Genomic DNA, 64,381 nt, shown 5'->3' with positions numbered 1-64,381 from the left:
ATCAAATTGAAACAGTAACATCATACAGGCTTTGTAACTAAATATTTGCCACCCACATTTGATGTCAAATTAATTAAGGCATGATTTAAGGCATGATGAATTATGACTCAACTGAAATATAAATAAACTTGACTGGCTCTGTTCCCATTACTTCATCAAGACACTAAAGAGGAATATTCATGTTAAAGGGTAAGAACCCTGCTGTCCTCTAAAGGTGCAGCTGTATTACATTGGTTACATTGTCTATTTTCAATAGTGTAGCGTTGTATAAAGAACATCTCATACAAAAGTCACCTGGGGAAATCTTTTGCCCTTACAAGAACTTCCTGATCCTGTGGATTCCTATGACTGGCTTTCACCAGCAAAATTTGCAGAACAGTTAAGTGAACTCAACTAAAATTTAAAGTTGTGGTGCTTACAGTTGTGACCCTGGACCACAAAACCAGTCATAAGGGTCATATTTTTTAAAATTGAGTTCTAAACATCATCTGAAAGCTAAATAAATACGCTTTCCATTGATGTATGGTTTGTTAGGACTGTATTTGGCCGAGATATAACTATTTGTAAATCTGAAATCTGAGAGTGCAAAAAAAAAAAAAAAAAATATATATATATATTGAAGTTGTCCAAATTAAGTCTTAGCGATGCATATTACTTATCAAAAATTATGTTTTGTTTTATTTACGGTATAGGAAATTTACAACATATCTTCATGGAGCATGATCTTTACTTAATATCCTAATGATTTTTGGCATAAAAGAGAAATCAAGCAGCTTTTTTCTGAATTAAGGCCTCCTGAAGCAATGCTGGTGTTTTGTTTTGCTCTCTCCTTTGCGCTTCCGCATTCGTCACTTCTCACCGGAGCTTACGCTATGTCCGACGTCAACGTTAGTGGAAGCTAGAGATTATGGTTTAAAAAAAGTTTTAAATCTGGATACTTTTTTTTATAAAAACGCATTGATTTGCTTCAGTAGCCATTTATTACCTCCCAGGTGCTGTGTGGATGGATGCACTTTATTGGACTTCTTTTTGGACTTTTGAATAACTAATTCACTGCCGTTATTAGGCTCGGAAGAGCGAGGACATTTTTAATTAAACTCTTTTATCTCTCATAGACCTCTGGCTACATCTCGTTACCCATGCTAACTTCTACATGATACACCATCTCCGCTCTCCCTCTGGCAGTCTTTCAGTCAAACACTTCAAGTTCACTTGGTCCATCTCCATCAAACAGAGTATTTGCATATTTGTGGCCTCCTCCTGGCACTCAAGCCATTATGAATAGTTTAACAGGAATTGAATGACATTGTGTTGAGCCTGGCTGTGCCCTTTACCAAGGGCTGTGGTCCAGTCACCCGCCCGGTTCAAATGCGTCTGTAACTCAAGCAGGCCTCAGACCAAAAGGTAAAGACTCCCACAAGTCACACCAAGGGAAGGGAGAAGGAAGGACAAAAAGGAACGTGACGGAGAACAGGAAGGAGAGAGGACAAGAGCAGAAAGACAATACGCAACTGCAATTAAGTTCACCACCAGGGCAGTGTGAGGGGAAATTGAGTCAATTCAGGGAGGCAAAAGCTTTCATTTGATTGGCTGCCAGGCCAGACAAGGGATAGAACAATGATGTAGAAAAAAGACATCCTCTCCAGTTAGCAGTTAGCTGATGACTTCTACACTCATGATCAGGAGAATGAAGGGGGACAGCAGGAAGCAATAGTTGAGTAAAGTACAGAGATGGGTGATTTCCAAAAGCTCTTATAAATAATGGACAATCCTAAAGAGATTTCATTAGGGTAACTGAATAAAGCTTAGCCAATGCACAATTATTCTGGCGCCCCATGGAGGTATAGATCTCATTTCAGGTACACTTGTTTAAATATGTTAAGTGATATATTAAAATATGTAATTATTTAACATTAATTGTGAATATTAAATTCAATATATATATTTCTATTGAAATTAATATTCACAATTAATGTTAAATAGTTTATGTTTAATAAATTATTTATATATATACATATATCTATATATATATATATATATATATATATATATATATATATATATATATATATATATATATATTCTTTTTTATTATTATTAAATAGTGTCTATTGCTTGTGGTTGTCCTGATAATATACACTAATAAAATATAAAATTTAGACAATCTTCTATCTGTGCATTAGTTCACTCAGTTTAGTTTGGACTCATTATTACTAACATAATCCAAAAACATGGGAATGGTCTCTTATGTTCACCCATATGTTTATTTGCTGTAAAATACTGTAATATTGTGAAATATTACTACAATCTAAAATAACAGTTTTTCTGTTTTGTTGTATTTAAGATTTTCTATTATTTTTTTTTGTTAATTTTATTCATGTGATGCAAAGCAGAATTTTCAGCATCATTACTCCAGTCTTTAGTGTCACATGATCCTTCAGAAATCATTTTCAACAGTTGATTTGCTGCTCAAGAAACACACTATTATTATTAACAATGTTGAAAACAGTTTTTGCTGCTTAATATTTTTATATATAAAGTCAAAACAGAACTATTTTCTAATATATAAAATATATCTAAGATATATAGACCACTTATATAATGCATGTTATATAACATTTTATCAGTTTTGAATTAATTTGGCAGCATGCACTCACCCCTTTTCCCATGTGCCATCCCATTCCCCTCAGTGAGCTGTACAGAACTTATCTGGATAGATTACAAACTAGCACATGATTAAAATGACCCATAGGCCAGGGTATCATAGAGATAGGAAGAGAGCTGGATCACTGCTGCCAGACATGGACAACTGAACTCCAAGCGTACGGACGCTGTGACCTTTATGTGTGGAGATAGAAAAGCGACACGGCCACATTACCATAGAGGACCAATTACAGTCATTGTTTGATCACGCTAATTGCTGATCTGAGATCAGATTTCAGCTCATAACCCTACATTTAGGCTAAGAGTCATAGTGTGGTCGGTAACTGATCTCAGATATTAAAGTGGCAGTTAACCGTAATGTGCGCCAAGGTTCATTTCACAGGAGAGAGTCAGGTAGCCACAACAGTGGAGAGTTTCAGCGGAGGTATCACACACATTTACAAACATTTTGGGTTGTGACAAATCCAAAAACAAATTTCTAGCATGTTTACATTTTGTATTTATTTGATTGGCAGATTCTTTATTGTTGAAAGAAGCAAAATGGTGGCATTTATGCATCTACTACTTTTTTAACAGGCATCAAATAAAATTTAACGACTTGGGTCCACAAGGTCCAAATTAGAAACATGGTTGCTTATGCCCACCCGGTCAAACAATATTAACAAATTTTGAAGTATAATGGAAGCACTTTTTGTAACTACACTTTTTGATTTCTAACATGTTTTAACCAAAACCAAAATCATCTACCAAATACCCCTTAACTCAAAGCAAGAGATTAAATTAAATACCACTTAAAAGCAAAGATGTTCTTTGTAAACATGGACATACACACTGTTAGCCAATATCATAAAACCATCTAATTCTCTTGTATCTTAATTTTTTTTTTTTGTTGTCTAAGTTAGAATCATTTTGGTCATTGTGTTCAATTTCAAGGCTCCAAGGACGCTAAACCGTTTAAATATCTGCAGGATCTGTTAACTAAGTTTGCAAGCGGAGGCGCTGGCAGATTTTATTTATTGTTAAATAAAAGGGAAACCAATACTTCTATTCAACCAAACACAATTTTAATAAATCGAATCAAAAGTTACATTAAATTGCTTTTGTATGGGATACAAAGACTAGATGCTATTGTGTTGCACTTATTAGTAAAAAGGGACCCCATCGATGAATAAAACCTACGCACTTTTTTTACACAAACAAATTAAACAGCTCAACTTTGTAGCACGTTTAGCATAATTAGAAATGAGTTCTGGAAGGTATTAAAGGTGACACTGAAAGACTACTGACTCTAACAAACTTCACGTTTTGTCCCTCACAGGAATAACCCATTACATTTTTAAACACCTAAAACAATGAGAGAACCGTTTATTTGCAAATTGTTTAAAAATAAATTTTCCAGAAAATTTTTACTGTTTTACTGTATATTTGATATACGAGCTCTGATTAAGGCAACAAATATAAACTATTAAAAAAAAAAAAACCACGCAGACAAAAAAACTCTCACTCCATTCACTAAGGATCTTTATCTTTCATCATTGAATAATGAATACAAAATACACACATTAAAACACTGGCAGTTTGGTGACAGAGATCAAGTTGTTTTTTATGCGGTGGACCCGGAGGTCGACAAGGGAAATGCGGCGAAGGGCATGGGATGAGTATTGGCACCGGCAGGGCCCGACGAGGAGGAGATGAGGTTGAATGGTTGGTAAAAGAGGAAGGAGTGAGGAGGAGGAGAGGAGGATGGGTTCAGCTTTAAACTATATAAAGCCCATGAGGTCAGGAACACTTCAAGGACAAACAAGCACCACATGGAAATGGACACCAGATAGTACAATTGACAAATAAGGCACTTTGTGGCAAACCATTGGAAACCTTAAAATACCAAAAATTCTGTAAAGCCAATCTAGCAAAAAATGCCATTATATGCCTGAAGCACCTCTATTGACACTGCGATTATTCAAATAATTAACAAAAAGAAATCCTGTCGGACCACAATCTCTGCTAAACCTGTGCGTTACATTCTCAACTGAATGAGATCCCTCTATGCTAAGGGAATGAGGAGCGCTCCGCATGATGACACGCTTAAAAAGGATGAAACTAAAATCACACCCAAATATGCATGAACTATTTCTGCAGTGACATCATCCCTTATTCACCACTCATGTCATTCAAGAACTTTCGTTCTGCAGACTAATCAAAATCATTAACTATGTTGTCCATAAATTAAAGTCGCAATGGTGGAATTTAGTCCAGTGTGTCTTGACACACACAAGTTTCTTTCGATAGAATCCAGAAGACGAACTGGTCTCAAGGAAAAAGTCGAGCATTTTGGAGCGAAATGAAACACGCGAGGCGAGAAGGTAGACGTAAATAATGATCAATGAACTGTGCCTTCAAGGTTAAACCTGATCTCAGTCACGCAGGCAGAGACACCGGGCACAACCAGTACATATTGGATCATTTCCATAAAACCTATTTGGAACAAACTATGTAATCAATGTACCCATTAAATACCACAAATGAAAGCCAGAGAGTCAATTATTGTCAGTAACCGTTCCCTGCCTACAGACCCCAACACCACCAATGTACAATCATGCCCTTTTACATCTAGACAAAGAGGTACCAAAGTGCATCAAGCACTCTCAAATGACTATTTTACTGTACAGTAGTTCATAATTGATAATGGAAGAGGAAAAAAACACTAAATCCAGGGTCTAATGCAACGTACTTTGTTTTGCTGCAATATTACAATAGTCATGTTGCCAACATTACTGCATTAAGATGATCAGCTTATCAGGGTTGCTTGACAAATCTATGGGACCTTAAATAAAACATAAGTTTAAAAACTGAAAAACAGGAATAGAAAAAAATAAAAACACTTTTAAAGAAGGAGGTATGTTTAAGGAATGCAACTTTTTGAACAGACAGGTGTGTATCCGGGGACACACGCCCATGAACCCAACATCATAAATTAGTTTGAATAATTACGGAGTCTTCCAAAACCACCACATTTGCTGACTGTGACTGAAAACTCAACAAGAAAAAAATGAATAAAGCAAAAATGCAGCACACTATTTAGTGCCTTTGGGAATGAGACATCATGGCAATACAAATCTTTGTGTCTCTGGTAAAGTGGAGAAGTGGGGCAAAAGGAGCTGGGGTACAGTAAGGTTATGTAGTGCAGACTGGATTGGGGAGGGGATAAGATCAACGGCTTATTAAGGTAAAGCAGTGGTGTGTGAATGTCACGGGGTGAGATTATGATATGAGTGAACAAATGGTGGTGACAACGGTGAAACGGAAAAATTCCAGTCATTCCGTTTTTTTCCCCGGTTTTCCGGCAACTTCAGAACATGAAAGACGGAGGGGATTCTTGGAAAATTGACAAGTTGACAGGAGCAAACCATGCAAAAACAGATTACTGACAAGTATAAGGGAGGAGGGATATGTGTGTGTGTGAATGCAACAAAAGAAAAAAACCTAAGATACCATCAGTACAACGTATTGTACTAATAAGGCCACTAAACACCTAATAAACTAGAGGGAAAAGATTTTCCAGTAAAGCAAGAAAGGGAAACATTGGAGTCATTAACCACTATTCTTTTGACTTTAGACCACGCCCACCCCTCGCACGATACCATGAGACAGCAATTCCCACGGTGCCACTTATAAATAGTGTTTTTTAAATAGTTTGTCCAGGAGGGGAAAGAAGTTTCAACAATATCGTTCCTCCTTTTCAAAGTATATCCGTTTCTGAAAAATGAGTATCAATTGTATCTATCTACATGTATTGTGAGTGTGTGTTTGCTCTGGGCCTTTTCAATCCATTCAAACAACCCTGGCCGGTTAGTTTGTGGGTCTCGTCCGTCGTGTACCTCCTCGTTCTCTACTCTGCTGAGGATCACTCGGTCTTGCGGTGCTGGGTTGTTTGGTTTAGAGGAGAGTGGCCGTTCCTGCACTGGTCCACTTTTTCTGTCCTTCACTGTTCTTCCACCTCATCGTCCTCGGTTTGTCTGTTTCTTCTCGGTCAACTCCTCTGCCGTCCTCCACAATATTTCTGTGGACCATGACAAAATTAACTAGTGATGGAAGCTTTAAAATCATGGCAGTTCATATTTCTTACAATTTATGCAAATGTATTTCTGCCTGAATCACTTTAAAGGGGTAGCTCACACAAAAATGACGGGATGTGTCATCATTTGACTTACACTGACACTCATTGTAGTTTCAAACTAACAAGAAATTTATTTTGTGTGTGTTACCCGAACACAAAAAGGAGAAGGTCTGGAAAGATCTTGCTTCATGAACCGAAGACCTGCACTTGTTTTCGTTAGAAGTATACTGGAGGAAAATATGATATCGACTTGAAACAAGCTGTCACTTTTACAGAACGATATGTGTCATTAAAAAATGCCAAAAATGTAATATCCACAGTAGTCCAGTCTGTGCGGGATAACTGACAGTTGCCTGCCAAGAATTGGTATGGCCATACGCAGAATGAGTACAGCCCAGAAGATGTGGCAGACACTGAAGCACAAACAGCAAGCCCCATTAAAGAAGTATATATCCAAGGAGAAGGCAGGATAAACGGTCACCGGGGATCTTACACCAAGTACACCAATGCAAAAATCTCTGAGAGACACAGAAAAGAGAGACGGAAAGTGAGAGTTTCCCATCGACATTTACCTAGCAGTGAAGAACAAAAAAAAAAAAAAGAAGGATGACATGTTTTCTGAGCAGTTGAAAATGGTTCGCAAAAATAGTTTTTATTAGGTAGAATTATTTCAAGTGTTGGGGTGGATGTGACATTCTTTCAACCAAACTTTTAGGAAGGTACAAGCTTTTCATTTGATATTATAGAAGCAAATCATATGATATCTCTTGACAAAACTACAAGACAAAGGGGGTCAAGAGAAATGCATGATTTAGAGGTTTATTTATAAACCTTGGGATATAAACAGAAAATTAGCCAACTCACCAAAATGGGAAATGTGACGAGTGCTGGTGATGATGAAGATGACAGCAAATACGATGAATATGTATGTTGCACGCTTTTTCTCCATCCGGCGTAGTTAAAACATTTTGGCAGACTGTTGGGACAGACAGAAGATGGGGACATTTATGTCTGTGACTCTAAGCACAGAAAGCACCACTAGGAGGCAGTGTTCACACCTGACATTTAATAACCCTGACTAAATACTGATAAAAAAAGATGTACTGAATTACTTTTGCCATTTACCAGAGACGACCATGATTACAATGCACAATTATATTATTTACCATGTAAACGGAAGGACTATGAGATGTGCTATCATCCCGGGATGTGACATATCACAAAAACCAAAAAATGTACACAAAGACTATGGGGACTAAATTATTTAACATTACTAAAACTATTAGAGTCGCAAAGTATGTGTCTGAGAAACACTCGTTTACTCAACCGTCCTCAGAAGAAGAATGATTCACTATGAACCATTCTATTAAACAATCTGATGTTTATTATAATGTTGCAAATAAGATAATGCAAAATATTTGAAAAATCATTTTCTCTTTGTAATTGAAGTGTAACCAAAAGTCAAAGCTCCCGGACACAGTCTCTAGATGTTCCATTAACCTCCAGCAGATAGATCGGATCGGCGTCGTGCACCAGCATAATGAGGGTATCCTGCTCTCTGATGTAGTTCACACACCCGGAGAAACTAATTGTTGTGGGTCAGCAGGATGGTGGCAACACAGCCGGTGCACTATTTGTTCTTTAAAGTCCTGAAGGAAAAGAGAAAGAGAGAAACATATGATCTCACCAAAAAATATATGCAGTGGTTTTGGACTTAGGTACAATGCCATGTGGTTATTATTAGGACAGGAGTACCATGTTAATAAACATAAATGTGACCCTGGACCAACAAAACCTGTCCTTTTAGTTGCCGGGGTAATATTTTATTTTTAGCAATAGCCCATACAATAAGATAAATAAATAAATAAATAAAAATAAGAGTCAAAATAAATTATCGATTTTGTCTTTTATATGCCAAAAAATCAGTTAGGAGATTAATGTAAAGATCATTCCATGAAGATATTTGGAAAATTTCCCTACCATTAATCTATCAAAACCTAATCTTTGATGGTTTTGTTGTCCATGGTCCACAAAGATGGTAGAATTCTTCAGTAATATGGTACACTAATATTTTTAGTGTTAGGAAAGGAAATCTCTTGTGCTCACCAAAGGCTGCATTTATTTGAACAGCAAATTATAATAATTTAGGGGATTTCACATGCTCTGTTGGAGAATATTAGTAGGATATTGCCAAAGTTTTAGACTCAAAGTTTCAGGATGAGAAGCAATAGACTAGGTTGACTGAGTTTTTAAGCGAAACCATCCACTTAAAATAGTTGCGAACTTATTTAAAATTCGTATTTGTGAAAATACCACCAGGTGAACATTCGATACTGCTGGATTTTATTATCTCATGCAGGTGATTTTTTTTTTTTTTTTCCATGTTGGATAAAGCTTGATTTGGTGCAAATTTGGTTTTGTGTTGATATCTCATCTTATTGGGCTCTCTATCAAATGTTCCCTCAAACTTTGAGAACGAATTAACATTGATGCATCATCTTCATTCAGCTCAGTTATGAAGCTGTATTTGCCCGGTTGACTAGAAGTGTTCAATGAATAGCATAAAAAATATGAGAGTACTTCTGAACAGATTTTAAAAAAGACCAACTGTTTTAGATAGCCCCCAAAAGTTGGTTTTAGCTGGTTCTTAAAATGATTTTGACCAAGCTGGTCTGCAAAAGTGTCTAAAAATCTCCCAACAGAGAAGCCGCAACCACCACAACAAAACCAGCATTTCTAGGCTGTTTTTCCGTTCAGGCAGGGCTTACCTATAAAACCTTGAGGCACAAGTGATGTAAAACTGGCTGATAAACCGTAATCCTGCTGTACCTTTTACATGTTCACTAATGCTTTGTGGAATGGCAAGTGTTCTCTGTGCCTGGAAAACAAAGACGATACAAAAATCCAACATTACTGGTATAAAAACAAAGGGGCCCTGTCAGATAAGAGTTTATCCACAGATGATTAACTATCCACAAACACAGCAGGTAAACAATCCACATCCAAGCTAGACATCTTTAAAGTTCTTGTGATCACTAATACTAAAATGAATGAATAGTGGGAATTTCTATGAAAATTAAAATGACTTTGGTATTTTATTTTATTTAAAGTTTAGTAGGGTTTAAAGTTTTAAAGTGGGTGTTTGCTCACTTCACTTTTCGCGTTGACGGTTGCTTGCGACGCTTGAAGAGCAGGGGACATGTAAAAGCCCAGTTCAATCATGTAGTACCAGTATGAGAAGGCAGCAAGCGTCTAGAGGAGAGAGAAAAACAATATTATATATGAAATATTCTGAAAGATGACGTTTCAGTATCACATTTTACACCCACAATCATTAGAAGAATGAAAGAAGTGAACTCACCAGCATTGGAAACCCTGCCCACATCTCCTTCATTTTGTAGAGCCAAGCGGTTTCTGCACACAATGCAAACAATATGAAAAGACAATATGAGCCAAGACAAAAGGGCTGGGGTCTCATATTCATCTCAACAAAAAGCGACTGCAGGTCACAAGTATGACATTACATGAGTTATAAAAAGGAGGGGTTGTGGAATATGGGTATCTTGAACCCACAGCCGATGCCAGAATTTAGAGAGCAGCAGGTTGGCCGATAGATTTTAGCATGGTAGATATAATGCTTGGTTGGTTGGTGTTGTAATGCCATGCCAGCTAGTGGCTTTCATGGGGAATAACAACGTTGAAAATTTCCTTGGGACTATTTAAAAAACTCTAAAATGGATTATATGAAACATTAGAAGACACAATAGATTTAACATTTTTGGTTCTCATGATCTTAACACATTCTGATCTAAGGCCTTTTCCTTAAAATTCTTTGGGAAAATTCTTGAAAATTTGTCTCCTCGCGTATGGTTTCAGAAGAAAAATTTTTTGTGTTTGATATTTGTTTGCACATAAATCCCCCATGGCTGTTATTTAGATGACCACTATTATTCTAAAAATGTAGAAAATGCAAATAAAAGAATAAGTAGGTTTGTCCAATTTTGCATCCAGAGTGAATGTACATAAATATGAGATAAATTTAATTTCAGGTGTTCCTATTATTGCTGACAAATAAATTTAGGATACAAATGGGAACTCTGCAAATATCTGAGTGAATCTGAGTAAATATTGTGTAAACTAAACAATATTTACCCCAAACATGCCATCAAATATTTTGAAAACAAAACTGGTGCATTATCCCTGGACAAAAATAACAAACAAGTTTTTGGAAATGACACTTGGATCAACCAGCCAAGAGGAAATGTTTCATATAATAACCACACTCAGCTGATTAATGAGGCCGATATTATAGGGACAATAAATATATATTTTGGGTTTATTATGCCAATAAACTCAAAATGGCCAAAACACTGATATGCTACTGAAGAGGAAAAGGGAAGCATTTTTAATACTCACATCAATAAGTGCAGCAAGGCCAGCAATGAAAGCAAGATAGGTAAAAGGTAAATCTCCACTGTAAGAAAATCCATATTCATCTCAGCAAATAATATCCAGAAGCACAAACACATTATCAGCAAAACATAAATATTACAAACCCAAGCATCTCTCATAAGAAAAAATGACATTATTTTTTTTGGATAATAATTGCAGAAACATTACTTACTGTGATCACCAGCCATTCAATTTAAGGCTCTAGACTACTTTACATTATGGAGTTACTACATTACAGTGACAAAATGTACAAAAAGGCGGCAAAACAACACTGATACAGTCCACATCACAATACAAATGCTACTATTACAAGCCTACATCACTGTCCACTCAGCCCCTACAACTGTATTTTAAAGCATCTACACCCTCTCACTGTTTTGTGACTGACAGCTGGAGATCGGCATGATTAAACTAATTTAAAGGATGTTCCAGGCTCATACAAGTTAAGCACTATCAACAAGGCATTTGTGGCAATGCTTTTAGTTTGTCTAAAATATCATTTGTGTTGTAGTGCATGGGATTTCATAACTATTTCATGTGGTACGAATGTAAAAAACTTTACCTGGTCATGACAGGAAAAGGATATGCACAATAAAACTTTGCACAAGACAAGGTTAGTAATCGATATTCACTTTAGTGTTAGGTTGACAAGTATAATATCAAGAACTATTCTTCAAAAACTGATTGTAACGTTTGATGCTCACAGCAGAGTTATTTTATCTGCAATTTTTCAAAAATGAAATAAAAATCATTTAGTCGACCCTCAAGCCATCCAAGATGTGTAGACGGAGAATATTTCTTGCATCAGAACAGATTCGAAGAAATTTAGCATCATGTCACTTGCTCGCCAGTGGATCCTTTGCAGTGAAAGGGTGCCGTCAGAATGAGTTCAAATAAGTGATAAAAAAATCACAATTAATCCACCACCACTGCCAGTCCATATATCCTCTTGAAGTGGGTAAAAACTGCCTGCTTAAAAAAAAAAAAAAAAAAAAAAAAGCCCAAAACAAATCTGTCATTAGGACATTTTTAACTTAAACCCATTCAGTTTCCAGCTAAACATAGCCAAGCCCTAAATCTATACTATTTTCCTTTCACAGATCCAAGCACTGTTTACAAACTAAAACCAGTCCAAAAACACGAAGCGGATTTTGATAGAAGAAGGCCAAGAGGATGGACGTTTTTTACTGGAGGAAAGCAATAAATTAATCTTAATGATGGGTTTGTTTGTACAAACATGCACGATGCCTCTTTCATCACACGAAGTTAATTGATGGACGGAGTTGTGTGGGTTACTTGTGGATTAGTTTACTTTGTTTTTATCAGCTGTTTGGACTCTCATTCTCGCCTTCCCGGCACACCCATTCACTGCAGAGGCCCCCTTTGGTTGAGCAACAGCGATTTAATGATGAATTTCTCCAAATCTGATTCTTATGGAAGAAACCAACTCATCACACCTTGGATGGCCTGATTTTCATTTTGGGTGAACTATTTTAAGGTAATCAACATTACCCCAAATGCTTTGGATAATCTTAACTCTGTATTGAACCCTGCGCATTCCGTTTACATTACGTGAGTTGGGGATGTGGTTCTGAAGCACAAGACAAATAAATATTGAAATGTCAAGGACAAGAAATTAAAGGACGCAAACCCACAGTTTAGTAAAATACATGGGTACATTAGGCCAAATTTGTTATTAATATCCACATACCGTTTCTCCTGTGTGCAATAGCCTTCCTACCACCTAATGGAAAATGTATGTTTTTCTCTTTTACGGTGAATTTTCATAGCCTATATAATAATTTGCATGTCGTGCCACTCAATTCGCAGAGTTATCAGCTGGGCCATTGTTACGTCATCATTTATTAATTGTACATGACATTACGCAAGCTAATAAAATGACACAGCATGTGGGATTTTATGGCCATTTATAAAAGGATGGAAATGGGGGTTCTAATAGTCTGTTTGTATTGTAATGTACGTGGCGGCTCTTTGAACTTCTTCAGCTTGTTGGGTCCTCTGTAATTCTTCGTCGCCTGAACATCTGTGGATCTGACTTTCCTGAGTACCCGGTCTTTTTACCTAAACTCTCAATTTCGCGCCTGAAGAGTAACAGAGAACAGCAAGGGTCATGTAATGGCGATACATGATTTTAAGGATATGAGAATATACATGTCGCTCAAGAGTGGAACTGAAACCAATTCAGCTATTGAAATGTGTGTACATATACACAAGAGAGCAAAAAACTTGCTGCATAACTTACTTTCATTAATACAGATGCATGAATCTTAAAGCAGCTTTAAATGAGGAAACATACAAAAAGTTAGGGTTTTTACTGTACTAATGAGTTTGGCAGGTGTAGACCTGTTTGGGAGTTTTTTACTTGTGATTCTGAAGTACGACTCCAGCGTGGGGTTGTGGCGCTCGCTTGCAGTCTGACTTTCTCCTTTACGCCCAAACGCCGCGGCACAGTTGGAATGGCCACTGTCCTAAATTTGAAAAAACAGTAATAAACTTTCAACACTTGAGTTGAAAAACTGAAAAACACTGCATCAATATTAACCAGATTTAAAATATTGATCATTCAAAGCTTTATGCTTCAAAGTTTTTGAGAATGCTAGAGTCACTTACAAATGTAAAACTTAATTCAGATTGATTACTGGATAGCTCCAAACAGACCGAACTTATATCCAACATATCCTCCCTTCTGACTCATGTATACCAATACAGTAATGTATTATTCACTTCCATATTACACTAACTGTGCTTTCTCGGGTTTTAACAAATACTAAACGAGACACTGACACTTTTTAAACCTCGTGTTCTCAAACTGGTAGAACAGCACTGTGGTTTAATATGTACATTTCTGATAAAAGTAGTCTATGCAATAAACTATGACATAAAACAAGTTACTGCATAAACCATATGTTGCAAATACCATATTGACATTGGTGATACCCACATAAACAAACACAATGAATAAGATGATAAGAAGGTTTCATGTCTGACCTCATCAAATATCTGTCGTATAATGCAGGAAGGCGAGGGCGTGGGCAGGCTACACGCTCAGAGGGGGATGCGCTTTGGCAGTATGGTGAGACCATCGCGATCTCCAGGTCAGGCCCAACCCAGTGCCTTCTGGAAACCACAGCCGCTCTCGTTGCCAGACGCCATCGCTCAGCCTGGACAACCATCCTAATGCCAGAGGAGAAAACAAATCCACATATTCAGATATGTTTGGAAGACTACTAAAGCACTACCTCATGGGGGCTTTTTGCAAGTGTGAGGATGCTTAACTTGTTTTCTTTGATTTTTAATGACTAACTTAAAGTGCTTTTTTTAATGCATGAAAAAAGGAAATCATATATATATATATATATATATATATATATATATATATAATAGATAGATAGATAGATAGATAGATATAGATATATATAGATACACACATACATTCCTATTAATAAACACTCATTGTCCACTGTCCTCAATACTGATAGTCCACATTTCTCAGAAACGAAATAATGCGCTCAAAACCAGCTGATAATGCTTATTGTCTAAGAGCAAAACTTCCTAAAAAGATGAGCTCATCCTGAGAGGTAAATACACACATGCCCTGTTACTGAAACCATTCACATAAGTCCCAAGAAAAACAGCATGGGGACTTTTCAATGAAAAGGCCCCTCCTTATCGCCGGCGCTGTCACTGACACGTGTTTGAAACTGATGGGCCTCCAGCTGTATCTTAAAGCCTGCTCTTAAGTCTGACATCGTCAATGGAGTCATTCTGACGAGGTCAGCATGAACATACATGGCCGCCCCCCCCCCCCCTGTCATTGGCTGGCAGTGGCTGAAAGGCTGTACTGTTCACCTGGTAATGAGCACTGCTTGGAGCCGGCCCAGGGCAAGACGATGGAGACAGATTCTCTGCCTTTCCGTGCTGATTCTGTGTGAAGTGAAGAGCTAAACGCACTCTGATAATACGCAAACTGTTAGAATGTTACCCGAGCAAGAGCCTGAATATACCCCCACTCAGCACATGCTCAAAGCCAGCCAACTCTGAAAAGTGCTGATAAAAGGTTTTTTTAATCTCCAACAACTACTAACAAACACTTTTCACAAACTTTGGTGAGTTCGAAAATAGCAGGAGTGTCTCTCAAAGGAACTTACCGGTAATTAGGTGCCAAGTCTATTAAATAAGAACAATGGCACTCTGAACCCTGAGACTAAAGACTGTCACACCCCCCCCCCCCCCCCCCCAACCTGGCAATGTCAGCCTTTAGTTTGCAAGTCAGCACTCAGCTTTGAAGAATTTTTGGGGTTTTGGTTAGGCAAATACACAAACTATAAAAAGCAGCGGAATGCTCTTGGTTGTGTTGTTTTGTTCGGGAACGAATCAGTGACTCATATCTGGGACAAAGTGGAGGAAAAAAAGATAAATCAGCTTTGTTTGGCATTTTGGGAAAAAATGCAATGTGATGCTAGTCACGATGAAATGGAAGTAGCGACATATTTTCTTCCATATTGGGATGTACATCCAAGATTGTTGAAGTGGGCGTGGCACTCAAAAGAACAGGGGTTGGGATTTAAGTGGACTGGAATGATTGGAGAAGACCTACATACATCATCATGGAGAAGTCTGTCGTGTTCATTTCAACCGGAATAATCTAATTAAATTATGATATTTTGATTTCAATTTCCAACTAAATTTCCATACTATATGGTACAACACGAAAAGCAGCACACTAAATAAGCATCCAATGTGCATTTTTGCCAGTATAGTCGAGATGAAACTGAAGCAGCAACAGATTTTTTTCCGCCATACTGTGAGTACATCAAGGGTGTAACAAAATACCAAAAACAGAAAAACGTAGGGTTGTTTCCGCTGATGAAGTTGTTCAATGAATCACGTTCAGTAAATGATTCAATGACTTCATTCATAGAAAGTATGCACATTTTACACAAATAGACATGTTCAGTGTCCAAATATCCATAGTACTTACTTACTTTACAGTATACAAAAAGTATATGTCAAATGAGTATTATGTCCTATTTTATTGCAGGATTCATAAAACAATAAGTGGTAATATCCAAATGACCTCAACGAATTCATGAGTAATCTTGCATAGTGACACAACCAAAGATTTTGTATTTAAAGGGACAGTTCACATCAAAAATGAAAATTTTTGTCGTTCATTTACTCACCCTCGTGTTCTTTCCAAACCTGTATGGGGTTATTCTATGCTGAAGCATAACATCTATCCCTCATGTATTGTAACTTCTCAATTTTAATTTCCATGCGTTTACTTGCCGATTTCAAAAACTTCACTAAGCAATGTGTCCAGTGTCTTTTAGTGTAAAGTGAAGATAATTTACAAATTATTAGAGGGAAAACAGTAAATAAAAAGAGAAGAGAGAGAGAGAAATGCTGCTATAGCTATAAAAGAAGTATAAATACTATTCATCGTACACATCATACGTATCGTCAATAGCTGCGGTATGAGGGACGCCACTTCAGAAAGGGCCCTTTAAATGAAGCACGAGACGACAGATCACAAAGTTAAAATCAAACACACATGCGCTTATGTGAGCAGCCAGACGTCCATCATCGTTACGTAAATATTTCCGTGCCTATACAAGAGTCCCGCCACAGACGTGGAGGTCTGCAAAGACAGCATATTAGATGTAGCATTTCAAAAACCTCTATCCTCTAATTGTATGCACTGACTCACTAACGCTTTAAACTTTTCTCTTCACCTGTCCGGAGGTTGAAAAGCTGTCCAGGCGTACGGTTGGGGTGCCGGTGTTGTGTGTAAGCAGAGGCAGAGCGAAATGAAAAGAGTGAAGAGGAGGGCCAAAAAAGAAGAACGAAAAAAGCAAGACAGACGGGAGTGCTATACTAAATCTGAAGGGCGGGGCAGAGTGCGGTTGACGTTTTAACTGCATGCGAGGGTATGACGTGTTGAAGAGATGTACGCAAACATTTGAGGAGAAGCTCTGCTTGCTGACTTTAAATGAGAAACGTGGACCAGCTTCTCTAACTGCATTCAGTTGATAGTTGAACTGGAAGTACGTACATGACGAACCATCACTGCATACATTATAGAGTAGCTTAGACTTATTTACAAAGCATGGATACATTCTGTAGTCAGTCGACCAAAAAACAGAACGGTAACTGCAATTAAATATTAGGTTATGACACAAATTGAAAAAGTGTTTTTTTTTCTTATATATATATCATATATATAATATATATATATATATAATATATATATATATATATACGAACAAACACAATGCATTTTTTTCTGTCTAACATTGTGTCTGTTGTCACTAAAATGTTTTAATAATCCAGAAGCGTACATCACATTCAATAATACATTGTCCTTCATTGTGCATGTCTCTGATTAATAAATCAGAAAATGTAGTTTTAAAACTTTAAAACTGTTCACTATTCACAGGATATTAAGGCAGTGGCAACCAAGAACAGTTTTTTTACACACCAAGTGTCCTAACGAAAATAATTTGTGCTGAAGTTCATGCAGTCACTATAAAGATGCAAGAACTGTTCATTACTCGCCTTGGTTAAAGCCGATAGTTGAATACTGGTAGCACACCACTTGAGGAGGTTGTTAAAAAATAAGGGGTGAATAATGTTTCTGCGTGCAGTTGGTAACAATTATATGTTAACAGTATATGTTATACTAATCTGAATTTTTTATGCATCTGAAAATATAACAAAAATACACCACAAATTCATTCCCGTAATCTCACAGACACAAAAAGATATTTTAAAATTTGATTCAAAATTTTTTTTTTTGTAATTGAAGGTGTGGAAACAAACAGCTGAAGAAAATCCAAATAGAATAATAATAATGATTGTTTCATTAATGGTAAATCTGTTAAATAAAATGGCTAAAAATACAATGGATTCATCAGAACATGTTGCCAATGATTCTTCTATCTTGCATAAATAATTAAAAAAATGCCCTCCATCAAGAAATAGAATAAATTAATTGCCAAAAAAAGATAGAAATCACTTTGCCCCCTAAATCATAATAATAATAATAATAATAATAGTAATAATATCCCAAACATTTAAAATCTTGACCTTCATTTTAAAAGCATGATATATACAGTGAACATACATTTTTAAATGTTTGTAACTTTCATGAATCTCTTGAATCCTTCACAAATTTAAAAAAGAAAAAACGAAAGAAAAAAAAAAACTAAAAACCTAAAAATAAAAAAACTCTAACTACAGCATTCTCTCTGTGATAAACTATATTCAGTCATTTTAGGGAGGTTTCGCAAACTATTAGGACCAGCATCCATATACCTCAGGTCATTGTTTCCTAAAGTATTAAAGATGAAGAACTAGTCTAGTATAACTGGACTCGATTTAGAGACCAAGAGCAAATTCTTCATTAAAAAACTCCCAAAAGGACATTCTTTTCTCTATCTAAACATGATACCTCTCCCATGATTCTTTGCTCTGAAATCACACTGACCCAGTCCCCACCCTCCCAACCGTTTCGATATGTCTACACATGGTCCCCCAAATTTCTATATACATATTTTAGATTGCTGCAGAAAGACTTTAATAGTTAATAGTTCCTTTGAAACCAGAAGCGAAACTAGTGTAGTACTGACATATTTGCATTGGGTCCCATTTGTGTCGGGTGCAGGGTGTAGATGTGTGGGCCGAGGGCAGAAAAGGTCAATGACCACAAGCACACAGCACACAGCTTGTGAAGCAGAAGAGCGAGTGGTGTTGCGCTGCTGATTGGTCTTTATCATATACTGTAAGGTAGCAAATCATTCTATTTAACCCAGCACTTTGTGCGATAAATCTGTCTTTGTTATTAATGTATATTTTTGTTTAAATAATCTCAGTAGGTTTTATACTGTAGTTTTGTGAAAAGTGTTGGTCCCGTAATTGCCAGTGGAGGAAAAGTGACTTGTTAATTGACTCCAATAGTCCTCCTTCTTTACCTGTGAGAGGAAAGAAAACGAAAACAGCAGTTAAAAGCAAGTCATATAAACACCAAAAAACACTCCTTAAACACTATTGGCATTTGGGAAGGTTTATCTAAGGCTACGTCCACATTGAAATCTGGATAAATGTGATCTTTTTTTCGTCCACAATAATTTAATGCGAATTTTCTTGCATCTGAAATATATCACAAATACCCATTTAGGTCCGGCAAAAAAAAAAACTGTTTGAAGATGCTCTTCCAAGTATGTAAATTTGAAAACGTTGTAGTGTGGACTGTGATAATGGAGGTATGTTTAGTTATGTGACACATATTGTACACATCTATCTAGGGTTGTACCAGCATTGTTGTGCCTTCTATTCACTCTTAATAATTCGCTAAAGATGGACTGAATATAACTGGAATAAAGATGACAGATTTTGTAATGTGCCGTGGACGCACCAGGACAGTGGTAGGATATTAGAGGCTTTCGTCAACCGCGTAGTTTTAGGAAATCCAGCATTGTGGTTGCTAGAGAACCAATTTCTCACTCGGACCGTTTGCCTGGTTGCATTCGCACTGGCAGCAGGAACTCTGAAGCGGTCCAACAGCGACGTCTTTATTCGCCGCATTTACAAACATCAGACAGCTGGTGAATGGAGGACACCGTGATCAGAGCTGATTTTGTGGTTGTGTGTCGGGGGGTTTCGCGATAACGGAGATGGAATGTAAAAACACAATTTACGTAACTGAAAGAGCTAAATCTCCTATGACAACTTGCAGTGTTACATATCATGGAGGCTGAGAAAACACAATGCTGCAGACAACAGGTTAAAGCCGTTATCGCGACTGTTTCCATGCTCGGGGAGTAAATCATATTTTGTAACGTGGCTTTTAAAAAATGCCGGGTAGCCACCGTTTCGTATGGGTTTGGTCAATCAGCGTACACTTGCATCACTGGTACTTCCTATAGAAACTGTTTTTAGACCCTACTCTGAAGTAGGAAGCTAATTAAGTCCCCCGAAATGTGCAGTTCCTAGAACCCAATACGTTTCTAGTTCCTGCAGTGCGAACACGCCAAAAAGCGTGAACTTCTTCCAACAGTTCTAGGAACTATGAAAAGGATCCTCCGGTGCGAAAAGCCTCTGTTTACTACTAAAATGACACTTGCTGGAATAACTTTATTAGCCGGGTCTTAGTAAGCGTTTATGGTGTTTTTACCCGTGAGCACAGCAAGGGAATTTAAGCATCTTCAGGTTAGCAACGTTTGGGAATACACTTAAAAATGCTAGAGTGGAAGGAGAGCATTTGAAAACTATTAAATCTGTATTAATGTGGACGTAGCCTAATGCTTACCATTCTATACTTCCATGCAACCTACAATGTCAATCAGTGTGAATGAGCTTTTTATGCAAGTGTGTATTTCTATGTTAGTGATCGTTTAGAGTTGGGAAAACATTTCTGGCAGGCAAACAATTTCCATTCCAACATGCACCATAGGAATTCTGGGCTGTATTGTGTTCAGCTGGAGACTTAACTGGCATCTTTTTGAGTGCTCAGACGAATGACTGAATATAAATGAGCAAGTATAGGTTTTCTGGTTATAACCCAGAATTCCTACAGAGGAATGCTGTTCTTTGGTCGGCACAATGCGCGTCACTCGTTTCACCATAACAAACCACAAACAAGGTGTAACCTCAAACCTCAGCGTGAGAGGTTTGAGAGATATAATGAATGAAGTTCCCTACCTCTCGTTCGCTCTTCACGCTCAAACGCACGGATCATTCGCCTCATTCACGCAAAGCACGTACACAAGCTCACTCGTTGGCACGAAACAGCATATCCACTAGCACAAACGCTCTCGGAATCAAATACAACCACACTGAGACCCCACCCCCCACCCCACATTCACAGTAACTATAACACCACCAGACTACATATGGGAGTATTTTGTATAAGAAATAGAGTCAGACCCAAACAAAACACAGAGGAGAATGATCAAAACCAAAATCCACCCAAAAAAGCAGCACATTGAGCTGGTTGATTAGAGTTCAATAGGATCAATTGAGTTTGAGTAACTCCATTAGCTACCGGAGTTACGTAGGAGAAAATCAAAGATTAGTGTCAGTTATTGAATCAGTATTTATAAAACAAAAAGAGGAAGAGAGTCACAACGCACCAAACACAGTCCATAGTCACCACGGTAACCCGCCATGCACTCTCAGCATGGAGGGATACATGACAAAGGGCGCAAAAAAACAAAAATGCTAATGGCAAACCATCACAGGCAGGAATATATCTCCCAGCAACCAACACAGGCCAATCAACTTACAAACCAATGCTGTGGGAGGAAGGGGGAGCTTATTGGATGCTAGGCCACCGTAGCCATAGCGACGTGGTCTCCGCACGAGTTATGATTGGACGGGGCAGTCTTGGTGTGGATGAGGTTGTGTTTTGTTTGTTTGATTGATTTTTTTTTTTTTGGTGAGCACAATGACACAGCACAAAAACAATAAAGAAAGTAAAAATTAATGAGGGTTTTTTTTTTCTTTCGGCTTTTGTTTTTTAAGATCTAATGCTGAAGAGTTACGCTTTAGGTTACAGTATTTAATTATACATCATTAGGTCAGTGGTAACAAGTTTAATAAGTCAAAACAGGCTAGACTGGTTTAGTTTAGATCAGCTCACAATGCATAATACTGAGAGAGTTAATGAAGAGGCACTCGCTTTCCTCACCTGTTCGGCTCAGTATGGCCGGGTGGCGTCTTAGGCCTCTTCAGCGAACTTTAAGCCTCTTCATGCCGATCTGAAAGCCGTTCATGGACTGGATGGCAGCCTGAGCACTCGCGAGTTGTCGAAGCTTACGAAACCTGTGGTGTGAAGGATGTGACCCAGCAACAAGAAAGAAGCAGAAGATGTAAATGCTGTGGAGGAAAGTGCTTCAGTCAATGAGTCACTGATGATTCCCTTGTCATTTCAACAGAGTTTTAACGGTAAATGTCTGCTTCTAACTATAGAGAGGTATGACAGACTAATTAAATAAATACAGCATTAAATAAGTCATGGAATGCAATAAAATAAATTGCAAAATACAATTAAATGTGTGCTTAAATAAGGCGTGAAAACATATTTTTGTGTGATTTGAGAAAGTGAAAATTTTCATGTCATTTTTAATTTTAAGGCTTACATCATGTTGTATTTTAGGTTTTCATGTTACATAAATACATTTCACACCCAATTATTTATTGCTTTTGGAAATCACTCACCAAAGCATTTGCTCTGGTTGGTGGCGCGGTCAACGAACACCTTGGCTGAGATGACGTTACCGAAGGGCAGAAACATCTGCAGCATCTCAGAGTCAGTGAACTCCTGAGGCAGATGATAAATAAAGATATTGCAGCCTTCTGGGCCTGGGAGAGAGTAAGAGGAGAGAAGATATGAGACATTGGCGAGCACGAAGGAGGAAATGAAATACATCAGACCACATTGTTACACATTTCAGTCTAATTCTTCTATCATAAAAAGGAAGTAGCAACGTTGATTCCCTAATAAAACATGGTACTTTAAATATTTTTGTGGTGCAGCATGAGATTTGGAGAACAATGATTGAGAAGTGTATTCGATAATAGTCTAGGGGATAATAAAACAGGATGTCAGTGGTTATAGTAGCCAACTGAACAGGAAAGACATCATTACCTTCGCTCGCTGTTGCAGCTGCTGCAGCTGCTGTGGCTGTTGGGCAACCAAAGTGGGCTGATGTGGAAATGGTTGACCGAGCCAATCCATAAGCAGCAGGATATGTAGCTGTGGGTGGAGTAATGAAGTTAAACATGAGATCAGTATAAAGTAATCTATTCAAGTGCCATTCCACAGTCTGTCTTTTGTTATTTTGAGCAGATCAAACCTTGAGGAAGACAAACTGCATTTGCCGGCCCTGCTGTAAAAATGGCCTAAATCAACTCAGCTAGTGACTAGCTTCAATTAGTCTTTGATTAAACCTCAGCAGTGAAAACAACTACAGACAGTACTGAGAATCCCAGCAAATCTTTGTTTTCGATTAGTGAAAACAGTGGAAAACTATTTTCTTTTGTTGGAAAAGAGAGTACTGTATTTCACATTCTTCACTTTTGACATATTTCAAATAGAGATTCAAGAGTTCAGAAGCCTCACCCGTGTAGTGTTGCATGCCTGTAATACGCCTGCTGGAGAGGATCCAATGCAGGACTCTGAGCTGAAGTATAGATAAACAGAAGAAAAGCAGTTATGAATGAGATAATGTTAATGGTAATACAATTATAATTTCGATAAAAAATTGAGTACTGTGAAGTATTAGTTCAGTCTTTGTAACATGTTTTCAGTTCAGCCAATGCATTTCTAACATTAATAGTGAGTTTAGAAAAAAATTCTCAGAATTGACCTTGACCTTACTTACTTTAACAAGGGCTATGCTTAATAAATAGAGAGAAGCAGAAATCTTGACACATTTAAATACGATTTCTCATGCAGCCTAAAATATAGTATAATAAAAGAATAAAGAATGGAGGAGCTCTCCTCACCCTGATATGGATGGACACCATTGGTGTAGAGGGTTTCAGAGGCAGAATGGCCATTGGGTGGTGCAGCGACTTGAGGGTAACTGTTGATTGCGATTGGTGGAGGCAGAGCAGGCACAGGTGTGGCAAGCAATGGTTGGAGGAGTGCTCGTCCCCTACCGCCAGAAGGACAATTACAAATACTCGAAGAAAATTCAACAACTCCTGGAATGGGAATACTAAATATAAACTGCTTTTTGTAGCAGTCTGTCATTTACCTGAGGAGGGCGTGATGGAGGTGATGGGTGTGGCTATGATGCTGTTGGGATTGAGAGCAGCCAACTGCTGCATCTGCACTGCAGCAAACCGTCGCAACGGGAGGACAGATATGCGGACTGAGCCACCAAGGCCTGCTGCTGTTGGACAAGCTGGATTGGACAAAACAAAGAGGTGAATTCAAAGGACTATGACACATAAAGCTCTACTAAATTCAAGTCCTGTGCAGGGGTTGTACAAGGGTTATTAGGTCAATGCCATTTGTAATTAGACATTCCTGTGTGGCAGAACAGAAATTAATTATGGAAGTATTTCTGGTACCAAAGCTAATGCAACTTCCAGTATTGCTATAATCCCAACTCAATCATTCATCTATTTTCTGTGAACTAAATCCTGGTGTATATAGTGGCCCATAAAATATTTGGACACTATAAAAAGTCCCACCACAAAGTATAAAACTCATTGTGTAATAGAAACAAAAAAAAGCATTAAAATACAGAAACTGTTCAAAAGATTACATTAAACTTCAAAATAAAGTCAACAAATATTTGCTTTTTCCCTCAATGGAATGATTATAAAAATCACTTGCAGTTTAATTATTTAATGTTTAATTTAATTCTCTAATCTTATTCAGTTTATGTAATATGCCACTACTGGTCAAAACCATTTGGGTAAGATCGTAAGGAATTTTTAAAATGGTTTTTCAAGTCTCTGATGCTCACCAAGGCTGCATCTATCTGACCCAAAATACAGTACAAACAGTAATATTGTGAAATATTACAATTCCAAATAACTGTTTTGTTATTCAATATATTTGAAAATGTAATTTATTCCTCTGATGCAAAGCTGAATTTTCAGCATCATTACTCCAGTCTTCAAGTCACACTGATGACCTTCAGAAATCATTCTAATATGCTGATCAAGAAACACTTTTATTTTCAATGTTGAAGATGTTTTGCTTAAGCTGCTTAATATTTTGTGGAAAATGTGATTTACTTTTTTAAAGATTCTTTTATATTGAAATTAAAACTAACATCCTTTTGTAAAGAAGTCTTTACAAGCATTCATTTCCGGACATCCAAAACTTTTGAACCAGTGGTGGTAAGTATCTTCTGCACTGGATCTTGTGTGGTGTTAGTGCTCACTGCCTGTTGGAGGTGTGTGTAGGCGTTGTAGGCGCTTGCCAGGTGTAGGCTCATGGGACTAGGCTCGGGGACACCCAGCTGGGAGGCCACCTGCTGCATTACGCCTGATTCCTCTCTCCTTCTCTGTCGTCTGCAAACTTCACCACCAGACATAGAAATGCACCCTGAGGGGATAAAGAAAACCAAATAAAACAAACCAAGAAGTCTTGAGGTAGAAAAATGCAGTGGGTGACGTTTTAAACAAAGCACAAAGACTCTGTAGTGAGCAAGTATGATATGGAAACAATGTGCTAGTGTGTTGGGGGTTATGCCTTGTAGGTGTGTATGTGGTAAGAATTTCTGAATGTGACTGTAGAACAAAACCTTAACACTAACCGGGAGAGTGCGGCGGCTGCCGTGCAGAGTGCTAAATGGCTGCCTGCGCTTCGCATTACTCTGGTTATTTTACAAATGCACAACTGCCAACACACAACAACATTATTAGACAAAGCCGGAGCGATCGTGGCAACGCATTAGTCCTGAACATTTAATAGTCTAAAACAATGCCTCATCAAGTGGGAGTATTTAACATCCAATTAAACAAACACAAATACACACAAGCTGAGTTTGGTACTAATTGCCCATATAATTTCCCATGGCCTATGTCTGTATATATGGAAAACCGTTAAGATTTACTACAGCAGGTGCACCTGTTCCCTTCACACTCACACGTAATTACCAGAAGAACACACATCCATCAAGCTACTTAAAACACACAAGCCTGTCCAAACGGGCTATCATTCTTAGCAAACATATGCATGAGTGAACTCTGCTGCAATCCTAATAGGTTGTATTACTACAGATGATGCTTTATGGACTTGCAATCTTACTGAAAGAGTCGTTTCAGGTCAAAGACAACTGGGAAGCCTTTACTAAAAACCATTTCCAATATTTTATCCAATCTATAATATGAGGGTAATTTGCAGTCAGTGCTCAGAGTGTGAGTCTGTGAAAATGGGGCTCACTGAAAGAGTATTTTTGTAAGAGAATGTAATTGAACACAGACAGAAACTCCACTCTATCTGTTTCCAAAGAAGATATGCAAAGCAAGAATACTAATGGGTAAATAAGTATAAATTACATATAAAAAAAAAGAATTTTAAAAATCATTAACAATAATATCTGTGAAAAATAGGATTCACTAAACGGGAAGTGTAATTGTAACACAGGCAGAAGATCTCCCACTTAAACCATCTCTCCAAAGAAGAAACGCTAATAAATATAAATTAATAATAGCAAATATGTTTTATTATTATTTATTTCAATGATCAGTTATTATTATAAAGATAACTTATTATATAGAATGGAGAATATATATAATCAAAATATACCAAGGTTAGGTGGGGGGGGGGGGTAAAATGATAGTGTTTAATATTATATTAGGATACACAATTCTTCATTGATATTTTTTATTTTTGTCTTCCAAAAAAAAAATGGAAAAAAATCTAAAAAGTTTTTAAAAATCAGTGTAACAACAAAAACTGTTGAAAGAATAGGATTCACTAAAAAGATTTTTTTTAAAAAAACCTTTCTCTTCCAAACAAAAATGCTAAGAAATACATAGCAAATATGCTTTATTATTATTTTGTTTATTTTTTAAAAGTTTATTTTAGTATAACAATAGTAAATTATCGAATTATTAAGTTAAATACCCACCTTATTATTAGATAAAAAATATTACAACAAGCAATTATTGAAACTCAAATAATAATGGTATTTTTATTATGAGTAGTAAATTATATCAAAATATATAAATAATTTATTTATTAAATATCTGTTTAAATTTATAAAGCAAAATCATTAATAAACGAAATATTATATTATATAATGGTTAACACTATTCCTTGCAGGGTAAAACACACAGTGCAAACCGGTATTTGAAATGTGGTTTGCGCACCTTTGCTGGCTCCGTCAGGCCCCATCTGAGGTACCCCTTGCAACATGCACGGTCCTCTATACTTAAACACCTTCCGAAAGGCTCACAACATTTTTTTGAACATCGGTGGGTCTGACAGCTGTTTCTCCCAGCATCCCCACAAACAGTCTTCCTGTCCCTACACACAGAAGATAGATCATGATTAAGTATACATATATTGTATGATCACTGTGTGAGAATCATGTATCACTATCATTTTTGTTAAGTGGTAATAACCATCCAAATCATCGCAGACAATATTTGTCACTCCATGGTCATTGGTGCGATACAAAATGAAAGCCCACTAGAGAAGCCCTAGAGGACCGTCACTTGCTGAGCCACACAATGGCAACTAGCTCATGTTTTGTTTTGTGTATCAATGCAGAATAAAGATGAAAAGATTCAAATTTTGCATGTGTTTTTTTCATTTTGGATTGTGTTTTGTTTTTCATCTGTTTACCACAAATAAATCCACCATAACACAATGACTAAGATTATTAATTCCCATTCCACACCCATTTAATGGGGTTTAAAAAATGTTGAAATTCTTTGAATTAGGTTAATACATTTATTTGGGGGGCATTTTGTAACTATCATAATAAATAAGCAAAAGACAAAATGTGACAAAACCTGTCCTTTGAAGGACATTCGGTTTTAAAAGTTAAAAATGAAAAGATTATCTTATCTAAATATATACATACATGGTCGATAAATAGTCATCGTCGAGTGTGTGTGCGTGTGTGTGTGTGTGTGTGTGTGTGTGTGTGTGATTGTTTTCTATACCTCCTATGCCCTCCACCTGTCCGCTGCTTTCACTTGAATGGGGCGGTTTATTCATCTGATGAACAGAGCACCGACGATCACATGATGTGAACTGCACTACTCTTTATAAAGGATCCAAGCTCTTTTCATTTCCTCTTGTGTTGAATGTAGTGTGCATGAGTGTGTTTGTAGATCTCATGACCCCTAATGATCTGCCAATATTTTCAAGTTATTCCCCAGTTAAAAGGAAAATCTCTCCACACTTGGCTCTCTGCTGCTGCCTGATTCTGTTGTGTGTTTCCGTCCATTTATCTCTGCTCTCTCCATGTAGCCCTTTGTACTTTTTTTTTGCCTCTATTGAGTGTTCTAATCGCCATCTCTCTCTCTCGCCCCACTTTTATCTCTCATCAAGAATTAGTTTTTGCTCTTTCTCCTCTCCATCACACCTAATCCCGCTCCTCTCTCTCTCTCTCTCTCTCTCTCTCAGGCACCAGCAAAAGCACACACCCCCGCGGGAGTGTTGGGGATACTGATGGGATATGAGCAACGCTCGCTGGGCTAATCTGGATTACAGACGCACGAGCTGCCAGATTAAAAAATGGTGAGAGATGGGGGGGGAGGGTGGGGGTTGGGCTGTGGGAAAAAACAGATGGGGTGTGGAGAAAGAGGCAACCGCTTGGAAAGAGAAGGGGGAGCTTGGTGATTGATTGGGTGGGGGGGATGGAAATGGTGGGGGTGGGCACTTTGAAGTTTTTGTTTGGGAACCGTGGGGGGTGGGCGAAAGAGGCGCCGAGGGAAAGAGAGCGAGGAGAGATTTAGAGATGTTGAGAGAGATAGACCGGGAACCGGATGGTGCTAGGGAGCGGCAAATGGTAATGGGTGGGGGGCCAGATTGGGGACGGGGAATGGAGGAAGGGGGAATCAAGGAAGTAATGAGAATATATAAAAACAAATAGACAACCTAGGGTAGGTGGGGAAAAAGCATTTTGACAATTTTATATTAGGATACACAATTCTTCATTAACCTACTTGTCTGTTTTTTTTATTAAAATACTCAAAACAGCCTTTAAAACAAGATACATTTTACCTGAGCAAAAATTAGATAAAAAAAAATTTAATTTGTTTTCCTAGAATGTATATTGAATATAGTGTCCATATTTTTTTTTGAATACTGTTTTTTTTTAAGCTTATACCTTTAACTACAAAAAAGTAAAAGAAATGCTCTTCTTAATACTTCACTTCAATATAGTAAAAAAGACTTTTTTTTTTATTTTATCAAGGACACAATAAATTAAATTAATATCAAAAGTAAAATCGGCATTTACATTTTAAAAGGCATGTAACTTATTTTTTTTTTTTATTTTAATCGATGTGCAGTTCTTTTGATCTTTCTGTTCCTCAAACACTGCTGAAAAAACGTTTTGTGAAAATTTCCAGCTTTGCCATCACAGGAAATACATTATATTTTTATATATATATATAATATATATATAGTATATATATAAATTGGAAACACAGTTAGTTATTTTAAAATTGTAATAATATTTCACAATATTACAGTTTAGGACTGTATTTTTTTTATCAATATTAAATTACAGCCTTGGTGAGCATAAGAGATTATATATATATATAAAATTACAGACTGTAGACAGCATTATAACTGCCTAACAATGCTAAACTGTAAAAGAATGGAATGTGACAACAACCTTTTTTACGGTCTTTTTTATTCTCTCAAAAAACACAACATTAAATGATGTTGCTTGGTTGTTGGACCAAACCACTTAATTTGTTTTAAAAACCATGAAATGAAAAAGAAAATATGGAATTAGCATGAACAGTAGGATAGTATTAGCAATTGTAATTGCAAATGATTTCACAACTTACGTGGAATATTGTTTCAATACGTGGAATTGTTCAATCACTGCAGCTCTGAATTTAAATAAATACAAATAGTAATGGAGTAGATGAGAGGCAAGGAAGAGAAGCTGTGAGTCTCAATCGCTCAGATCAACATAAAGGCGTTAATTATGCAGCAGGGTGTGACATTTCGGGCCCAAATTCAGATCACTGTGTTTCATCCGGCCAGAGAGCAGCCGATTGCTCTGCCATCTGGGGTCCGTATTGATCAGCCACTCGCTCGCAATCACTCACACACACACCACAACACACACGAGCCGTATAAACCAGTACATAATGACTTCGCCCTATTTCACAGCACGCCAAAAATATATTACACGAGCTCACAGGAGAAGGACACAAACAGAAGGGCGTTTTATCCTGCAGGATGACTAATGAAGCAGGGTCTCATTGATTGCTGCAGTAATAGGTACCATGTTTTAAGCACTTTAAAAGCTCTTCCAACGACCACTCTCCGTCTGTTCTGGATCACTTCTTTTGCTTTCCTAGTGGGTACTCCCTCTGGTGATACTAATCTGATCTCAGCTGTAAGAGCTTGTTTGCCAGCGCTTAAATCTGATTTGCCCAAATTGCTTTGTTTATCTTCAGAAAACAACCGGCATACGGGCGGGGGAAACATATAACTTTGAGGGCATTTTGCATGGTATGCATTGTATTGATGGGCGCGGCTGCTCCCCAATTTAGGTTCATCACACAAGGTTGTGGTTTAAAGGTTTTCCGTGTCTATTCAGCGCAAGAACTCTTTTTTCTTTGACCCTCCAAATTCAAACCATTATTTGCCTGAAATGCTTGTTAAATATGACTGGAGTTCACGTACATTCAAATATGGGTCAATGGAAACAATGGCATCTGACCGTCTACTAATCTTCCATACTGGAATATACTCTACTGATCAAAAGTTTCTCTTTTTTTAGATGCTTCTATTTCAAGAAGGATGCATTACATTGATTAAAGAAAAAGTGTTAAAGGCAGTTCATATTTATGGTCGTCGTCATTAATGTTTTAGGTTACATTTATGCTGATTTTCTTTGAAAAAACATATATTCATCAAAGGGGGGAATTTGCAGAAATAAAATGTAAAATTTCCACAAAAAAAAAAGCAAAACAATTTTCAACATTTAATAATAGGACAAGGAATCACAGGAAATAGAAATTATCATTTTAAAATGTTAGAATTAAAATAGAAAATGTGTTATTTAAATTTTTTTGTATAAAATAGGTTTCACAATATTTACTGTTTTTACGGCATGTTTCATTAAATATCAATGCAGGGAAGTCTTGGTGAGCACAAGTGGTTTTCAAAAACCAACACCAAACCTTTGAAACTGTAGTTTATAAGATCATAAATAAGTTGCAGTGGAGGTTTGGAACAAAATATAATACATACAGGTCCTTTCTCAAAAACTAGCATATTGTGAAAAATGTTGTTATTTTTCCATAATGTAATGATAAAATGAAACTTTCATTCTACTTTAAGATTCATGCACACCAACTGAAAATATTTGTCAGTCTTTTATTGTTTTAATACTGATGATTTTGGCATACAGCTCAGGAAACCCCAAAATTCCTATCTCAAAAAATTAGCATATTTCATACGACCAATAAAAGAAAAGTGTTTTTAAACAAAAAAAAGTCAACCTTCAATAATATGTTCAGTTATGCAATCCAATACGTGGTGGGAGGAATCCTTTTGCAGAGACAGAAATATTGCTTCAATGCGGCGTGTGGCTGTGGAGTTGGACGGCAATCAAGCCGTGGCCACCGGCTAGGTGTTGTATGAGGCCAGGCTTTGCTTCGGATAGCGGGGCCTTTTTTTTTTTACTAAGCTCATCCAGGTGTTGGGCTCTTGGTTTTCCTCACCTTTCTCTTCAAAAATACCAACAGATTCTCTATGGGGTCAGCGTCTTCAAGAGACGTTGGCAGGCCAATGCAATTCCGAGCACAGTATAGTAGATTACCCATGGTCATAACAACCATTTACCAGTGGTTTTGGCACTGGAGCAGGTTGGGGGGGGGGGGGGCCCAGGTCATGCTGAAAAACGAAAATCTTCATCTCCATAAAGCTTTTTCAGCAGATGGAAGCATGAAGTGCTCCAAAATCACCTGATAGCTAGCTGCATTGACCCTGCCCTTGATAAAACACAGTGGACCAACACCAGCAGCTGACATGGCACCCCAGACCATCACTGACTGTGGGTACTTGACACTGGACTTCAGGCATTTTGGGATTTCCTTCTCCCCAGTCTTCCTCCAGACTCTGGCACCTTGATTTCCGAATGACATGCAAAATTTGCTTTCATCCGAAAAAAGTACTTTGGACCACTGAGCAACAGTTCAGTGCTGCTTCTCTGTAGCCCAGGTCAGGCGCTTCTGCCGCTGTTTCTGGTTCAAAAGCACACGCCTGTGCATGGTGGCTCTGGATGTTTCTACTCCAGACTCAGTCAACTGCTTCCGCAGGTCCCCAAGGTCTGGAATCGGTCCTTCTCCACAATCTTCCTCAGGGTCCGGTCACCTCTTCTTGTTGTGCAGCGTTTTTTGCCACACTTTTTCCTTCCCACAGACTTCCCACTGATACACTTGATACAGCACTCTGGGAACAGCCTATTCGTTCAGAAATTTCTTACTGTGTCTTACCCTCTCGCTTGAGGGTGTCAATGATGGCCTTCTGGTTTAACCTCTTACCCATGATTGCGGTTTTGAGTAATGAACCAGGCTGGGAGTTTTTAAAAGCCTCAGGAATCTTTTGCAGGTGTTTAGAGTTAATTAGTTGATTCAGATGATTAGGTTAATAGCTCGTTTAGAGAACCTTTTCATGATATGCAAATTTTTTGAGATAGGAATTTTGGGTTTTCATGAGCTGTATGCCAAAATCATCAGTATTAAAACAATAAAAGATCTGAAATATTTCAGGTGGTGTGCAATGAATCTAAAATATATGAAAGTTTAATTTTTATCATTACATTATGGAAAATAATGAACTTTTTCACAATATGCTAATTTTTTGAGAAGGACCTGTATAGCAAAGCATCTTGAATGTCTTCAGAAGTCTTATAGACAATAGAGGAAACAAAATAACGTTCACTTCCAGTGCATGGTAAAGGATATTCTGACAAATGATGACAGAATTTTCCTTTTTTGGTGAACTTTTCCATTAAATAGTTCAGATCAATGTTTTATATATTAGGGTTATAACAGTACACAAAAAAATTTTTCAGTACGGGTCTTTCGGTTCGGTAAGCATGTGTACTGAAAAAAAAAAAGCATTGCTTTATCCACTGCATGAGTTGAACTTCATTGGAAACTTCCAGTTTTAATTTTGATAAGAAACAAAGTCTAATTTTTCAAATTATGTCCACTTTTTCAGAACATTCAAGCAATGAATGCTGCTTTGACGCTCTTTGATGTAGCATGAGAAATCGCTGTTTAAACGCCTCAGTTCAAAAGGCAGCGTGAAGCGCGAGTGATCTGTACTGCTAGTTTTAACGCGAAATAAACATGAATGAACATCTCACGTAATCATTCAGTCAGTGTTTCAACCATGGAAAGAAGTCAATAAAACAGCTTGTAAACAAAACGTCACGTATCATTTCATTTACTTCAGGCAAGTCATCAGTGTCTACAGCTCGTTAGTTTGCTAGAGAAATGAAGTCTAGAGAAGATAAATAGAAATTGTTCAATTTAGAAGTTAATTTAAATATTTTTGTTTAGTTTATTGATCCCCCCTGTACTGAAACCATACCGAACCGTAATGTCAAAACCGAGGTGCATATTGAACCATCATGTTTGTGTACTGTTACACTCCTAATATATATTCATCAGAAGAGGAAAAGTAAAGCCCTCCTGTTGAACATGCAAAGGTTCTTCTCTTCTATGACATTAACCTTTATTTTTGAGTGTATATAACACACAGCAGGTTGCTGGCCAACTGTTGACTGCATGAGCACTTTGAAATGGTCAGCAAAATGGATTAGGTTAATGACTGTGCCATTTTAGTTTCATTTTCGGAAAGAAGCCAACTCACATCAAGGTTCAGACAAAGGAACAGCTCGCACGCTCATTTCACATGCATGCATCAACAGGAAGATGGCACATCAAACCAAAAAATACTGGATAGCATCACTTCTGTTCTGATACACTGGGTGGTACAGGCTTCACATGAGGAGCTTTATTCATATCTTTTCTTGCACTGTGATGAGTCACGGAGCTTCAAGGATTACAGCAAGGAAAAACAGAGACAGCGGCAGAGAACAAAAAGAAAAGGGTGAGGAGAAAAAGGTACAAAGGGAGGAGAGAGACAACAAGAAAGAGAGAGACATGAGTGAGTAGTGAGTCGTGGCACTGCCACTTCAGGTCGGCACGGCAACCAACCCTGTGTCACCATGACAACGGCGAGACGAGCTACCCAGCAGGTAAACAAGGTTGCCCTGGACGACGAGGGGAGGGGAAGGTACTGATGGGGAAATAAAGAACAAGTGAGACAGAGGGCGACGGAAGGATCGAAACGGATGAAAAGTGAGTCTTTGAGAATGTATTTATGAGAATGGAAAGAGAGAGACAAAAGTAGCAGGTGTAACTGGTGCGGTTGCCAAAGCAACAGAGACAGTGAAGACTCTCCATCATCTTCTAGGTGAAAAAGAAACCTGTTGGCTTCCATAAACATAACCGCACTAATAATTAAAGGGCTCGTTCTGGCCAATTACTACTCACATTATTACACTTCTCTTTTCAACATGCTGTCTCAGCAGCATTTTAATATGCAAAGTAGATACAGTGTATCGATAACATTGTGCTTAATGGGAAAACCAGTTTATGGAATTTTGAAACGCATATTGCATGAAGCAAAATGGTATATCAAATCATTTTGTTATATCTTCTATAACATAATTGAGAATCATCCTTATACAAAGTTTGGTATGTTTTGTTATATATTTTATAACATAATCATCCTAGTGCAAAGCATGGTATAAATTTTTGCCTTTTCATGTCTATTCATGGCATTTTATTTTTAGAAAAGCTTAGTCCTGGTGTCCTCTACGATGAAAACAGCAAGACCACTGAATAAAATTTGTCAAAAAGGTATTTTCGTTTTTCTTATTGCTCTCAAAATGTAATGACATGAAAAAATACTAAATTCACAAAGCTTTTTTCTGGTTCTCAGGGAGAGCGGAGAGTAGGAGAGTAATTTTGACAATATTATTACAATGTCTAAATAAAAAAACTGTTTATTCTATTTGAAGATATTCTACAATCTAAGTTATTTATATGTGATTGTCACAAAAACGGATATTCTATCAGCCAGTAGTATACATGAACTTCACAGAAATACCTTCTTAATATCTTTGGTGATTAGGGCACATTTATTATTATTCTCAGTGTTCAACAGAAAAACAGGAGTTATTTAAATAAATAAAACCATTGGTAACTCAGGTATAATGTCTTACGGGTCACTTTTGATCCAATTTAATGAATCGCACAGTGTTTATATAACATCATCGTTTTTTTGTAATAAAAAAAGATTGATGGACACCAGTAACAATTATTATAACCATTCCCCTTTAAAGTAATGTTGGCTACAACTTCATGCAAACAGAGATGTGCAGAAAATTGCAAATTCATATTCAAAGTATTTGTTACGCTAAATATTTACAGATACTACTCGTTACATCTGATTAAAGTGTTCCTGACCCTACTATTGATGTATCCATCAAAATTTATTGACTCTGGTATCAGGAAATATACAGTGTTGAGATGTTTGGAGTACGTGCAATTCTAGTGCTGTGTTTTCCGCACATCACGGAAAATCATAGGCCTACCTTTAACCTGAGGATGGAATCTCAGGCTTTCATAAAATGTCCAACTGGGTTTTAATATTGTTGCAGTAGTTCAAGTAGCACCCATGACATTAACCAAACTACGTGCATTTTCATTATATTTTTTTAATAAAGTACAGTTAAATCCTTAACTAACAACTGATTTAAAAAACAAGACCAACAAAGTGTGTATTTTTCGTGTATAGAAAAAAATGTAATATACATCAGTAACAAATAAAATAATCCTTCAAATCGGCGTTTTCACCATTTTTTTGCAAGCCATGGAAAATGTAATTTTACGCTTACAAAAAAATAGAGAAAAATATTAGGTAATAATGTCGACTCCATTTAAATGCACTATTGAAAGAAAAGCCCACCAGGTCATACCGTTCATGCATTCGTCTTTTCGGCCAGCCCCACCCCCCCCCCCCAAAAAAAACATCATTGACACATGATGAGCACACACACGTAATCTCCCCCGCCTTGATCTGAGGCCAGGGATCTTCCCCCGTGAGTGGTATTAGGGGATATTAAATCAATAGATTATTCAATCCAACTGAACATCATTTACTGTTGCCGCCACCCTCCAGTTGTAAATTTCCTCAAAAACTAATAAGAAATAAGAACCACATGTTTGGACACTACAAAACTTACCTAGCTTTTATTTTTTTTTTTTTGTTTTTTGTATTTTTTTTATTTGTTTTGTATTGTATTTTGTTGTTTTTTTTGTACTCACTTAAAAACAAACTGTGAAGACACACCCAAAATGCTGCACACTTTGTCCATTCACACGAAATTCAAAGGAAAGCCGGGGAAAGTGGTGTTGGCGGTCGCTGATGCATAAGTAAGTTTTTCAAAATACAGATCACAATTCATCATTCAACTCATTCAGGCGCAGCCACGAAATATGCCGCTTGCAAGGCAGGCTGTTGGTTAATGATTACCCTGAAAAGGGGTTCGTCTGTTGCAATGGAAAAGAAGATGACTAGGGTTTTGTGTGATTTGACATCGCTACACGTGTCCAAGAGGATCCTCTCCTGCAGAAATGGTCCATGTGGATGTGTGTGGCAGATGTTAAAAAATTTTTAAGGTTTGTTTTTTTTGTTTTTAACAAAATCTACACAAAGGACTATTCCTCCAATCTTGCCCCTGTACCCATCATGCAATGCTGGCCACTCGCATTCAGATGGTTGTTCCCTAGCAACCACAGATCCCTGTTTTGCTGCCGCGAAGGTCATCGGATGGGCAAACGGGAGAATCCGCGACCGTAATCAACCCTGGCAACGCAATACACAACCCACACCAAGATATTCCACTCGCTTTCTTTCCCAATTCTCCTTTTTATTGAGGATATTCTTAAGCCCTTCTATCTATCCTACCGCAATTTTTGAACCCTGTTACAACAGACATGTGTAGTTTCATTCACATTCAACATGTCAAAGAGAAACCTCCTTTTAAGCATCCTTACATTTCTTTACTCGCAAACACAACATTTTTTACATTTTTAATATACAACACCTCAGTTTTCGAAAGCAATGAGAGCGATAAGCGGTACCCTATGGAAGATGAGAAGAGCGTGCGGTGTTAAGAAGTGGTTCGGATCGATTGTTAGCATATGCTTCAATGCAGGTATAATGTACATTTTAGGTTGCACACAGTGGTCACCATTTAATTTAAATGCACCTTTCTGCAGTTAATTTGCTGTGTTATGAGAGACAGAAACAGCGTGCTGAATACCAAATATTTCCGTTATTAATACTTCTTATGAGTGTCATCTCGAAACTGCAAAATTTTTTTTTGTATGACAAGCTAGTAAGAATGCGAAAAAAGTCACTTAAATAGCATTGTAAATACTGCTTTGAAAGTTCATATCAGTTACCCTTTAAAACAATGAAATACCAGCTTGGCCTGGACGATTAAAGCTCCGGTGAAAATCTTCATTCTGGAGATTATCACATTATACTCTAATCAATGAGCGTGTTTTCAAATGTGTCAGTCACTAGACCTCAAGCAAACTGCAATCGTAAAATGGAACACAGACTTTTCAACTGTCAGCACTGACGCCTGTCTTAAAAACAGGGAACAGATGGACGGGGGGACAGGGTGAGGGGAGGGAGGGGGGGGACAGGGGGGGGATGTGAAAAATGGCACTGCTTGTGAACAATGTGAGATATGCATTGGTTGGGCTTGCTAACTCAATATGCATGGCAAAATTCTGCAGGTAGCACATTCACAAAACACTTTGCTTTTTGCCAAGCAAAACGACCAAATATGACCGAGGTTTGCGTGCAATAATGCTTGATATGCTAAACATCCCCAACCATGCCAGTCAAACATGGTGTGATGCTGGGCTATTGTTTGCGATGGGGGGTGCTAATTTATATTTTTACATGGAACCAAAGGCCCAAGGTGGATGAGGAAAGCTATGGAATTTTCAACACTGCTTTTCTAAAAGTAAATAATGCATGTTTGTTTGCTAGGTCTTTATCTAGTGCGTTGGGAGCTTTTTTTTTAGGTCCACTTCTTTCTATTAACAAAACCTTTGCTTCACTAAAGTACTTATTTGCTGCATTTATAGTTGTAAGGTAGTTAAGTTGTTAAGTTTAGGTATTGGGTAAGGCGAGGGAAGTCTTTAGCAGGAAATAGGGATTGTACAATAGGGGTTCATGTAGAATAACTGCTTTACATTGTAAATAATAAAACAGCCAATATGCTTACTAACTGGGCATGACTTAAATTTAAAAAAAAAAAAACAAAAAGGAATTAGTTAATTAGATGAGAATTGGTCCTATTAATCAAAGTGTTTACCAAAATGAACCAATAAAAAGTTAGTCCTTACAGTAGATAGCTGTGTACTTTTAAATGGAGAATCTCAAGGGGACAACCCCTTCATTTCTATGTATTTCACACACAATATGTCTGAACGAGGTGAATATTGACCTCTTTGATGAAACACAAATGCCTTTGTTAAAAACTATTTATTTATGTTTTAGAAAATCATTCATGGGCACTTCAACTTGAAAATTCGATACAGACCCTTTACTTACTCATAAGGACAATCTGCAAATGCCATATTACTATTTAGTGCCTTTATTGGGTTTTCCTGGAGAAAACATATTGATTATGGGACACCTTCAGAAAGAAGACAGATACCACCGGCAAACAAAGCTCTTTAGAGTGCATGATTTTGTTGCAGTGACAGCAAAACCACCAACCAAATCAAGAGAGAAGTAGGATGGACCACGAGGATCTGTGTTCGGACTTATTATAACGAAGGTCTGAGCCTCTCTGTCTGGAACACTACAACAAATGTGTAAACAGGCAGGGATGAAAAAGCGCAGCATAACCATTTGCAAGCCAAAAAAAAGTTAGGACACATGGGACCATTAGCGAGTATTTGTGTCTCCAATGGTTAGAGGTGAGTGAAAAAAAAATCTGATGTGCACCAGTTGATAAATGTCAATAAGATTAATTTTCTGCTCTCCACGGAGTGTGTGTAATAATCCAAGGCACACACATGCGGTGCGCACACACACACTAAGCTCAGCAGACGTCTGGGCTTTAAGCTCGTGGATGTCCGCCCGCCTACCCTTCAAAAAGTTGCCCCTCCCCCACCACCACCCATGGCTCTTTGTCAAATTTTCTTTCATTTCCCCCTTCCCCAATTCACCCCCCAACCCCAATTTTCACCCAATTTTCAAATATCAGGTCCCAATTTCTCCTTTAATGAGACTAATTCCCTCTCTCCCTCTTTTGCGCTCTCGGAACCCCTTGTAACCCGTCAAATTATTGACGAACCATGGACTCATCCTGTCTGGGATGTGGAGCAATAGACACTTCAACTAAGGTCACAATATACTTAATCTCGCAGGGGACTATGGGAAAGGAAAAACATCCTATGCGCACGCAACTTTAGCATTTGAATGAATAAGTTCGTGATAAGTCTGATATGAGCGCTTCTTGTTGTTTATTTGTGTAAATAGGACTCATATGAGTTTGCAATAATGCCTTTCTTCACCAACAGAATCCAATTGGATTTTTATCGAGATTACATGTCATACATGTACAAGGGCATAGGCAAACCATTAGTTAAATGTGAACCGTAGTGCACTTGTGACAACAAATTTTAAAGGTAATAAACAACCACCAATCCTATTCTTTATTTGACTTCTGGTTGCACTTAAACATACTACAACAGAAAATCAAGAATGAGCACTGTCCTAAAACTACAAAACACCAAACATCCAGACACGTCTCTTTCACCCCACCTCATCCCACTTCTCTTTGATAACACCTGCCCTCCCCCCCTCCCCCACAAACACAAGGCACAACAGACGCTTCTGTAAACACGCAATTCAGGACGCACCAAATGTCCCACAAACCAAAAATTCCAAAATCGTGTATGCACACACCTCAGATTAGAGATGTTTAACCTGCCACATTATTTGCGATCAATAATCCCAATGGAAGCACTAAGCACTAGTGCTGATAGGGATTGGGTTGTAATTTGATGCCTGTGGACTAAAAATTATAATTAGTAAAAACAAACATTAATAGTGCAAAACAGGACCACTATTTTTTTACTTTGGGTTCTGTCATGATTGATTGACTCGTCTGCTTCTTGTCGGGATTTTTATGGCTGAGGCAGGAATAAGAGTAAAGCTGGTCTGAAACAGCAAATAAAACACCTAAACCTCAACGGTGTAGAAGGAGGGGGAAAGCTGATATTTATCTTAACTGAAATGAAGTTAGATAGGATCCGTGAGTCACTTTTACCATTAAACCACCAACAACAACGATCTGTGTATCAAAATACATCCAGTATTTTAGCCCTGTAGTTCACTAGCTGCTGTTTGAGCGGTGAGAAAGACCAAAGGGAATATCGAATTTGGTGATGTGGCCAATGATATGGACAGAGGAACAAACGGGAGTAGAGATTGAGGGTATTGCATGTGCATTTGGGGGCTGGTGCCGGAATTTAAAAAGCAACAAACGACGAGCCGGGCAGGAGGCTGAAGTGTCTTGGACGACACCCGGCGCTTTGTTTTTGGGGCCATGATGATAAAACAGATGTGAAGAAAAAACGTTGGGCATGGGAAAACGATAGGAAGAGAGTGATGAGAGTGAGATAGGAAGATGGGGAAAGATAAGAGGGGGAAGGAGGAAGTGGAGACATGGGAGGAAAAACAGAAAAGAGGGAGATACAGGGTAGCACATGATCAATTACTCTTAGAACAATACGCCTGCGTGCCTCTCACCTGAATTAACATCAGGCCAGGTGCCACTCCAGCCATTGCCATCTGTTCAACGCCACCACCCCTTGTCTTCCGACCTCTCCATTCAATTCATGCTCTCAGTTGATCTTTTATCAGTTTCAACCTTAGCGACAATTAGAATATTAGAGTTTTTGTCAGTATTTGGTTCCTCATCCAAACAAACAAACGTAGTCTAAAAATGCATAATATGACGTTTTACAAACCCAAAACACTTTGAATGTTTTGAATCGTCTTTCATTGCTGAACACAAAAGATGTTTGCAGAATGTTTTAAGCATTTTTGTCCAATACAGTGAAAGACTGTTGTGAAAATTAAATAAAACTAAAGCTATTACAGGTCAGTTTTGTTAATTGAAATAAAGTAAATTGAATTAAAAATAAAATAAAATTAATTGAAAGAAATGGTAACTAACCTTGGTAAGTAACGAAATTAAAAAACAAATAAATTAAAGCTTAATATAAACATTTTAAATAAAAATGACACAAGCACATAACAAAATGACTAAAACAAGCAAGAAAAAAAATAAAAATAAATGAATAAAATGTTAACAAATACTGTAATAAATAATAGTAAAATAACACTAATGAAAGTCAATGGAATCCAAAACAGCATTGGTACTCGTTAACATTCAAAAACCTTGAGACAGTTTTCAAAATATCTTTTGTTTTTTGCAGAAGAAAGAAAGTTATACAGGTTTGAAATGACATGAGAGTGTGTAAATGATGGCAGAATTGTAATTTTTTGGGTGAACTATCCTTTTTCTGACCACATTTGAACAAGCGGTTACGTTTTCATCACTCGCAAAATGACAAGGCACAAACTGAAAAATCTGAAAAACAAATCTGAATTGGGCAGGAGTACGTTGTGAACAAAGAATGAGGAGCAAAAAAACAAAAAGGTGGAATGAGTTCCAAGCAATTTCGTTCTTATCTTATGATTCATGTCATTACCCCTCATTGTGGTTTTATAATTCCTATCTCACTCGTCACACGCACTATAAACACACACACGAGCGTATGATGGGAGCGATGTCGCATGGATGAATTGACAGGATAGGGGGCGGAACTACAGCCTGCTCTGAAGGCAAGGGTGCCAATGAGCTGGTAATCACACCACACAGCTGGGCCGTCTGCGTCGTTTAGGTAGTGAAAAAAGAAAGAAAGAAACTCGAGAGACCGAGAGGGGAAAAGAGGGAAGAGAGATTTCGCTCTAGGGAGAGGGGGGCTCACGTTGTTCTTAATTAAAGTGTGGTTCCGTCGTACAATCCATGGAGCAGAGGTTTCGAACACCGTCTTACCAGGCCTTAGGTGATGGGGGTTAGACTAATAGAAAAATAGCGAAAGGGGAGAAAAAGGCGATAGGGGATAAGCACAGGGGAACCCGCGATCTGCGCCTGGAGAGGTCGGCAAAGGTCAGACTACTGTCATGCTAATAATGGGATTTGTTCTGGAGTTACTCACGAGCACACATGTGCATAACGTTACTCACCATAAGGAAAAACATTGAATCTAAACATTGATTCCCTAAAACCAAGGCAGAACGAGGTTTACTTTGCTCACACTTTGATATAATTTTGTCGCTTCTAACACTACTCAACCAGTATTTGATGTTACGTGATGTGACATACGGAGCAATAAAGCCATATATCCCTTCATTAGCCTATGTCTGGTGGGACCACAGTTGGCTCAGAGTCTGTTCAGAAGCACCAGAAGCTTCTGTTTGGCCGCTCAGTCCACATTGTGTCTCGTCTTTTATGACACGCAGCTTCCTCTAGCGCAAATTAAACTCGCTTAAATAGAATTTGAGGGGAAGCAAAAGATTCCCTGTAGGTTTGCTTGCTCCAAGTCTAATCAACAGGAAAAAAAACATCACGCGAGCACCAAGCGTATAGTTGTATTCAAGGGATATTCCACCCAATAATGAAAATACGGTCATCTTGATGTCACCCTAATGTCATTCCAAACCGGCACGACTTTTTTTTATCTAGAAAACAAAAGAAGATATTCTGAAGAATGTTCCAGCTTCGGTTCCTACTGTATGGACAAAAAATACAATGGAAGTTAATGGGAACCAAAATTTGTTTACCAACATTCTTCAAAACATCTTTTTTGTGTTCAGCAGAAGACAGAAAGTCATAGAGGTTTGGAATGGCATAAATGAAGAAACAATTTTCATTTTTTGGGAGGACTATGCCTTTAGTTCCTGCCTGTAAATCACAAAACAGACCATATGATCTCATCCTCAAGTTTTAGACGTTGACGTCAAGTACATATTCGACTCGCAACACCGCTCTTAATGATCCTGTACATCTGGCAAATCTGAAAAAGTAGGTAATTTATGCATGAAAACATAAAAAAAGCATTAAAAAGATGAAGATATTGGAGGTTTCTGAATTTACAGGTTGCCTGTCATGGCGCTGGCACGGCAGATGGCCTAACAGCTAATCAACGACTTCTGAGAGCGACACGATCGCGGATGCCTTCAAGGAGTGTGCCCTCCTACATACCTAATTAAAGTCTGTTCAGTCAACACACAGATTTTCACAGACCCTGTCTCCTGAACCATATAATGTGTTGTTTCCACTTTTAGAAATGACTTCATGTTCCTCAGCCTTGTTAGAAGAGCTTTATGATAAAAGATTTATCCTATATGTAGTCTGCTATATAAAGGCAAATGGAAGTGTTTGTCTGACTTTTTTTTATACAGCCCGTTCACATTATTAACAGCGACAACTCACCCCCGGCAACGTCTTCTGCTCGTGCAGTGCATTCTGGGCCTTCAGTGCTGACTCCCTCGCACAGTACGTCAAGAACGCACATCATGAGAAAAGAGCACAGAATACCACGTGGATGTAAAAATAAAATGTACCACGTTAGCCAGACCATGAATAACAAGCAGTGTTTGCAGGACATAAAAGCGATTGGACAGCTTGTGACTAAGAAATGGGAAAACGTCTTATTTAGAACATTTGTTTTCCGACACACAGAGCATTTCCGCCGCGATATAGAGATGTTTATCTCGAGAAGCTAGACTTGTGGAACACCATCAAGTGAATAGGATGGAAATGATGCTATTACAAACTAAAGGTTAATAGTTTCGACACATTAAACACCGTTACCATCCCCACTGATCAATGGAGAAGACAAGCACTAGATGCTACATAAAACTGAGCGATTCTCGTCTGTATATCAAGATATATTGATGAGAGACGCAGTAAGCTCATACTTAAGTGGACCACCAGTTATAGCTCTCCCAGTCCCCGTAGAGACGGCCCCCTACACATGGCTTCAAATAGGAAGCCTGCACCGATCAATCTCGTTTTAAGTACCTTGTGTGGCATATCCAGTTTTGTACTTGTCAGTGCTACACAGTAAGTTCATACGATCTTCCCAAACTGCTCAAAAAGATTGGGTTCAGGTCCCTATCCTCCAGAGATTACGCAAGTCGAGGATGGACAGACTGATAGGAGATGATAGGAGCTTGGATGGGAAAAAGTCACGGGCCCTCCGTTCATCAGGATAGACAGTTTTCTCCTAGGGGACTAGCGCGCGACCGACTGCCCGCCCCTGGGTTGGCAGCACTGGAGATCGGGTAGCGGACCATCGGGGGACCGAGTCGCGCATGGTAAACACCCGGGGGAAGGGGGGGTTTTGGTGAAACGGCAACTGGCATACCATCGCTATGCAGACTGTGGAATTACAAAAAAATTGTTTAGTTTTTGTTAAAAGCAAACGCCACGGGCAATTATCGCCCTAACTTTTGACTACTTTACTTCCCGGAACAAGATTTATGTTTGTGTACGAACGGGAAGGGGGGGATTGTAAGAAGGCCACACCAAATCCACGGAACCAAAACAAAACAAAGTTGATTCTTCTTTTTGTGCGTTTACATGTAACTAGCAGACCTGCGCTGTTCTCCCAACCGGAGCCCCCCTTCGGAAGATCTTGTCGGTAAAAAGACACAATGCTTTGTGTGTGTATTTTGTTAAACTGAAGCGATGAGGGAGCGCGACAGGAGTGGACAAAGAAACGAAGTGTCAGTGGAGTTTACGGGGTGTGGGTCAATGTAAAAACCACCAGGACTTGTTATCTTCACCGTACGGAGGAAAGCGTGCGGACCGACGCTCCGCGGGGCGGCTCGTCCGCGCACCGGCGAGATTGTTTGCTCGGAGCCTGTTGCTATGGCAACTCTTCCGTGTAGGTTATGTAACTCAAGTCATTTCGGTGCGCGCGTGGCTGGGTGGCGTTTTCAAACCCAGCTGAACCTACTAACTTTGTTCGTACATGTAAAAACATGTTATTTACAGGCTCCTCAACCTCTTTTTCTCTGACTTTCTGATAGCTGACTTTTTATCCACCACATCGTCTGGACCCTGTGTCCTTTTGTGTCCTCAGCATCGATGCGATACGGCGGGGACGTAGCTTATAGTAGCCAGTAGTCAGCGCGATAGACACAATCGCCAATCTCCAAGTGGCTAGCCCCAACTAATCACAAAAGTAGTAAGCGTCAATACGACCCTTGTCAGATTGCCCAGGCTCAACGTAACGGCTTCGATTTGTCTATGCAATGGCAAGACAATTCGCACAACCACAATGAGACGATATAATACATTTCTAAAGAGTATACAATATAGTATACAGCTAGCAAGCCTATATTAAAAATTAGTCGTGCCAACAAAGGTCGAAAAAAAACGAGTCGTAACGTTTAATGTTTGAGGTGAATAAAATGCGTATAAGACTGTGTGCTGGGGTTGCCGGATATAAGTATTATATAACAATGCCGTCTTTTATTATATAAATATTAATATATTTAAAAAAATTCTAATTTTTAGCTCTTTGAAGGACACACTAAAGCATAACGTTTGAACTGAATGCATTCATATCAATTTAAATATTAATAATTTAAGGCCTACAATAAAGTAGTCGACCGAAAACACATGATTATAAAACGAACTGTGATCAGTCAATTTCTCACTAATTTAAGAGCAGTAAATGCTATCATCAGTAGAATCAAAGAAAGTGTGCTTCCGAGCCTCTGTGCATACGAGTAGACTGCAACACATTGAAATACATAGAAAATATATGAAGCCACAGATATTAATCTCCCATCGCTATCCGTTCGCTTATAATCGACACTGAGAAGGGACAATCAGCCGAGCCTAATGGGGCTACTTAGGTCACAGCGACAAGCAACTGCACATAAGCACATACATGCCAGAGACAAAAACAGGCAACTATCTCACGAGCAACTTCACGCCTTTTAAATCAATACGGTGACGGTGACAAGGAACACGGGCATTCCAAGTATTGTTACCAGAGCCGTCTGTTGTCCCTTGTGCGAAAATTCGCTCTCGGTTGGTCCTTCCTGCGTCTCTCATCTCGTGCTGTGGGGGTTGTTTAAGCGCCAAGGGGATGGCTGTTGGTAGTGTTATGTTGTCAGCCCCGTGGTGATGTCGAGGTCTGGTCGATAAGTAGGTGTAGACTGAGCAACAGAGATAGTGTCTTTGATAGTTCCTAGCTGTAGCACAGCTAAAGCGAGATGATGAGAGCCGGGTGGCTTCGAACGACCATCCACGCTACCTTTAAACTTATACCGTGCATCTGTCACCCTTGAAATCGTCTTGGTTTTTGTCTCTCTGTGTGCCTCTCTCAGATTATCTCTCCTGTGGACTAGAAACATGCATGAAATCAATACAAGTACAAATGCAAATTAAATGCTCAATTTCACTCACGTTTTAATGCAGAGGCTGTGAAGAAGACGCACTAGGAATGCTGGAGCCTGTATTCACGGTGTTGACACTCCGTAGCTTTTGGGACGTCGAAAGCCGGTGTCCCCCTACTTGTCCATCTACCCGTCCATCCCTCGGGGTGTGGAAACCGTTCTGCTTACTCGCGTAAGGGAGGTCTATATTTTCCTCAAAGAGCGGCAGCCGCACAAACTCATTGGGTGCTGTCACATAGAAATCAGCCGTCCCGTTCATTTATACTGTAATTACTATGGAGGTAAAAAGAAAATCTAGTTCAGGTTTTTATTCCTAATACGCGCCGTTATTTATCCGCAATTTACGCATCTGCACAAAATATCCCTTGACTAATATCTATTTTAGATACTCATAACTGGCATTAGCTCAACAAATCAGTATTAATAGTCATCACAATGTAACTCAAAATCTTGTTTCATGGTAACTGCATATCTAAAAAAAGGCTTACAATTTGTTTTAATTCTTATATGATTTTATTATTCTCACAATTACTGGAGAATCATCATAGATATAAACTGAATAGATGAGAGTCCTTTAATGACCAGTATGATTTCATGTCTCTTTTGATTTAAGGATGTTGTTATAAAAGCGAAAACAAGGTTTGCCAAAAATAATATATCAATACATTTGTTTCCAGACGTATGCCAAAAAATATCTAAAGCAAACATTAAAGGGAAAAGGAAAAGGATGGAAATAATCATATGTAGACGATGATTACATAGATTAGGCTGTTCTAATTAATTAATAATAATAATACTCCGTTCCTTCATGAAGAGCCAATGACCCATAAACAAATCTAAAAAATATGCCACGGTTTATTTTTACTGTTGAAAACAAAACAAGATGAACACGTTTTATCTTAAAAGGAAGCGTATCTAGATAAACAGGGGTACGGTTTCGCTACTGCTTTTTTTGAGTGTTTCGTTTTGTCAGGTTTGCATGATAACATTGGACAGGTCCTGCATGATATCAAGGGACGGCTAATCCCGCCTTTGTTCTCGTCGAGCTCTGAACACGGTGCTGAAACTACACTGAGCCAAATAAGTTTTCTCGCACAATTAACGCCCACGTAACACTACTGTGATGTCCCCGCTAGTGTGGTCTTGCAATTTCGCTATTTAGTGCGCGTTTCTGAACAGGGAATTTATTTTAATTCACCTTCTCTATTACTGACCAAATAAAATCAAATAAAAACGACCTTTAGGAGATTATAGATAATCACAAAACCGTCTTGCGGTGCTCCGCTTTACATCCGCCCGAGCCCTCAAGTTGATTTGTAATTGTTTTTAAGGTTCAGTAACCTAAGCGACTTTGTTGGCTTGATATTGGCTTTTCTGGTATAACTAAATTAAACGAATAGTTTACTTGTGTTTCATTTACTGGGTATTGGCAAACCATCTGCCACGAGCCCGAAAAATCCGCCCAATGCTGTTGTAACACTGGACCCAAATTCAGATAAAAACGTATCTGTCTGCTAACCTCACTTAAGAACAACACACACACACCAAAAAAAACATTAATAGGCCCCAAAAGCAGGATGCAATTCACGTACCACGCAGCACGCACACTTAAAATCACAGCTGACTCAAAGCTGGTTATACCAGACAGTTGGAATGTAACGACGACATCTGATGGTTATTTCAGTCTAGCCTATTTTAAAGCTAATTATGGGAGCTTGTCAGGTCCAATCGCCAGTAATGTCAATTATGCAGGAGGATCAATACAAACAAGCCATGGACATGGTATATCCAGTATAATAGTGCAGACCCAAGGCCGTCATTATCTTTGTGAGGTATGAAATGCTGATTATTGGATCAGCTGCACTCCATCGGCGTGCGTCAACCGTGAACTGGTTAAAAGGTTATTATATACCTATACCTGACCTTTATGTTGTGTGCAACTCTTTTGAGCAATAACCCGAAATTGTCAGTTCTTGGCTTAGACACTTACGCTCGGCCCGATATGGTAATAATCCGGAGTCTATATAATATGTAAGAAATATTTTTCCATCGTCTTTGAATATGGAGGCACCATAGTTGTCTGCATATTCATTAGCAGAAAACCAGAACCCCCACATAAATACCTCTAACCAGAGAGACCCAAGCCAACCCAGGAGGACCTGGATATAGCAATAAAGTACCATCTTAGTAACATCAGTTGTCCCAGCAGAGGGAGGTAGAGCTCTAACTTTACACTGGTGTATTGCATTTGTCCTGGAAGGCCTCTTGAGGAGAATAAAAGGTTTTAACCATGATGTGCACATCATCCAGTGAACCTCCCTCCATTTACAATATTTTTTAAAACATTACAAGTTTAGACTACTGTCATATTCCGTCCATTTGCATAAGACAAACATGCCAATATTTTGAGCATTTTACCACAGAAAATGAACCACTGACTTTCGGAGTGCCTTGCTTTGCTCATACCTTAGACGCAGAGTCTGATATAATTTACATTTCTTGCAAATAATATGATGGATGATTAACACATGCCCTGAGTGTGCTTGTGCAAGTGCTTACCTTGATTTGCAAGCGGTCGGGGATACAGAAGGGCCATTGGAAGTCCCCTCAAGCACTCGGTTTGCTGGGCAGAGAAAGTCTCACCAGAAGATCGTGCATACATTGATGGTATAGGACAGAGGGAGGAAAAATAACAAACAACCTGTGATTGGGTTCAAACAACAACAAAAGTGACAGAAGGGGGAGGGGAGAGAAAAAAGATAAAGCTATAAATTGATAATTATGCTTTTAATATTATATATGCACCCTAAGGTACAAAATCTTTGTACCTTATTTACACCAAAAATGGTGCTTTTAAAAATACATATTAGTATCTTTTTTTTTAAAAGGGTACTGCTCCTTGACCAATTGCATTGTTTTTTAATAGTGTCGTGTGGTGTGTGTGTGTTGTGTCTCTTTATAAATAAAGAGAAAAACATTTTATTAAAACATTCTATTTAAATGCAAATAACAACAAAAACCTTGGTACATGAGCACACTTAAAGTGTTTATTTTAATATGTCCGAGGGCGGATAATTTTGATGGATGGCGTCCCACGCAGCACACGCTTCTGTGGTAAGAAGTTTTGCATGGACGCGTTTAGAAAAACAAAACATTCCACTGTTATGAACCCCCTGCACGCGCTCTTCTCATATGGGGGCGTGGCCCTTCAATACTGTTTAAAAAAGGTAGGCTATGTTAAGTAAAATAAATGGAGGAGAGAGCTGATGACTTCAGAAGATCACTGGTAAACGTCATCTTCGGTGCTGGCTGAGAAGTTTAAAAAGTGTAGCGTATTTTATGATATTTAGATATACTATAATTAAAAAACGGGCCTCTACACTACTTCTATTAGGTATTAAGTAAAATGTAATACCATACATGTGTTGTAATGACACACGGCGTTTAATCTCATAATTGCATATTACAAAACAATATTTTTTTTTGCGCCAAATATTTTATACCTTTGATGATTTACTATATATACATTCCCTGCCAAACAAAATAAGAAAAAAATCCGGAGTAGGGATCATAAATCGGATCTTACTGAACATTGAAGGGACGACAGATAAGACCTAAAATCCGAAACTAACTTTCTAAACTATTGGAGGGCCTTCAATGTTAAACTCGCGTTATATTTTAACAATATGTTAAAAATTCAAAACAAACTTCGCATATGTCTATGAAAGAGTGACGGTTTTGGTTCTGAATGGTGATGCAATGCTAAACTCTAACATGTCAGAATTTGTGTTAACTCCTAATTTAAAAGGTCTGTGATAAACCATTAAGGAATATACGATAACTTTAATTTCCCATTATCAGTGTGTATTTTTGTACACATAAGTTTGTAAAAATTGAACAATTACCAGTGGATTTGTTTAATTTAAAGATTCAGTATGACGTTAAATTAGCAAAAGCGGGATTTAGGTGTTTGTTAATTAACTCCTAGTGCCACCAAATCTCCAGACATGTATAGGCTGGAAACTATTAATGATCTTAAGATAAGTTTACGAATTTAGGGTGTTTTACTGATAGCCGTTTCTACATGCAATTTAAACCATTTCTCTTCATGAACATCTGCTTTTGTCAATGAAAGGACACCTCTAAAGCAGGTGTATGTTTACAGAAGGATATATCTCAGAGGGTTAAAAGCGAGTTTGAAAAACACCTGGTGTGAACACTATGCAAGAACTTAAAGATAGAGTTCATTCATCATTGACATCACCCCTTAGTCCCATTCCAACCCTGTATGATCTTGTGTCGTATGGTGAACACAAAAAAGAAGAATATTTTGAAAAATGTGGTGTCCAGCAAACAGTTGCTGATAGCCATGACTTCAACAAGCACAAAAGAAAAAAAACAACAAAGTAAGTATGCCAATGGCGTCGCAGACATTTATGGTTACCCATATTCTCAAAAATATCCTTCTTTAATGTTCAACAGAAGAATAAAACTCATACAGGATGGGGAAACACCATTAGAGAGTAAATGAGTGGAAAATTTTCTTTTTGGGCGAACCTATTCCTCTGAAAGTTGGCTCAAACACCAGATGTTTTCTTGCTTGGAGAACATTCTTTTCTTAAGAAAATTAAAAACTTGCTCTGAACATGAACAGGAAAATCCATGGGTTAGATTTAACGAAGATGTGAAAATTTCATGCAGTTTCTGAGCTTTAATGGGCCTTTTCGCAATTTAATGCTAATTTTATAATTTTAAGCAGTCTAATATATAAGCAATAAAATATTTATGACTTAACTATAAAGGACAACTTAATTTTATCAAGCAGCACTGATTTGGTTGTTTTAGCTAGTTTTTGGTATTTCATGTTTTACAGTACAATTAGCCATCTAATTGAAGCATTTGTTTCCTTTTCTCTTTAAGGAAAGAAAGTTGAAGACACGAAACGATCTAGATACTGAGGGAAAAAACAGTTTCAAAATGTCCTGAAATGTTTTACCTTTTGTGCTTTTTTTTGGTATTATGTTCTGAAAATCCTGCTTTTTAGCCAGCAAACATCTAAATGCAACCGATTTGAAGGCTGCAAGGATGTCTCTTTTTACTTTACACTTTTACAATGTTGTATAAATGTTGTTCAATGTAGTTGTTACCCTTTTCTGATTCAAGGAGTGTGACTCCATTAACATCCATCTGCGCCTAATGTAATCAGCCACAGCTTGATCTCGGGGATGAGTGACATTAAATTAAGTGAGACCACGCTGGGCATTAATTTTAGAGGTAAGAGTTACTGTGTAAATTACTTATATGCTACATTTAATTCAGAGGAACATAATTGTTGTCTTTTATGCTACATTTATTTCAGAGAAAGATGCACCAGCGTGATGCAACATTTGCCACATAACTGAAGTGTGATCAGAGTAATCTCTTGAGTTAAGTCCTTATTTGCTCAGACAAAAAAAATTTTTTTCTTTTTTTCCCTTTTTTTTTTTTTCTTCTTTTTTTCTTTTTTTTTTTTTTGCATCTTAATCTAACCGCCTGCATATAAAATTAAATTGACAAACACTATAAAATTGTGCAAATGGGTAACACATTAAGCAAAAATATTCATCGCAAACCAGGACTAGCATGTAAGAGAAGTGTTAAGTCCAGGATCACTAAGCAGGAAAACAGCAAACCGAAGTGGAGCTGGAATGGATCAACCCCAGAACACACTGTAGTGAGGATGTGAAAATTTGTCTAGAATTGACTATATACACTATAGATTCTGATAACTCTGCTATGCTTGTACAGTTTACAGTAACATAGATTTACATTTTTTATAAATTTTACAAATCGGCCTACATTAACCATTCAAAACACTAACTAATTTAGAATTACATTAAATGTGGTAAAAAGCCTATGGTTTTGGTTCTAGAACACGATGTCGGACAAATCTGTCATTAAATAGTCGACATGAGTTCTAGCCATTTTTAAACAAGAAAACCTCTGCGTAAAATGTTGATCGTATTTTATGATGAATGAAAGGTGGTTCGCAAAACTGTGAAAAAGCAAAAAATAAAAAAAAAAAAAAAAAAACACAAAAACATAAAAAAAAAAAAAAAAAAACACAAAAGACTCACAAGACATCATGGTTGAGGACTGCTGCACTCCGGCACCGTGGTTTGTTTTTTTCCAAAACACATAATTTATTTATGTCAGTACAGTAAAACGCCTCAGGGAACTGAGGGAGGCCATGATGATTCTGCCCGACAACTTCGTTTTCTTGCTGCATCTTCTGCCATTGTTGGCAAAAAACGGCTTGTCTCTGTACACCTCAGGACCTTACCTCAAAATTGTAAGATTACTTTTCTCTACACTGCTGTTTGTATATTAAAAGCCGATAACCGAAGTTTAACTACCTGTTAGGGCTACATTTAATAACATGTACAAAATAAGATACAAAAACTACCAGCTGTGCATAACCATGAAATGAGCTTGAGTCATCAAGCAGAACTTAACTTCGAAAGTAAAAAAAATATTAAATATCAACCTTAAGTTAAATGTTGATCCAAAAAACCATTGAGTTCGTTGCAAACATATGACGCGAGATACCATGCAACACACAAATTCCAACTAAGGGAAAGATCGTTAACCTTTCAGTTTGACTTTTTTAATAGAACTAGACACAAAAAACTATAGAAAAGTAAAGCAGAATAATGAAATGAAATAGAATAACACCTCTTGTTTTGTCTGCCTTCAGATTCCATCTCATTCCTCCAGCATTCCTTGCCAGATTTCTTCCATTTCTCTGCTCCAGTGCGCTCCTGAATTCATCTTGTTGGAAAAGGACAGGATCTTGCTCAAGAGTTTTTGCCGATCTTGATTCCATGCCCCTGGTTACGTGAATAAATTGCACCTTCTCCTATGGTGATCTTGCAAAGGTTTGTTCAACACCATCCCCCTTCGTGTCACTGTCCACAGCAATCTTGGTCTGCTGATAACCCAATTGCACTTGGACTTCTTTACCAGCTCACTGTGACATGCACTAAACACCTGAGCAAAGACACACTTCAGGTAATGCGGAGGCAAGAAGGGTCTTTTAGGGGGATAAAAGGGGCCCCTAAATCTGGGAGGTCAACCAAATGGTGGGCCAGGTCGCTTGGCCCTTGGAAAGGGCGGCTCATGACGGACCAGTGGTGGCTACGAAGGGGCCTAGGAGCTGGATAGTGCCCCAGGGTGAGGGGCACGGAACAGGGTGTGGGGGTGGATGCCTTGTGCTCCAAGTGGGAGGAAGCCCTGTGCTCTGGGTAGTGAGCTGGGATTCTTTTTTCCCAAAGGGCGGGGGGGATAATGTTCTTGTTCATTGAGGTGCGTGCAATCGGGCGAATGTCGTAATGAGGGGGAGAAGGGCTACGTGGTGGTTGTTCGGAGTATTGGGTTCAACCGTCTGGATCTTCAGGTAAAGGTGCGCGGAGGGACTTGAGGGGGGGCCTTTTCATGGTAACCCCTTTCGGAGGAGGTGACCCAATGTGGTGATGGGTACACTTGGAGGGTGGCTGCAGAGGTAATATATGTGGGATGTCGGTGTGTGTAGTCCACAGACCATTCGGTGGGATTTTAGCGAGCAAGGGTGCGGTGCATGAGCTAGGAGTGAGAGGCCCATCCCCATGTGGATGGAAAGGGCTCCGTTTTTGGGAAACTCATGCAGAACAAGGTGTTCATGTAATCCGAGTTTGGCTGGGGCATAACGATTCCCATCACCCAGCAAAACACCTCGTTCTGGCAGGAAACTCCGAAAGGTTCCTGCCAAATCTCTCGGTGGGGCGGGGACCACTTGCTCTCGCAAGATGCGGGGTGCATGAAGTCTTGTGGTGGAGGAGGAAGCCTTTTGGATTTCGGTGGGCAGGTGTTGTTTGTGCACGAGTTAGATAGATTAGCGGCACCAAGATCCTGTCTTGGTTCTTTGGCAAGGTACGAGCTCCGCACCGTATGCATAAGAGCTGGACCATACTTGCTTCTCCTTGAATAATCTCGATATGCATAGCGACCTTACACCTTTATTTTAGAATGTGGGTCCCACATCACGAATTTAGGGGTGGGGTGGTTGGGGGGTTTGGTTGGGGGTGGAGGGGGGGTTTTGTCCTCAGTGTATTGAAGCATCACACAGGCTCTGCTCGGTTGGCTTCTACAATGTCTCTAAAATGGTTGCTGTCGGTGCTGGACAAAGGAGCGGAACGCATGGCTTCAAATGCGATCCGAGAATGTCGCATAGCTCTCGCTAGCCCTCGGCAAGAGAGGGCACAGAGTCTTTTTTTGGTGCAGTGTCTTCTAGGTTGCATGTCCATCTGAGCCTTGTGTATCAGCCTCCCGAGGCATATTTTGTTCTTGCGCAAGCGCGAAGGTGGACGCGGATTTAGCATCCAAAAGGACTGGAGAAAATTAGACACAGTCTTGCAACTGCTGATACGGGAAAAGGATCTGATGGAGAAAAATCCATAAATTTCCACTTGCGTGGTTGTAGAACCAAGCTTCATCCCTTCCAGGGGTTCCAACAAAGGTTATTCTGCACTTGCGAAAGGGCTATCACCAGCTCCTTTAGGCCATGTCGTCAGAAAAATATGGAATAGACCACAAATAAAGCCTTCAGTCCTGGGGTGACCTTGGCGGCCCAAGGGGTATCAATATTGGAGTCCACAGGTAAAGTTGAGAGAAGACCTATTATCATTCGACCATATTGGACGCTTTGCATTAGGGCGGAGGAGCCACACATCCTTGAGAGGGTGGGATCCTTAGCCAGTGGAGACTAGAGGAGAGGTAAGACTTAGGAGAGGTTGAGTATCTTCAGTAATAGGCGTGGTTGATTGATTGCTTTCAGGAATGAAGTTGTGGTGTTCTTTGAGTTCGGCGTTGGTTAGCAAAGAGGACAGATCTGGGGGAAAATTCCTAGAAAGGGGTAGGACGCATGGCGTCAGCAGCTGGACTTAAAACACATTTCTGCAGATACCATACGAAGGGCCGCTACTAACAGCTGTACCAGCGCAAACTCCTTTGGCATTTAAAAACTACTGCCAGAACTTGCTAAAGGAATTACTAATGAAAAGGCGTGGCTGACTTTATTGCATATGCAGTTGTAAAAGCTTCCATTTCAGACACAAAATTTATGGGAGGAGAATATTTAAATTAATTGACCAATGTGATTTACCAAGGTTTGCAGTATTCAGTTTACTGGTATGTGTACCATTATTTAACAGCCAAAAAACAGTAGATTACCCATACCGGAGTATCATCATCTTTGCTTGCTTGTGACCCTAAACTAATTTGTGCTGCTCCTGGTAAATTTCATTGCTGCTTTTATGGGACTGCATTCTCACACTAATTTTCCCTGTTTAGTAAATCTGGCCCCAGGTCTTTTCTAATATCATCTGCTGTTGCTTCCACAACTAGGCAAAATATGTATAATGTTTTAGGTCAACATGAAATTGCATTCTCAACTCATTTAACTTGCATATTGTGATGCATTTTCGACTGAAATATATTTAATAAGTAGGGTGGACTGCATCCATCAGGAATTCTGGGCAAGACAACCAGAATGAAGACACACCTGAATGCGAGTACACATTTGACTGTGGAGGACTATTATGCTCCTAAATCAATGCCTGCCTGGCACCAACTTTTGAGCTTTAAAAAACCCACATTACCTAAAACAAAAGCTTCAAACTTCATTTGTTTATTTGTCATTTAAATCTTATTAACTTTTTGGCTTTTGGTTAACAATTAATGACCTAGGTGACATTGTCTTAGAAGGAAGCTGTTTCAAAGGTGGAGCAAGTTATAACATTTTGATGAAGGATTACATCAAACGTTTTCTTATGATTAACATACACTGATGAAATCACCACACACAGTGAGACTGCAAACGTATTAAAACAAAAATAGGGTTAATTTTGACACTCTTCATGTTGACTTAAAACATCTTCTAGAACTATCTGTTTTAACAATTCATATCCCAACCATTCATTTCTTCTTTTCCGTCGCCACGCCGTGGAAAACTCGCCCATGGGTTTGTGTTTTGGATAGAGCACTGAAGCAGAGTGTTGGTTGCTGATGTTCCACCCCGTAGAAAGGGGATTCTGGCCAGTGGGTCTGGCCCTGAGGGGCAGTAGGGGGAGTGGGAGTCTTGGTTGAGTTGAGCTTAGGAGTATAGAGTTTCGACACCAACATTGGATAGGATACCGAGAGTACAGTACTCACTCCTACAGCTGCAAAGGCGAAACTGCAATGTTTGAATGCATGAAGCGTACGGGTACACTGTCTACTAACATTTCCCAACCTTTCCTACTATCAAGCAGTTCTCCAAATACAATTTCCCAAATTATTTTACATTTAATTTTTTCTACTTTTTTATCAACAATTATTGAACAGCATACAACACCTGGGCCACCATTCAACCGCATGCATTCTCTCCAGTAAGCACCACAGCTTAACCCTACTTCGAAGCAAAGGCTTTTGACCAGTATGCCACCTTTAATAAGATAACTTAACCTGTGCATGGCGCATGCCGTACACATCAAATTTCAGCATCTCACCTGATTTTCTTCATAATCAGTTTGTGATTGTTCCGGGATGTGATGGATCTGATCTTCGCTAGGTTCAAACACCAGCAAGGTTTCACCGGCAGTGTAGGTGTGGGATTGGTGGGGTAGGTGGTTGATTCACCTGCGTGTTGGGGTTAGCTAATGTGAATCTATCTTTATTTGTGGATGCCTCTCATTTTTGAATTGAGGTCCAGTGTGGACTTTCATCCTGAGGATTCTTGAAGGAGTCCCTGTACCAGTGGACTGTTTGGTTACTCCGACAAAGCAGAGGGCTCACTACTCTCTTGTCTCTCAACGGTACGGCAAAAACAAAATGAACTCGCGAATTATAATAAAGAGACAACTGTGACTACCCCAACAGCTTGAACACTACAACGAAAATTAGGCTGCGTTTTACAATCTTCATCCCTCCAGTGGGTGGGGGTTGGACCAAAGGCACCCTGTTAGCGAGATCGATGCTTTTTTTTGTAGAAATACCTCTATTCCATATTCAACAACACGTATTACATCACTTAAATCTATCTTGTGCTACCACATTTTGCTTACCACTCGGAGCAGTGGAGCAATCGACGTATGGAGATCAGTTGTCACCCACATCGCCGTTGATCTCATGAAAACCAAAATTTGTTTTACAGGAATCAAAAGAAGCCAACCCGTTGCCTTACTTATTTAGCAAAGGAAAACCAGTCTCCCTCTTCCCCGGGGCTTATAGCGAAATCCTCCGACATTCTTCTTTACAACCCATCATTTTGTACTTTTAATTAATGGCCATTTGTGTTTTGTTGTGATCTCTCCTCTGCATTTCCGCGTTGCTCACTCTCTTCTGAACGGTGCCATGTGGCATAAGCTGCCCTCATACGCAATCTTCCCCCCGGAACTGCTCGAATAGTCTCCCGATTTTTACCACAGTGAGCGCAAGCCGAGTGATTATAAACGTGTTTGGAAAGATTGATATTTTTCCTACAAAAACGCATCGATTCTCTACAGGAGGCCTTTGCGTCAACGTCACCATCGTTGCTTTTTTTTAACTTTTTTCTCTTTGTTTCCCACCCCCACGGAGCCGTGTGAGAAAACCACGTTTTTTTACATTTTTATTGACGGGCTCCTTTATTATTTCATGTCTTGTTGGACTGAAGCAATGCAACAACCCGCTGAGTGCCATGAAACACGCTTAAAAGTTCAAAGACAATTTTTAATATCACTCTGACTTGGCTTTGTCCTGAAAGAAGAAAGTTCATTATACACCATATGATGTCCTCAGTCGGGTCATTAAGAGACGGCCGCGTAATTTTAAGTTTGGGTTGCCACCATTATCCTTTTAACAATAGTTTTTTTTCTATTATCCAATGAGAAACATACAAATATCCAAAAACTTAGTAAAGGTCCATATTGTACCTATGATGCCAGGTGTTTCCGTTTCCTCTACAGACTAGAGTTTCCATGTCCCTCCTTACGTCACTGATTGTCTTTGTGTCTCCCAAAGGGGCACTTGGTGTGATGAACCCCGACAGATGAGATTGAGGGGCTGGGAGCATCAGCCAAAGCAATGAGGTCCTCTTCCATTGCCTGCCCATCCAGCTTCTGGGGTCTGGGGTATCCATCCTTTCCAGAGCACTGGAAGGGTGACTTCAGCAGCCCGTGTGTTGAGCGTGGCATCTTCATCGCGCGAGGGAATGGGGAGTCACCATCCTGCAGTGCAATCATACTTCTTCAGCTGCATCGAGCTTGCGCTTAAGGTCGCTACCCCCGGTTTGCAAAAATGTCTCGTAGTCCTGGAGAGGCAGGATTTTCTGCTACAGAGTTCAATTACTAGTCTACATAACTACATCTACCCGGTTCCAGACACTCGTTATCACCTGTCACTCGAAAATTTTGCAATTAACACATTCACAAGTTCCTATATATTCGTCTCTTTTTGTTAGCGGGTCTGAACCAGCAACATACATTTACAGTTCAACAAGCCCGCCCCCTTGGAGTCTTCGTCAGTAAGATTTTTTTTTTTTTCCCATTTTATTCTTTTATATAATATATATATACGTATATTTACGTATAGGCTTTTTTTTTTTTTTTTTTAAACCTTCACCTTACAAAATCAATGAAATGATTTTTGGATGAAACGACATATGTCTGTCATCAGATAGACATATTCAAATAAAACAAGGACATGTTTGCTTTCACAATGGTGCTAACCTGAGATGTACGGTATTAGCTTAATTTTGTTGTACAAATTTCAATTTTGCTGGTTTAAATCGAGGAAAATGCCATCTGAAACCCCTAAGCAATTATAAATTAAGGCAATGTCGCTGTTGTCATTACGGTCGTATGACAGTGCTTATTTTGCTCGCTTTTTCAAATAAGTTATAAAGCTAGTTTTTGGTATTACACCAGTTGTGCCATTTTCGTCGAAATGTAATGTGTACTGGTGGCCAAGCCCTGAGGGCTGCTGTGAGGTGAGGGAGAGATTAATGGTTAAGTTTATGCTTGTTGAAGGCGCAAGAAACAGACAAATAATTCGATTCATTTTTAAAGTGGATGGCTGTTGGGGATAAATATACATAAAACAAACATTGCACTTATTTCGTATTAGTACTCCGCTCTCTGCAGTTTGAAATGACCTGACTTGGCATGGTTCACTTACATTCATGTGAGGTTCTCCAAGTGTGGGAGGGAATTCATTGGACTTTAAGTATAATGTCGGTGCGTCAAAACACTGCAAGCACACTGTTCACTTTGCAGAACAGAATGTTATAGCTATTATATGGAGGTTTATCACAGCATTCTGTTAGCAAAATTCCACCCAACAAATTAAGTAATCACATTAAACTGCAAAATACCTTTCGCACTTATTAGTCCACAATCTGTACCAACTCCTTTATATATGCATCCTCATATAAAATAATCTGCAATTCTCGTGCCGATGCTTCTAGATTCAATTGGAGTGGCACTTGTTTTGGTACCTCGTCCATTGCCAAGAAAAGGAAAAAACAAAAAACTCGCTGAAGCTTTGCAACATGCGCCATACTTCAAAGTAGTCATTGTATACACACCGTGTTCACACCCCCTCCGCTTGTCCTAACAGATACGGGGAAATTCAGATTAAAGTGCAGAACAAAACAAATCCACAAGATAGAAAATTTCTGCTATTTGTATTAATACAACTGCGCAGTACTGATCACATCCTTGAGTTCAGACCCCGTCATTAAAATGGCCACAGCCACAAGTGTTTATGCGTGAGCCGGTATTCCTCCTTTTCATGTCAGATGCTTTCTTTGCCTGCAGACACGTCCCACGCCCTCTCCCGCCTTAATCCACTCTCATTGCAGCTAAACTGTGTTTCTCTTTGAGCTCAGCCGCTTGTCATCCATGGACTTCCTGTACTTGGACAGATGCTCAGATAAATGCTGAGCGAAGGACAGGACAGAAACATATTAAAATGTAGCCCAAGAAGACTTTCTGATGTACCAATAATGAAAAGTGTATAGCCCAATTTCAAATCCCGTTCCCCCAAACCAAGGGGTCCTCCAATTTTCGACAAGCCTGCTGTTCAGTTGCCAGTTATGAATAGTGGTGTATTTACCAAACAACTCAGCAACTAATCTTGGATTTCAGGGCAGACTTTGGAGTTGACTGAGAGCTGAAGAACCTAAAAATTAAGGCAATATTTAAATAGGAAATCAAAACCATTACTTTATTATGTAAGGAATCTCCAAAAATATGGTTCAAGTCTATAAACATGTTTGCTATATACATTGAGGACTGTCATGTTACAGACCTAAACGTATTAAAAACATTTCACTTGACAAGCCTATAAAATACTATCAAGACATGAAGCAAAGACAAGTTAAGATGATACATCATTATGTTATTAATTCAGAGGCTTTCACCTGGTTTTCTTTTGAAACCCTTCTGAACGCAAACCGTTCCTTTCACTATTTTCTAGACTGCTGAGCAGGACTCCTCTGAATAGACACTTCTCCTCTTCCCAAGTATGCTTGACAGTGATACTCAGAAACTGGACTCTTGTTCACTCCCTTAGAATCATTGTTGTGATACTGCAACAGGAATATCACATTTTACGAAAGATTCCATAATGCAAAATTCACTACTATAGCAAATATTTTCCATATAATGTCACATTAATGAAAAACTTTAGAAGCACTCATTACTTAGTGCATTGAATGCAGCGATCACACCCGGAAAGCCGTTTTTGTCTATCCTCACTGATGCCATTTTGTAGAAACATATCTCTCCTCACTTTTACATCTACTGTCTACCAGGATTTATTTATTTTGAAAAAAACTACAATATGGGTGACTTCAGCTGGATATAATTCATTAATATGAACTACAGTTTGATTTGTGTCTGTCAATTATTCAATAATTAAAACTGAATGGTCCGCAGACAAAACCCAAAATGTCCCAAACAACAGAAACTTATTTTAAAAATATTATAAAAAAAAAAAAGGAATTTAACTGCTAGTTACATAAATGACACCCTTTGTATGGTCTTTAGCAGAGAAGTATATTTCCTGATCTTGAGAACAATCGGGGTAAGGTTGCGTTGATTGAAAGAGACGTACACCTGATGAGCTTCATATTCTTCTTGCTAGAGCACATGCAACAAAGGTACCGCGTTATGCGCCGTTGAACTATGGCTTTGTTTTCCTTTTTACGCTGAACAATCTGACTGATGAACATCATAGAACCGACTCGCCAGGTAGAAGCGTAGCGAATAGAAAGAGCCTGTTTGTAGAAGACCTGCAGTGTGGGCCCTGCGCTGTTGAAAAGAAAAAAGGAACAGTTTTAATACATTCATACAAAACACAATTGAGTTAGTTACCAATGGTCCCGCGCTTACTCCACCCCACTGCTAAGGTGTGTGTTCACACGGTGTTGTGGTCACGTGTGCTAGTGTGTGTGTGTGCACTTTTTGGAACATGGTTTAAATGCGAGCAAGCGACACCAATTCTGAGTACTGGGGTCAACAAGCCCATACTGGGCTGTCATTGTCAACTTCCCTCTTCACTTACAATGGAACGGACGCGTGATTTGTCTAATTATCAAAAAAACAAAAAATTCAAACTCACAACAAAACAGGCAACCCCTAATCGCGCAATTGTTACCCAATTCATGCGCTAACTCTACCGTTGAACAATTTATGAGGAATGTCCACAAATTAACGGAATCTCTTAAAGTTTCATCATGTCATCTACTTTCAATAAATCATGCATTTTCTACTTTCAAGAACATACATCAACAAGATATTTTCTTCAACTACAGGTACTGTTTATTGCCTAGGCTAGTACGTTTTATGTATTAGAAAACTGCTATTAGTTTTATTAAGACAAAGGCCTATTCCCACCAAAGAGGAGAATTAGACTGTTAAAGATAACTACATCAGCGTCCACACCAATGCACTATAAATGTTCTGGTTTATTATAATTTTACCTATCAGGCAAGTGGTCTTGCCATGCAGCATGATATAGCGGGGACAGTTATGCAGTGTAGTCTTTATCACCCCTTCAGAGGTTTCTCTTTTGCAAAAAATTCTGCTATCTGTACACTAATCCCTCAGTCTTTGGGAACCACGGGAGTAGGCGGTTTCGTGCTCTATTAATTTTGGTCTGTTACGATGCTGGTGGTTTGATTACTAATGCCTGTTGTAGTACGGCGTTGCACACAAAGGACCTAAAAAAGTTCAGACCGAGACTTTAAATTTTGCAAAGAAAAGCGTTACCATGATTGAAAAACCAAACTAGATAAATGCACATTTTTGAATTCATGAATATGTAATGGTTATCCACGTTATCCAATCGCAAAATCCATATCGTGTGAAGAACAACATAATACATAATATTTGCCTTAATCTTCACGGTACTTTTGACCGTTGTGGAAATGCAGTCAAGGAAAAAAGCCACAGGTCTGGGGGGGTCAAATAGTTTTCCTGGGTAAAGACAAAAAGTTCCTGGGCGAGTCCCACAATTGTTCCGGGTCTAATTTCGGTGTGGAAACGCTGCGCACAGGATTCTATTGTTCTCTCCGCCAACGAACCTTTCACACCTCCACTACCAGGTATGAGACATAGCCCATTATTCATTTAAAATCATTATTCTTTTTGTTTCTATTCAGCCATTACTAGCCTTTATTCTGGCATTACAAGGTTTACCAAGCCACAGACGCTTCAATCCCAGTATACATTTACCTCAACTATTATCAAAAAGTATTTCTTAAATGCCGAATGTCAGCAAAATGAATGAAATTATTTTGGCGCGAAAATAGCACACAAAAGCCTCGTTTGTTTTGATGTTCGGCCGCAGCCTCCCCACCCCTTGCCCGAAAAAAAAACCAGACAGAATAATTATAACAAACAATGACGTGACCACCATCAAATAGGACAGGCGTGGCACTAATGCAACAAGAACATGACGGGCAGAAACTGTGCGAAAAGACGCGCGAAAAGAAAAAAAAAAATAATTACAAGCACCAATAGTGAGAGAGACTACTGTTTACTTCTGCATCGCATGTCTTCAATGAGAAGGTGGAACGGGGTTTGGTTTGTTGCTTGGGTTACTTGTATGCACTGCACACTAAAATCATGCAATTGGCCCTTAAACATGTAAATAAACTCGTTTCTTTGCAGCTAACAGCAAGTGTGCTTTCTATTCTAAGACACAAACGAATTGCATGTGTTCAAAACAAAGCAACTCGCATTAACTCGGCGGGCGCAATTGTTGTCAAGCCAAAGTGCGAAGAAACAATGGTGTTATTGGTCAGTTGCGTAGTAACATTTTAGTATTCATTCTTACCAAGCAGGTGACAATGCATAAACGTGCACAAAACTTCTTTTCCCTAATATTCGTAAATGAGAATCATTTATAAATCTGCTGTTCACTCTGGGTTTCTCGCCAAATAAAAGCCTATACGGTAAAAGTAGAACTCAATCAACATTACTAATGTCATTATTGTAATTTTACTGTTGTTCTGTTAAAGTAAAATAAAATCACAATAATAAGGATAACATTAATACAACAGCTCTACTTAACACACATATTTACGCGCATCTCACCAACTCTCTAGTGTTTCAGTACCTAGGATCTTCAATATTTTTCCATGCCTTTCTAAGTTCTATTCCCACTAGATGACCCATTTTGATTTATTATTTTGCACTCCTGACCTGAGTTAATAAATGGCTGTCACTGCAACAATTTTT

At 38.6% G+C, this 64,381-nt stretch overlaps 1 pseudogene; it reads right to left on the bottom strand.

Annotated features, from left to right (window-relative positions):
- Nucleotides 1–21,984: 21,984 nt before the first annotated feature.
- On the bottom strand, nucleotides 21,985–58,876 carry LOC122144665 (annotated as a pseudogene).
- Nucleotides 58,877–64,381: the final 5,505 nt, after the last annotated feature.

The sequence above is a fragment of the Cyprinus carpio genome, unplaced genomic scaffold (genome assembly GCF_018340385.1).
Source record: "Cyprinus carpio isolate SPL01 unplaced genomic scaffold, ASM1834038v1 S000006749, whole genome shotgun sequence".
Lineage (NCBI taxonomy): Eukaryota > Metazoa > Chordata > Actinopteri > Cypriniformes > Cyprinidae > Cyprinus > Cyprinus carpio.
Note: the sequence above shows the minus strand (reverse complement) of the source record. Positions and strands in the feature narration are given on the sequence as shown.